General features: G+C 52.7%; 2 protein-coding genes across 7 annotated transcripts; both read left to right on the top strand.

Moving 5' to 3' along the window:
- The first annotated feature begins 5479 nt into the window (after positions 1–5479).
- Positions 5480–12462, top strand: RPS7 (ribosomal protein S7). Its single transcript, XM_057558605.1, has 7 exons — positions 5480–5619; positions 5827–5910; positions 6002–6073; positions 6257–6400; positions 7178–7242; positions 11356–11506; positions 12351–12462. Exons 2-7 carry the CDS (start codon positions 5836–5838, stop codon positions 12426–12428), a joined length of 585 nt encoding a protein of 194 aa, XP_057414588.1. The 5' UTR covers positions 5480–5619; positions 5827–5835; the 3' UTR covers positions 12429–12462.
- An 8340-nt stretch (positions 12463–20802) lies between these two features.
- COLEC11 (collectin subfamily member 11) lies at positions 20803–52444 on the top strand. Of its 6 annotated transcripts, none has more exons than XM_028162231.2 (7): positions 20803–20891; positions 25004–25146; positions 31997–32068; positions 46508–46579; positions 49040–49093; positions 51308–51403; positions 51560–52444. In XM_028162231.2, exons 2-7 carry the CDS (start codon positions 25029–25031, stop codon positions 51949–51951), a joined length of 804 nt encoding a protein of 267 aa, XP_028018032.1. In that variant the 5' UTR covers positions 20803–20891; positions 25004–25028; the 3' UTR covers positions 51952–52444. The 6 variants fall into 6 exon arrangements, with proteins under 6 accessions (XP_028018032.1, XP_057414389.1, XP_028018030.1 ...); XM_028162229.2 differs by lacking the exon at positions 20803–20891 and adding an exon at positions 22825–22974; XM_028162230.2 differs by lacking the exon at positions 20803–20891 and adding an exon at positions 23627–23700.
- The last annotated feature ends 16593 nt before the right edge of the window (positions 52445–69037 follow it).

Below are 69037 nucleotides of genomic sequence, written 5' to 3'. Positions count from 1 at the left end.
CCTGGTAGAATGAGTTTGGGAGTGTTCCTTCCTCTGCAATTTTTTGGAAGAGTTTGAGAAGGATGGGTGTTAGCTCTTCTCTAAATGTTTGACAGAATTCACCTGTGAAGCCATCTGGTCCTGGACTTTTCTTTGTTGGAAGATTTTTAATCACAGTTTCAATTTCATTACTTGTGATTGGTCTGTTCATATTTTCTATTTCTTCCTGGTTCAGTTTTGGAAGGTTATACCTTTCTAAGAATTTGTCCATTTCTTCCAGGTTGTCCATTTTATTGGCATAGAGTTGCTTGTAGTAGTCTCTTAGGATGCTTTGTATTTCTGCTGTGTCCATTGTAACTTCTCCTTTTTCGTTTCTAATTTTATTGATTTGAGTCCTCTTCCTCTTTTTTTGATGAGTCTGGCTAAAGTTTTATCAATTTTGTTTATCTTCTCAAAGAACAAGCTTTTAGTTTTATTGATCTTTGCTATTGTTTTCTTTGTTTCTATTTCACTTATTTCTGCTCTGATCTTTATGATTTCTTTCCTTCTACTAACTTTGGGTTTTGTTTGTTCTTCTTTCTCTTGTTCCTCTAGGTGTAAAGTTAGATTGTTTATTTGAGATTTTTCTTGTTTCTCGAGGTAGGCTTGTATAGCTATAAACTTCCCTCTTAGAACTGCTTTTGCTGCATCCCATTGGTTTTGGATCATCGTGTTTTCATTGTCATTTGTCTCTAGGTATTTTTTGATTTCCTCTTTGATTTCTTCAGTGATCTCTTGGTTATTTAGTAACATATTGTTTAGCCTCCATGTGTTTGTGTTTTTTACGTTAAAAACATCTATTAAACGTACACATGCAACATTCTCTCAGGTTCCAAGTTTTAAAAGTTCAGCACATGCCATGAGGGTTATGGATAAGAATCTAGGCAGCCTCTTTCCTAAATCTGTTAGTAGATAAATCAATCAACTGGTCTTCAGGTTGGTAAGTAGTTTTCAGTCTGGGAAGATCTAGAATTTTGTATAGAAATGTCTATGAGAGTTAGACCCATTGTACAAATAACTTTCAGTCAAGGGAGAAAGAGTACATACTTGGTCTTTCTCTCATAACCATATGTAAGGGATAGTTTGGTCTGTTTAGAGTGACAGCCCATTGGCAGTTATTTGAAATATATATCTGAGTAATAGATTTAGACTAATGATTTTTAGGTGAAACCTAGTTTTAGTATTGGTATATCTAAAGAAAGCTTTAGTTTCTTTAATATATGTTAATTGGATTTACAAGAAGTTGTTAGTTTTTAAGAAAGTTTTGTTACACAATTGTTTCTTGAAATACTAAAAGAAATGCTTGAAGTGACGAAGATGCTGCATCTGTTCCCTTGGAAAAAGGAGGAACAACCTGAAATATGGGCACTTGACTCTATTCCTCATCAGCTGTACACAGGCCACTGGACAGAGGCCACCTCGACCTCTGCTCACAGCGTCCAGGTCAGCCTGGGTTGGTGTCCTGGGGCCCCTCAATTCTCCCTCATGCCCTTGTCCAGATGCTCACTCAGTAGCATTTTTGGGGGTAGGGAGAAAGGACAAAATACCTTTTTAACATTTGGGTTTGCAGCTGGATTTCCTAATACAGCCATTTTTCATTGCATGCTTCACCTACTTGCACCACTTTAAGGCTTTCCTGACCTTCCCGGTCAGCAGGCATGTCTTAGTTGTAATGTGCCTATTCCTCCCACAGCCAAGGCTTTCCCCTGCAGGAAAACTAACGCAGCCTGAGGCTAGGAGGGAAGAAAGGCATCATTATGTTGCTTCTGTGACTGATGCCAGCAATTGAGCAGGGCCCTGAGTGTGCAGGAAAATGGCTGTCATTAAGCCTCTGCACATGCTGTGCCTTTCAGAGTGGACATGGAGTTAACTTCATGCCTGGATGAACAATGCAGTACAATTACATCTAATACTGATGTAGCAAGCGGGGATGACCTCATCTCCCTTGGTCGCCCTTTGGTTATTTCCATTTGCAAAGGGCTTACAAGACAATGGATTGAGGTACTTGTTAGAAGTTGATATATTGACAGTGATGCCAATTTAATAACCAACTGTAAGGTAGATGTGGGCTATTTATGCTCAATTAGCTAACGAAGGTGTTGCTGTATTCCAGTATGGCAAGGACTCTGTGTTCATAACGGCACCTCTCCAGAATAAACAACTTAGAACTGTATTTCAGTTAGGCAGAGGCCTAAGCAAAATTTGACTCCAGTGCCTCCAATCTATACTTTTTCTATATTTCTTTTCTCCTGTTGTTGAAAACCTCTCCTTTCTAGGTATGGAATCACCTTCCTCTGACCTCCGGAAGGTCAAATCTTCCTAAAGAAGGGGTGCTTTGCTGTCCTCCCTAACAGACTCCACTCTCCCAATCACTGCCCAAATGTTCTCTTATACCTCATTTATCATGTCCCTGCTCTTCTGCTAAACTAACCCTGGGGGTACATGTTCTGTTTCCAGGTAGTACTTTCATTCTTACAGGAACTGGAAATAATGTATTGACTTGAAGGTTCCCCGTGAAACCTACTTAAAAAGGTATCTTGGGGGCTTCCCTGGTGGCGCAATGGTTGAGAATCTGCCTGCTAATGCAGGGGACACGGGTTCGTGCACTGGTCTGGGAAGATCCCACATGCCACGGAGCAACTAGGCCCGTGAGCCACAATTACTGAGCCTGCGCGTCTGGAGCCTGTGCTCTGCAATAAGAGAGGCGACGATAGTGAGAGGCCCGCGCACCGCGATGAAGAGTGGCCCCCGCTTGCCACAACTAGAGAGAAAGCCCTCGCACAGAAACGAAGACCCAACACAGCCAAAAATAAGTAAATAAAAATAAATTAAAAAAAAAAGGTATCTTTTACTGTTATGAACATTAAAAGGATAGTAAGGGGATATTATGAACAATTCTACTTGCATAAATTCAACAATTTAAATGAAATGGACCAATTCCTCTAAAAGCACAAACTGCCAAATCTCATCCAATATGAAAGAGATAATTCGAATAACCTTGTAACTATTAAGGAAATTGAATTCATAATAGTAAAAACCCTGGAAAAAGAAATCTCCAGGCGCTGATGATTTCATGGCAGAATTCAACCAAATGCTTGAAGAATTAACACCAATTCTACACAATTTTTTTCTGAAAATAAAAGACGAGGGAGCACTTCCCAACTGATTTTATGATGCTCGTATTAACCTAATACCAAAACCTGACAAAAACAGTACAAAAAAGAAAACTACAGACCAATGTCCCTTGTGAACATAGACATAAAAAATCCTCATAAGAAATGTTAGTAAATGGAACCCAGTAATATGACAAAGAATTATATCCTATTTCCAAGTGGGGTTTATTCCAGACATTCAAGGTAGGTTCAATATTTGAATATCAATTAATGTAGTCTACAATATTAACAGGCTAAAAAGAGAAACTCACGTGATTAATCAATGCATAAAATGCAAAATCCCATTTATGATAAAAACTCTTAGAAAATAGGGATAGGAGGGAACTTCCTCAATAAATAAAGATAAAGAACATCTATGGAAACCTAAGGTGAACATCATATACTTACTGATGAAAGACAGAATGCTTTCCCCGAGGGATGGGGAACAAGGCAAGGATGTCCTCTCTCACCACTCCTCTCATCAAAGTACTGGAAACCAGAAAGTACTTTACTGAAGGCACTTTTGGAGTGCTGCTTTGGTGGAGTGGCTAACACTGAAGCCGGACTGAAAAGGCATGTAGAGCATTGAGATGGAAATGGTTCATCAAGGGGGTTCAGAATGGCTGCCCAGATAAGACTGCAGATGCAGCTATACTTTCTCTCTTGAATAAGTCCCAAGCTGACTCTTAATTTTCCAGTGAGATAGTTAGTTGCCTTTTTTTTTTTTGAAACATTATTAGAGAAGCATATATAGCTTTAAAAATCTGAGATGAACACCATCTTAGCTTATTTAAAGTTGCTGGAAATCTTAGAGATCACCTAGTGCATTGTTTTCAGCATTTTCCACAGTGCCCGGCCCATGTAGATAATTGCTGTTAAATTTGACAAGTGAGGAAACTGAAGCTCAAGTAGACTAAGTTATCTCCCCTTTGCCAGATAATGTGGCACAAGTAGTTCCCTGCGTCGGAAATGCCCTTCTCCCTGGTGACTGCTCTTCCACATTGCAGGTTAATTTCATCTCTTCCAAAGAATTCCCTGACTTCTTAAAGCATGATTCCTCCTGGCCACCTTTACTCATTTTACTGTTATGTGTTATTACAATTCATCATTATATATTTAGCCATACAATTTATGGGATGCCATCTTCACTAAACTGCAATCTCGCGAGGGCAAGGATCCAGTGGGTTTCCCTTATAACTAGCACCTAGGGCAGTATTAGCACGGAACACTCGCATGAACAATTATTTGTGAATTGTATTTTTGGCTCCTGTCTAGGGCAGGGAGTGCTTTACACACACGGTAGGCACTTTTCCAACAAAACATTCTTCTGTTGACTTCTTGGCCCATTCTAAAGCAATTCGCCATCTCTCACCACACCTTGACCACATCCGTTTCTCCAGCTTGAGCCCCGACTCTTCCCAATCATCTTTCCCCCGCTCTGGCCCTCCTCCTGGACTCGCGCGTCCTGCATCTGGCCCCCAGGTCTTCACCCCTTGGGGTGGTTCTCCTCCAGCTTCAGGCTGCCCCACCACCGCCATTCGCAGATGTCTCAGAATTGTCGGCCGCACCAAGCGGTCAATACGAGAGCCACGTGGGGCCTGAAAATCACATTTATTCGTAAAGCACTTCGTTTCCAAAGAGCTTTCACAAATGTCATCCTTTGGGTTCTCTACACGCAGAACTGGCATCCAAGTCTGTGACTCCTTCCCATTGCTTTAGCAGGGACTTTAGCTTCCTCGTGTTTTTTGTTTTTTAATTTATTTGTTTTATTTATTTATTTTTGGCGGCGTTGGGTCTTTGTTGCTGCGTGTGGGCTTTGTCTAGTTGTGGTGTGCGGGCTTCTCATTGTTGTGGCTTCTCTTGTGTGGAGCACGGGCTCATAGGCACGTGGGCTTCAGTAGTTGTGGCTCGCGGGCTCTAGAGCGCAGGCTCAGTAGTTGTGGCGCACGGACTTAGTTGCTCCGCGGCATGTGGGATCTTCCCGGACCAGGGCTCGAACCCATGTCCCCTGCATTGGCAGGTGGATTCTTAACCACTGCGCCACCAGGGAAGCCCCTTCCTCGTGTTAGGTTAGCCTTTTTTAAACGTCCTAACCTCAGGGGTAGCGCAGGTTGCTCTTCTCGGGCCCGGGTCTCCCGCCCAGACTCCGGCCCGGCCACCCGGCTACCGCCTCGAACCTCCAGAGAACGCAGAAAAACTCCCGCGAACCGCCCAGAAGAGGAGGCTCTCGCGGGGGAAAAGCGTAGGCAACGCACTGGTCCTCCGGAGCCTCTTCCTGGGACTCTCTAGGCTTCCACCGTTTCTCAGTGGTTCTTCCGGTTTGGTGACTCGCGGTATTCCCGCCTCTTCCCCTCGGCCGCCGTGATTTAACGAACTCTCGCGAGACCTAGGCCTCTTCCTAAGCCTACCGGAGTCGGCGGCGGCAGCGAGCGGCGGCCGCTTGGTCAAGGTATGTTGTCCGCCGCCGCCGTGGTGGTCCGACGGCTTTGAGGGGGACACGTCTGGGGTCCCCGGGTGGGGATGCGGCCGATTACCCGGCCCGCGGGCCCCGATGGCGTGTGCGGGGAGAGCTGGGGCTGGGACCGGGGCCGGGCCGCGCGGGCGGGTGGGCGGGCAGGGTCGCGGGCCGCCCGGCTTGAGCGCTCCGTGCTTCCAGGTGCCGGCCATGTTCAGTTCCAGCGCGAAAATCGTGAAGCCCAATGGCGAGAAGCCGGACGAGTTCGAGTCGGGCATCTCCCAGGTGAGCGGGCGGGCGGAGCGCAGAGGCCGCGCCGGGGTCCGGGGTCCGGGGTCCGGGCGCTGAGGGTGCGCTCCTGCCTCCTCTCCCGCAGGCCCTCCTGGAGCTGGAGATGAACTCGGACCTCAAGGCCCAGCTGCGGGAGCTGAACATCACGGCCGCCAAGGTACAGTGGGGTCCCTCCCGGGGGGCGTCGGGGCACGTGCAGTTGTCGGGACGCCCCGGCGACTCGGGTGTCGAGCGTGTGACGGGGTCGGCGCGGCGCGTTACCGCTTCAGCGGGGCCAGACCGGGGGGGCCGGCGCCTGGGGCCTCAGAGAGCGCGCGCCTCTCTGCTCTCTCTTCCCCAGGAAATTGAAGTTGGTGGCGGTCGGAAAGCTATCATAATCTTCGTTCCCGTTCCTCAACTGAAGTCTTTCCAGAAAATCCAGGTCCGGCTCGTGCGGGAGCTGGAGAAGAAGTTCAGCGGGAAGCACGTTGTCTTTATCGCGCAGGTAGCTGTGCGGCTGCTGCACGCGCCGTCTCGCGAGTCCCGTTAAGCGTCCCTCGCGAGTGTGGAGAAGCTGTTCCCGGAGGTTAGGGTGCTCGCGCTGGGCTAGAGGGAGGCGGCGCACGGCTGCTGTTACCGCGAGGGCGGCTCTGTGTGTGCAGCGCCGTCGGTGCACACGGGTGGCCGCGGTGACACGTGCGCTTGCAGTGAGCCTGAGTTTTCAGCCTGATGGACTTGCCGGTCTGAGACTCAGCGAGATTTTCCTGCCTGGTGCGGCAGACGTAGGTTTGGGGAGGAAAAGAGGTGCAAAGAAATGGTATGTAGGGAAAGTGGAACACGGTCGAGAGGTTTTTGTTTTGTTTTGTTTTTAAAGTTAGATCTGGCCTTTCTGCAAACAGAAATCTGTAGAAATTAAGTGCCCGGCTGATGAGGAATTACGGAGTGGTTTCCTGGCTTAGTACCTGTAGTGGGTAGTGGGCCAGACGGAACGTGAAAAGGGGTGTGAGCTTTGGGAGATCCGTCGTATTATGGAGCAACCGGTTTTTTCCAGTTCCATTTTAATGTAAGCCAGGGATTCTGAAAGAATTACTGAGAAGTCGGGGAGTACTTAAGAGGATTTCTCAGTAACTTGTTGGGTCTGGGTTGTTTGGCTTTCTGGAGCTTTGAATTTATTCAGCCACTGAGTTCTTTGGTTTTTAAAGCAGGTTGACAGTGCTTAGTTTTCTGCCAGCTTACTTACGGTCTTTTTTTTTGTTGTTGCGTGATAATTTTTACCTTACAGAGGAGAATACTACCTAAGCCAACTCGAAAAAGCCGTACGAAAAATAAGCAAAAACGTCCCAGGAGGTAAGTTTTAGCAGCATGAAAAACGTACCACTCTTGTCAACAATTCTTGACTGGCGTGTGTGGTTTATAGTCAGGGTTGCAGTAGGCTTCTAAAATTAAACATTGATAACGTAGGAAATCCATTCACATGGGAATTTTCATCAAGTGACTTAGTTTTTTCTATAATTACATGCGAAATGTTTTAAAAGTAACTCTGGGGCTTCCCTGGTGGCACAGTGATTGAGAGTCCACCTGCCAATGCAGGGGACACGGGCTCGAGCCCTGGTCTGGGAAGATCCCACATGCCGCAGAGCAACTAGGCCCGTGAGCCACAACTACTGAGCCTGCGCGTCTGGAGCCTGTGCTCCGCAACAAGAGAGGCCACGACAGTGAGAGGCCCGCGCACTGCGATGAAGAGTGGCCCCCGCTTGCCGCAACTAGAGAAAGCCCTCGCACAGAAACGAAGACCCAACACAGCCAAAAATAAATATAAATAAATAAAAATTAAAAAAAAAAAAAAAGTAACTCTGGAGGTAAGAATTACGCATATTCACATAGGTGGTATAATAGGTTACTGTTAGCACAAAAGATGAGATTCTTTTCTCCGGTTCTTTGGACAAAGGGTCGGAACAGTGGGGAGGAATCTTGAGTTGAGTGCCGTGGGGTAAAGCACACCAGACGTGCAGGTGGGCTGCGACCTGTCCTCCTCATTTTTTACTTTTGCTGTGGATTAAGGCTGAAGGATTAGATTTTTTTGTTGCTCACGTCACAGGTTAAAGGTGTCGATGCAGTTGTAGATGCTGATGGACAATGGTTTGTAAACTTGATTGAATTGCAGGTTATCTGACAAACTTAGATATTGGAAGTTGGCTCTTTGATCTGGGCCTTCTGGTATTTTGTTGAAGTCTCTGGTCTCGTAGACTTGGATTATTGGATCGCTGCAGATCCTGCCCTTGGACCAGTTTGAGAAAAAAATACTCAAGCATCCCTCTAACTGCCAGAGAGGCCAACCTTGTGAAGTATGTAATTTGTAGGATTAGCGTCCCTACTTCAGGGATGAGGAGACTCACCCATCCTTTGCTCATCACAGCTAGTGTTAGTGACGCTGGAATTTAAACTCAGTCTTGTTTCTAAAATTCCTACAAAATAGGCAGTGATGGTCTCCAGTGGTGTGGGCAGATGTGCTGTACCATGCTGTGGTGGAGGGAGGAGAGGGAGAAGTGGTGAGGCTGGAAAGGCCGGTTCCAGGGTTTCTGGAACTCGAGTGTTGGTCAGTACCTTGAGCTTGTTTTTTTTTTTTTAATATAAATTTATTTATTTTATTTATTTATTCTTGGCTGCGTTGGGTCTTCGTTGCTGCGCGCAGGCTTTCTCTAGTTGCAGCAGGCAGGGGCTACTCATTGCGGTGGCTTCTCGTTGCAGAGCACGGGCTATAGGCATGCGGGCTTCAGTAATTGTGGCTCATGGGCTTAATTGCTCCGCGGCATGTGGGATCTTCCCCAGACCAGGGCTCGAACCCGTGTCCCCTGCATTGGCAGGTGGATTCTTAACCACTGCACCACCAGGGAAGCCCCTGAGCTTGTTTTTGGTTTTTTTTTTTTTAATGAAAGCTGCTTTATTTATTTATTTATTTATTTATGGCTGTGTTGGGTCTTCGTCTCTGTGCGAGGGCTTTCTCTCGTTGCGGCGAGCGGGGGCCACTCTTCATCGTGGTGCGTGGGCCTCACCGTCGCGGCCTCTCTTGTTGCGGAGCACAGGCTCCAGACGCGCAGGCTCAGTAATTGTGGCTCACGGGCTTAATTGCTCCGCAGCATGTGGGATCTTCCCCAGACCAGGGCTCGAACCCGTGTCCCCTGCATTGGCAGGCAGATTCTCAACCACTGCGCCACCAGGGAAGCCCCCTGAGCTTGTTTTAAGGGCAGTTGGAGTAGCTGGAGTAGCATAAGAATTTAGCTTTTTTTTTTTTTTTTATTCTGGATAGTTTGCAAGAGATCAAATACAGGGGATAATCAAGAACGTTTAGTTTGTTAATCATGATACTTAAAAAGTGGTTTTAGGGGCTTCCCTGGTGGCGTAGTGGTTGAGAATCTGCCTGCTAATGCAGGGGACACGGGTTCGAGCCCTGGTCTGGGAGGATCCCACATGCCACGGAGCAGCTGGGCCCGTGAGCCACAATTGCTGAGCCTGCGCGTCTGGAGCCTGTGCCCCGCGACGGGAGGGGCCGCGATAGAGAAAGGCCCGCGCGCCGCGATGAAGAGCGGTCCCCGCACCGCGATGAAGAGTGGCCCCCGCTTGCCGCAACTGGAGAAAGCCCTCGCACGAACCGAAGACCCAACACAGCCAAAAATAAATAAATAAATAAATAAATAAATAAATAAGAAAATCCTTTAAAAAAAAAAAAAAGAAAAAAAAAAGTGGTTTTATAATCTCAGTTCTGACAACCCCAGTTAGTACTTGAGTATAAAGACAGATCCTTTGCTTTGCACCCAACTAAGGCACTGACTCCCAAATCTACAGCCTTAAATATCCCTCATCCCAAACCTGTTTCCACATTTCTCAGGTAATGACTTCACCCCGTTCCTAGTGACCTGGTCTAGACATTGGAGTCCTCGTTATCCTACACTAAGGTCTAGTTGGGAGGCCGGAGTGAATCCACCCCTTTCCAATCTGGTTTCTTGCCTTCAGATTCATTTTCCTTCTCAGTCGTTATCTCTCTCCTACAACAGATTAAGTGCTGAGATTTATGTTTTCTTTGGCTTCTGATCTATAGCAGGGTTTCAGTTATTTTTCTTCTGAAGCAGATTAGTTCCTATGCTTTGTGATTATTAAAGTTGCGTTGCCACTGCTCCCCCTTAAAAAGTCTTTAGACTGGGTTGGAATTTGAGTCTGAGGCTAGCTTTGATTCCGTCCTAATTTATGTTTTGAAGGCAGTAATTAGCAAGTTTCCGTATGTGTGCCTTCCTAGTCCTGTAAGAGTAAGAAGTGCTTAGTTGGTGGTTAGCAGCCATTGATCGATTGGGCCATCTGTCTCATTTGCTTTTGGAGAGGTGGTAAAGGCTTTGGAAAGTGGGTCCACCATGGGGCAGTGAGGCCTTTGCAGTTATTTGGGAGCCCCTTCTGTGTGCATGGGAGCTGCCAGACAGGAAATAGGAATGAGTAGAACATAGTGTCTGATCCACTGAGGGGTGAACAAGACCTAGACACGTTCCATAATACAGGGTAGCTGCATAAACATTGAGAATGAGAACCGTCTTTTCATTCGCTCATTCCTGATATCCTGTGGCACAAAGCTGATAACTCTAAAAGTTTGGAAATAATTGAACTTTCTCGTCAGGCAGCCAGATGGGTTGTGAACTTGGAATGATACTCAGGAGAGGAGCAGGGTTCCCTTGGCAGTTTGTGTGACGGGATGGGTTGGAAACTGGGGGCCCTCATAGGACGGGCCACATCCTAGCGCTGGTGATAGAGCAGTGTCCTTTGGGATGGGATGTCACCTCATTCCATCGCAGGGAACAAGGGGGGTTTGGTGCATTTTGGAGGGCAAGGGGAGCCCTCAAAGGGTCTTTAGTAGGTGAAGTGTGTAATGACATCAGTAATTATTTTGACAGCAACGGAGGGGATAGTTTTGGAGAAAGGAAAGAAGTTATTGCAGTGATTTAGTGGAGAAATCATACGAGTGACAATAAACCTAAAGATAATGTATAAAAATAAAAGTGATCATTAATCTCCATTCCCTGGAGAAAATCACTCATAATAGCTGGTGTATGTGTAGTTTACAAGGTATCACGTTTAAAATACGCTAAGCTTTTGAAATAAAATAATAGGGTGTCGGGAATTCCCTGTCAGCCCAGTGGTTAGGCCTGGCTTCAATTCCTGGTCAGGGAACTAAAATCCCCCAAGTCGCGCCGTGTAGCCAAAAAAAATAGGGTGTTTGTTAACCTCTTCTAGTTTGGTGATGGCTCTTGGTGTGATACATTGAATGAAAGTAGATTACTTGAAAGCTAGTGTTAATTTGGTTTCAGGAACCTGGAGTTTGCCCTTTATGTTTTTGACTCCAAGAGGTGCCCTTGGGGCTCGCAGGAGGGCAGACCTTGCTAGATTTCTCACTTTCGTCCCTGTGTTCTATGCTTCAAGCCGCACTCTGACAGCCGTGCACGACGCCATCCTGGAGGACTTGGTTTTCCCGAGTGAGATTGTGGGCAAGAGGATCCGCGTGAAGCTGGATGGCAGCCGACTCATAAAGGTTCATTTGGACAAAGCACAGCAGAACAACGTGGAACACAAGGTAATAGGCCTGTTCATTATGGAAAGATCCAGAACGGATAAGGGTAGAACGCAGCCTAACCCGTCCCCATGTGGCACCAGAACCAGTCTTTGTGAACTGAGGGCCCACTTCCTCTTGGATTATATGTCAGGTTTTAAATTGGGTTTTTTTTTTTGGCTGCGTTGGGTCTGTGTTGCTGCGCGTGGGCTTTCTCTAGTTGTGGCGAGCGGGGGCTACTCTTTGTTGTGATGTGCAGGCTTCTCATTGCAGTGGCTTCTCTTGTTGCGGAGCACGGGCTCTAGGCATGCGGGCTCAGTAGTTGTGGCTCGCGGGCTTAGCTGCTCCGCGGCATGTGGGATCTTCCCGGACCAGGGCTCGAACCCGTGTCCCCTGCATTGGCAGGTGGATTCTCAACCACTGGGCCACCAGGGAAGTCCTGGGGGATGTTTTAAAAGATCAAATTCTCTACCTTTTAAGTTATTAGGAGAAATTGAAGTAAAGTAATTCCATGGTGTGACTTTTAGTAAAGCTGTGTTTATGGGTGGGGTGGTGGTCGTGTTAGAATCGGGGGGAGAACTGTCACTTTGCTTCATTCCTGGTAGAGCATTAACCTCTGGGGTCCCCCAGGGTCTGCCGAGTGGCCTAGAGGAGCCAGCCCTTGGGTGCAGTGCTGTGGAGGCCTGTCCCACGACACTGGAGAGGAGCTTGCCCCCAGGTTGGGACTATAGAGGCACGTCTGGTATATTCCTTCTCTGCCTGGTTGCTGAGGAGAAAAACCATACAGGGCACAACTTCACAGGGTCTTTAGGCTTTAAGACGAATGTGTATTAAAACGTTTTGTGATGAGTTATTTCTTTTCTCGTAGGTTGAAACGTTTTCTGGTGTCTATAAGAAGCTCACGGGCAAAGACGTTAATTTTGAGTTCCCAGAGTTTCAGTTGTAAACAAAAGTGACAAAATAAAATATTATTCACAATATTCTGTTTCGGGTCTGTTTTTCCAAATGTGAGAGCCGTGGGTGCACGGCTGTGTGCACTATCCCATAGCTTCGTACGCAGGCTGCAAGGTTTTGAACAGAGAGGGTGCCTGTAGTTTGCGTCCGTGCGTTGGTTTCAGGTGTGCAGCACAGTGATGCAGTTATACGCATATATGTTCTTTTATCAGGTTCTTTTCCCTTAGGTTATTATAAAATATTGAGTGTAATTCCGTGTGCTATACAGTAGGTCCTTGTTGGTTATCTGTCTTATATATTAGAGCCAGTTTTTAAGTTGCACAGCTTGTCTTGGGGACCATGAAAGGCCAAGGGCCGCCCCATCCCTGGAGTCCCCTGCCTGATTTGCCGCCTTCACGTGAGGCCGCCCTTGCTGCTCCTCCGCATTGGCCTTGGGCCCGTGGGCCGGGTGACCTTGCCGCACCCTGCAGGCCTCTCCCTTCAGCCAGGGGATATTCGTTGACTTGGGGTCTCAGGCTGTGTGCTGGAGCAGGATGTGTGGCCTAGTGGGCAGGAGCCGGGGCCGGGCAACAAGCGGGGGCAGGAGGCAGGTCAGCTCGCCATCAACAGCTGCGCTCACTCACTGGGCCCTGGGAGTGGGGTCCCTGCGCCAGCGGCAGCCGGCAGCTCGCGGCTTGTTGGAATGAAGACACCTGGGCCCACCCGCTTCCTGAACCTGAAGCTCCGGGGACGCCCACCGTCGGGGTTTTCGGAAGTCCTCCCGCCGGTTCTGAGCGCCCTCCAGTACTGCGTTCCCTGATGATCTCTGGCCATGTAACATCATCGGAGGTCGTGATATGTTGTTGTATCTCCGAGGGGTAAAGCCAGAACCTGCCTCTCGTCACGGCGGGGCGCCGTGCACTCCAGATTTGGGTCCTCGGCTGTGCTGGCCGGGCTTCTGGACCACGTCCGCTCTGTCCACCAGCGAGCAGGCTCGGCGGACGGGTGGGTGGGTTCTCACGCTTGGGGCAGGGGGCCTGGCGTTGCTCTGGGCCGTCGTGGGCTCTGGAGAAGTGAAGCCTTCAGGCGGAAGCAGGCCGCGGTTAACGTCCTCACGGACAAAGTGTCGAAGAGATACGGCTGCACGGTGCTGTGACCTCCAGGGAACGTTCTCAGCCAGAGACACATGGGTTTGATCTGGCTCTTGTGTCCAGATTTCTCAGTTATGTCTGAGAAATGTAAATAATAACTGGGAGATGAGCCAGATTCTTGTCCCCATCCCCTGGAAGTGGCCCATCTCTTTGGAGGTCAGAGTTCCTGAGGGAAAAGCCTGCTCCTGGTGGCCGTTAGCGGGCCTTTAGCGGGTTCCAGAAAAAGCCGAGGGGAAGGAGGAAAAAGGGAAGAGGAAGACAGGGAAGGCCCCAGAGGAGAAGCCCCTAGTGATTCTGATGGCTTTTTGGTACTTGTTTGCAAAGCAGTTGTAAACATGATTTATGATCTAAAAATGGTTCTAATTTGCAATCTACTGGAAATAGGCAAGGTAGTATAAAATTATCACTTATTTTTGTAACTGAGAGTAATTCTCAGGTTATTGGCACTTTTTATAAAAAGTGCTCAACATTTCAGGACTCAGAAGCAGAAGGTTAAGTACCCCCCGTCTGTCAGCTGTGAGACAAGAAAGGGGGCTGGGAGGAGGGAGGGTGGCCTTGGGACGGCTGGGCGCTATCTGCTGTCCCTGAGGTCCGGTCTGCATGTCCCCTGCCTGTGTGATCATGGGCCAGCGCTCTAACTCTGCCCTGTCTCCTGAGCTGTAAGATGGAGTGATGATGCCTTGCTGGGGGGCTGGTTGTGAGGACTAATTTAGTAGTGATGCTGATCCTAGCCAGGCCCCCGGGAGCCGAGCCTTCGCCCCGTGCGCATCAAACACAGCCCGGCGACTGCGTCTCAGTGACAGGGGTGTGCAGGCGCAACCGCCATCCCAGTCCTCCTGTCGGGGGTGTCCCAGTGGCCGTGGGCACCTTTGGGATCTGGCCAAGGGGTTCTCACCTCTGCACTCTTGGCACTTGGGGCTCAGTTATTCTCTGTGGTGGAAACTCTCCTGTGCATTGTAGGATGTTTAGCAGCGTCCTGGAAGCCAGTGCCCCTCGCCCCCTCCACGGCGTGACCACTAAGAATGTCCTCAGAACATTGCCAGGTGTCCCCTGGCGGGGAGTTGGGGCAAGGCTGAAGCTGGGCTAGGGTTGCATTATTTTGGATTTAAGTTGGTTGAGTGGTTCGCAGTGATTTCCATGTACAAAGAGCTCATCAGTTACAGCCTGGACAATGGTGTGGTCAGTTCAAAAACTCAGATTATTCTCTGCACAAAACAAACTCAAAATGCCTGAGATCAAACACCTCATACGAAAGAAATGAGTTTCTTCCAAATTTCACTACCAACCTAAAGAAGTACATGACATACCAATAATGGCTTAGGAAGTTGAAATAAACGTTTTAAAAGCTACCAATAATAAATTCAAATAACCGTGCTAGGGAAAATACTGAGTTATCGTCTGTTATTTCAATAGAAAAGCATTGTCATGGCAGGAGACAAGGACAGAATATGCAGCCTAATTATATAGAACAAAAGAAACGAAAGGGAGTGTCAGGCAGCTCTTTTTAAGTGAAAGTTTTAATTTTGAGACAATTGTAGCTTCACACGCAGCTGTAAGAAGTAAACCAGAGGACTCCGTGTACCCTGTTTCCCCAGTGGTAACAGGTCTTGCGGGAGCAGGGCCCACATTACGGGTCACGGACGTCCCTCTGTCCCTCTCTTACACCACGCCCACCTCCTCAGCCCCTGGCCACCACTGGTCCGTTCATTTTGTAGTTTCATCATTTCAATACCGTTCTATAAACGGAAGCAGGCAGTGTAGCACCTTTGTAGGACTGGCTCTTTTCATTCAGAATTCTCTGGAGACCCTCCCAGTTGGTGCTGTGTCTGTAGTTGGTTCCTTTACCGCCGAGCGGCGCTCCCTGGTATTGAGGACCAGAGTTTCTTTAACCAGCCACCCATTGAAGGACATCTGAGTTGTTCTCAGTCTGGGGCTGTTAGGGATTCAGCTGCTATAAACCGCCGTGGATGTTCAGGTTTTCATGTGAAGGTAAGTCTCGGCTCCTGGGGTAAACGCCCAGGAGTGCAATCGCCGGGTTGTAGGGTAGTTGCATGTTCAGTGTTTGAAGAAAGTGCCAGACGGTTCCCAGAGCGGCTGCACCATTACATCCCCACCAGCTCGTCATCCTCAGCAGCATTTGGGCTCCTCACTACTTTCAGTTGCAGTCATTGTGACAGGTGTGCGGTGTATCTCACTGTGGGTGTGAGGGGCGTTTCCCTGGTGGCCTGATGTTGAACATCTTTTCATGTGCTTCTTTGCCATCCCCACAGACTCTTGGTTGAAATAGCTTTTCATGTTTTGGCCCATTTTCTAACTGGATTGTTTGTTATTTTACTGTTGAGTTTTGAGAGTACTTTATATATTCTAGATAAAAGACCTTTGGTAGATATATAGTTTGTGAATATTTTTTCCCCTCCTGTAGCTTGTTTTTGCATATTAATAGGGTTTTCATTTTGATGAAGTACAATTTATCAATTTTTGCTTCCGGATATTGTACTTTTGGTGTTTTATGTCTAAGAGCTATTTGCCTATCCCTAGATCCTGAAGATTTTTATCCTATGTTTTATCTAAAAGTTTTATAATTTCACGCTTAAGCTCGTGATCTGTTTTGAGTTCGTATTTGTATAAGGTTCACCTGTTGCCTCTGGGTGTTGAGCTGCTTCAGCACCATTTATTAAAAAGACCATCCTCCTTCCACCGAGTTGCTTTCGCTCCTTTGTCAGAAATCAGCTGGGTCTAGGGAATTCCCTGGCCGTCCGGTGGTTAGGACCCGATGCTTTCACTGCGTGGCCCAGGTTCAGTCCCTGGTCGGGGAACTAAGATCCCGCAAGCCACGCTGAGGGCCCCCCCCCCCGCCAAAAAAAAAAATCAATTGGGGTGTAGGCCAATTAGCACATGAAAAGATGCACTGGTCAGGAGGGAAATGAAAGTCAAAACTACAAAGAGAGCGACCTCATACCTTTTGGGATGGCTGCTATCACAACAAAACAAAAAAACAGAAAATAGCAAGTGCTGGTGAGGATGTGGAGAAATTGGAACCCTTGTTGGTGGGAATGTAAAATGGTGCAGCCACTTTGGCAAACAGTATGGAAGTTCCTCAAAAAAGTGAAAATAGAACTACCATATGATCCAGCAACTTCACTTACTGGGTATAACCAAAAGAATTAAAAGCAAGGTCTGGAAGAGATATTTGTACACCCATGTTCATAGCATTATTCACAGTAGCTAAAATGTGAAAGCAACCCAAGTGTCCACCAGTGGATAAATGGGTAAGCAAAACGTGGTCTATACATACAGTGGGACATTACTCAGCCTTAAAAAGCAGGGGAGGGACTTTCCTGGTGTCCAGTGGGTAGGAGTCCACGCTCCCAGTGTAGGGGGCCCAGGTGCGATCCCTGGTCGGGGAACTAGATCCTGCATGCGTGCCGCAACTAAAGATCCCGTATGCTGCAACTAAGACCCGGTGCAGCCAAAGTAAATAAATAAATATTAAAAAAATTGGACTTCCCTGGTGGTGCAGTGGTTAAGAATCCACCTGCCAATGCAGGGGACACGGGTTCGATCCCTGGTCCGGGAAGATCCCACAAGTCACGGAGCGACTAAGCCCACGTGCCACAACTACTAAAGCCCACGCGCCTAGAGCCCGTGCTCTGCAGCAAGAGAAGCCACCGCAATGAGAAGCCCACGCACCGCAACAAAGAGTAGCCCCTGCTCGCCGCCAACTGGAGAAAGCCCACACACAGCAATGAGGACACAATGCAGCCAAAAATAAATAAAATTAAAACAAAACAAAAAAAATAAAAGGAAGGGGATTCTGACAACTGCTGTCACGTGGGTGAACCTTGAGGACATTAGGTTAAGTGAAATAAGCCAGTTACACAAATACTCTGATTCCACTTACACGAGATGCTTAGAATAGTCAGTTCATAGAAATGAAAAGTCGAATGGTGGTGGCCAGGGGCTGAGGTGGGGGGACAATGGGGAGTTATGTTTAATGGGGACAGAGGTTCAGTTTCACAAGGTGGAAAGAAATATGGAGCTGGATGGTAGTGATGGTTGCATGACATTATGAATGTATTTAATACCACTGAACTCTACAGTTAAAAAAATCAAGCAGATAAATTTTATGTTATGTGCATTTTATTTTAAAAAACTTAACAAAATCAGTTGGGTACATTTGTGTGGGTTCTCTGTTCTGTTGCATTGTATAATAAGTCGTGAAACTGGGTAGACTGATTGCTCTTACTTTATTCTTCTTTTTCAAAATCAGTTTGGCTATTCTGGTTCCTTTGTCTTTCATATACATTTTAGAATAGTATTGTCTGTATCTGTAAAAACTCTTGCTGAGATTCAATAAGAATTGTGTTAAGCTTGTAGATCGGTTTTGGGGGAAATGACATCCTTCCTGTGCGGACAGAGCCTCTGGTCATGAACACGACATGTCTCTCCGTTTGTTTAGATCATCTGTGATTTTCTCACCAGCATGTTGTGTTTCAGCATATAGGTCCTATACATGTTTTGTTAGATTTACACCTACAAATTTCATTTTATTGAGCAATTGTAAATTATATTGCTTTTAATTTCAGTGTCCATATGTTCACTGCTAACTTATAGAAATACAACTGATTTTTGTATGTTGTATTCTGAGACCTTGCTGAACTCACTTAATAGTTCTAGAAGTTTTTTGTAGACTCCTTGGGATTTTCTTGGCAGACAATCATGTCATCTGCAACAAGGGACTGTTTTACCTTTTCCGTTCTGATCCCTGTGGCTTTTGTTTCCTTTCCATACCTTCTGCATGGGCTGAAACTTCCAGCATGATGCTAAATAAGAAGTCAGATTGCTGTCCTGATTTTCCTGATCTCAGGAGGGGACACTCAGCCTTCACCTGAGCATGATATTAGTGTTGGTTTTTAAAAATAGATGCTCTTTGACGAAATAGAAAGACATTTTTCCAAAGGACATCCAAATGGCCGACAGACACATGAAGCAATGTTCAACATTGCTAATCATCAGGGAAATGCACATCAAAACTGCGAGCCACTATGGAAAACAGCATGGAGGCTCCTCAAAAAAGTAAAAATGGAATTACCATATGGTTGTGCAATTCCACTTCTGGGTATTTATGCAAAGGTAATGAAAACATTATCAAAGGGATGTCTGCCCTCCCAGGTTTATTGCAGCATTATTCACAATAGCCAAGGTACAGAAACCTAAGTGCCTGTCAAAGGATGAATGATCAAAGTGTGAGATATATATATATGCACACACAATCGAATATTATTCAGCCATGAGAAGGAGGAATGTCCTTCCATTTGTGATGGCGTGGTTGGCCCTTGAGGTGATTACGCTAAGTGAGATAATCCAAACAGAGAAAGACAAATATTGTATGATATAACTTACATGTGGGTCAGAGGAAGCCAAACTCGTAGAAACAGAGTGGAGTGTTGGTTGCCAGCGGTTGGGGTTGGGGAATAGGAGAGATGTTTCAGGGTACAAATGTGCAACTAATAGATAAATAAGTCCTGGAGATCTGATGCACAGTATAGTGAATATAGACAACAATATTTTACTTAAATCATCAAAATTCCTGAGAGACTAGATCTTAATTATTCCCACCACAAAAAAAGCAATGACAACTATATGGTGTAATGGAGTGCTAACTAATTTTACAATTGTAGGCAGCCATGTTACCAGGTACAGGTGTATCAAATCAACACGTTATATACCTTGGACTTGCACATTGTATGTCAAATATATTTCAGTAAAAAAATATATCTTTTATCCAAAAAAATGGATGCTCTTTGTCAAGGTGAGGAAGTTCCCTGTCTTTTCTTATTTTTCTGAGAGTTTTTATCATGAAAGGGCGCTGGATTTTGTCAAATGCTTTTTCTGCCTCGATTGATATGATCATGTGATTTTCCTCTGTTGGCTTGTTAGTATGGTGGATTACTCTGGTTGATTTGTTTTTTTTTTATATCCTCCTTGTTCTGTTTAATTCTTTATCATTCCATCGTGAACATTTCTCCAGGTCATTAAAATTCTTCAAACACTGCATTCTTAATGACTGGTTGATTTTTGAATATTGACCCAGCCTTGCATCCCCAAAATACCCCACTTGTTTATAAATAGTTTGCAAGTCCTTTTATATATTGCTCAATTCTGTTTGCTGTACTTTGCTAAAGATTTTTGCATCTATATCCTTGCGGGTTATTGGTCTGTGGTTTTCTTCTTTGGTACTGTCTTTGGTTTCGGTATCAGGGTAACACTAACTTCATAAAATGAATTGGTAAGTGTTCTCTCCTCTTCTACTTTCTGGAAGAAGTGTGTAGAATTGGTGTTAATTTTTCTTTAAATGTTTGGTAGAATACTCCTGTGAAACCATCTGGCCTGCAGGTTTCCTTTTAGGGAGTTTTAAAATTACAAATGCAATCCCCTTAATTGCTATAGGGCTGTTAAATTCTCTGTTTCATATTGGGTCCACTGTGGTAGTTTGTGTTTTCCAGGAAGTGGTCTGTTTTCATCTAAGTTGTCAAATCTTCTTATGCTATCAGGCGGTTTTAATAAAGAATCCATTCTTTTTCATGGATTTTGTGGTGTGTGTGGAATCTGTCAGCTCCTACATTTGTAATTTGTTATGACTTCTCTTGTCAGTCTTAATAAATACTCACTTTTGGACCTCACTTTTTATGATCATAATTTGATATGTGTCTTTTTCTTAAAGGAGCCCCATCTGCCCCTTCTTGTATAAGTCAGGCCACACAGAAGCTGGATCTGCCCAGCCCCCTCCAAAGACGTGGATTTGGCATGTGTTGCCTTAAATGAAACTCCAGTGAGCGGAGGGAGTTTGGGGCCTCACCACCGGTTAGGTCTCGACAAGCAGCAGACGAGTACTTTATGCTTTTGGAGTGAAACGCATGTGGAAAAACTGTAATATGTCAGCCTGTATTTAGTCCTGTCTGTGTGATACCAGGTGATAATTGTTGCTCTTCTTTCTACTTTCCTAAATTTCCACAATACACATGCTTATTTTTTCAAAAAATGAAAGAGGGGAACAGAAAAGGTGGATAAAAAGGGACTGACTGGGGAGTTTGGGGTGAAGAGTTAGGGGGGCGTCTCCAGGAGGGGCCCTGAGACCCCAACATCTCACGTGTTTCCAAGTTCCCACACTCCCTTCTCCGCCTGATGCATTTCAAACAGGAAGCTGTTTGCAGATAATACCGCAGCCCCAGCCTGCTTTGCCGGGCAGTCTGACAGCCAGGCCGCTTGCCCGACGTGTGGGACCGCGGCCCGTAAACAGCAGCCTGGCCTGGCGCACGCCTCAGGTAGGGACGCTCCGCTGGCCACTCTGCAGCCTTGGGAGCGGGACGGGGGTGGGGAACCCGCGGGAGATGCTCAGGTGGGAAGGCGAGGCGCCCGGCGGGGCACAGGTGGGAACTGGGTGCAGGGCCGAGGGATTTGCTCTCAGAGCGGGCGTGTTGCAGGGGTCAGGCCAGAATTCTGAGGCTTGATTGATTCGGTAGCTCACGTTGGAAACTTCCTGGAGCCGAGCGCCGAGCACCAGAGCTACCAGTTACTAGGAGATTATCAGGTTTCCATAGATTCAAAGGGGTGACGCAGTTTTTCCTGCATCCCGGCCGGGGTACCAGCGGCCGCAGAACCCCCGTCCCAGCCCCTGGCACACACACCTTCCTGAGCAGCCAGCTCAGGCCCCTGGGGCCTGGTGGACCCCCCAGCGGGGGCGATGGGGCGACCAGCTCCCCTCTGCTCAGTGACCAGCCTCTCTGTTTTGGGCTCAGTGGTGGGAGTCCCAGATGTGGGGCGAAAGGCGGGGCTGGAGAAGGCAACTTTCAAGGGCACATAGGGTCACCCTGTACGGGGTGGGGTCATCCTGCCTCCAAAACTGGATTCCACAGCGTCCCAGGGGCCCTCCTGCCTTGACCCTGGCTGTCCGGCGGAACTTAGGCAGTGGTTCTGAAGTTAAGAGGTAAAGTTTGGAAGCCACTGAGTGTGCATAACTGGACTTTCGGTTTGGTGGGAAGCACGTTGCCCAGGTAGCAAGCAGAGCGGCGCCCCAAACGTTCACAGCTGTTCAGTTCTATTTACGAGTTTGAAAAATCTATATGCCAAATAAAAGAACAGACATGATTTGCATAAGGCTAGGGGGAGGTAATAGGGAAAAGGCCTCTTCTTGCTTCATGGTCTTGGTAAAAAGATAGGAAAAATGTGTGCCCTTGGGGTGAAACTCTGTCAGTGCCACAGTCGCTGGGAAGGCCCAGTGTCACTGGAGGGATGGGGGTGGGGTGTCTGCCTGCCAGTGAGACCCGCGACGCTTCTGGGGACGTGCTTCTCTGCAGGCATTCATGGTGCCCATAAGACGGCGGGCCCTGCTGTAGACATTTAATGGAAATGTATAATTGCACGTTTGGCCTATTAAGCTGCACTTTTTCCCCAGTCTATTTCATTCTTTTATTGTGTTTCTACCAAGAATTCCAAATTGAATTTCCTTTCTTCTCAGCCAAGCTGGCCTCCTTCACGGAGGGGCGGGCCCCGGCTGGGAGATAAGGATGTTTTTCTTGAAGAGACCCAGGAGGAGCTGCAGCCTCCCCGTTTATAAAACAAAATTCCTCTTCTAAGAGGGCAGGAAAGAGCCCGAAGTCTGGGAAAGAGGCTCCCACCGAGGGCCCGCCCGCCCTGATTCCTGCTGGCAGGACCCGCGGTGGGCCCAGACACGTGAGTGGGCCTTGGGCCAGTGGGCCAGTGGGGGGCAGCCCCGGCTTTCCTGCACTCCGGGCCCTCTGCCCCTCGCTCCCCTTTCTTGGGAGGTGGCATCTGAATTTCTCGAGGCCGCTCCTGAGGCTTCTGCAGTGTGAGAGCAGTGAGTCTTGCTGAACAAGGTGGCCGTCTTCTGACCCAGTTGTCTCTAGCTCGAGAGGAAATTCCCATGTCAGTTCCCGAGACATTTAAAACAATCTAAACACAGCTGGCCTCCCACACATACCAAGAGGCAAGTATCCATTGGCCTGAGCACAAAAGTCAGGGGAGTAAGTGTTTATCGTGGCTTTTTAAAAATTGCCAGGTAGTTGACATGTAACATTCTATTATCATCGCCTTCAAGAAGCACCTCCTTGAAAGAAGCAAACGACTTGCTGCTAAAGCAGCAGCTACGCTCATTATGGTTAAGAACACAATGTGATCATCCGGGCTGGCTGCAAGCTTGGCGGTGCTGCTTTGTTCAAAAACCATTAGGAATTCCAGGCCACAATCCCATTACGCGGCCCTCTACGCGGGTCCGCACAGGTCGCGTGTCTGAGGAGCTGGCCCTGGGAACACCATGTGGACCTTGGGCATGATTCACACCATGGGAACATGGAGAACCATCATCAGGAGAAGAGCATCACATTCTGTGTGAGTTGCAGCTGGGAACCTCTGTGCGGTCATTCATTCGTTCGCCCACCCTTCCGTTCACTCGCTCAGCTTAGCGCCTGCAAACCCCAGGCCTGAGTGCTGCAAGCTCTTCCAGTTACGGCTGCAGGTGCTCACGGCGGCCGACGTCCAGGACGGGCAGCTCGCTCGGGGATCAAGGCTCAGCTGGCAAAGGAGACGGAGAGAGCCAACTCAGCCGGGGCCCGGGCTGTGGGCACGTCCTCGTCACCCTTGCCTGTGGTTCCAACACCTGTGTGAGCGCAGGGAGCGGGCAGGGGTGACAGGCGGCCCCGCGCGAAGGGCCCCAGCCTCTCGCTGCCTCCTATTCGTTGTCTTTAAAACCAGGGACCATATGCGTCACCAGGTGGTCTGGGGACTAAATAAGACGTGTGTCCACGTTTGGTGCGCAGTAAACGTTAGCTCCTTTTCTCTCCACCAAACATGAATATTAGAAAATTAAATAAAATAAAAGCCCACTACCGCTGTGACCGAGGCGGGAGGATGGGCCCTTACTTTGATTCGGGGAAGCTGGGGAGAGAGAGGAGTGGTGCGGACAGGACAGCGTTAGGAAGTCCCAGGTGCCAGCCCGTTGTCACCACTTCCCGGCTGTCACTGAGGTCTCTGCCTCTGGCCTCCTGGCCTGTGAGGCGGGAATGACATGCCCGTCCCTGTGCAGCGTTACGTGAGCGCCATGTTGTTCCCGATCTGGTGAGCGGTCCTCCCCCTGCCTTGTCCCTGCAGGGTCAGGCCTGTGACCGCGCGTGGGGAGCCGGGGCCTCACTGCAGGGCGGCACAGATGACTGTCGCCTCTGTCCCCTTCGTGGAAGATCTGGCTAAAGCACAGGCTCTTCACGGGGGGCACAGGACGCTCTCGCTCAGCAGCTCTGCTTCCAGCCCTTCATTTGTCTGGAAGCCGGGGCCGGCTGTGGGGCCCCCTCCCAGGGGGTGGCCAGGATGTCAGAAGCTGCTGGGCAGGGGGGCCGGCCCGGCGCTGAGCTGCGTGCACCGCCGCCGGCTCTTCCTCAGGGTGACCCCAGGGGGCTCGCCTCGCTGTGAGGGGAGGGGACAAGCTGACGGGAGATGCGGTCTAGCCAGGGCACTGGTCCAGGTGCAGCCAGACGCAGCTGCCCCCCAGCACTGTGGCATCCGGACACCAAGGTCCCGTGGGGCAGACCTCAACGTCTGCGTGCTTCCTCACGGGCCCATGGCGGGGGGACCGGCACAGGGACACGGGGGGCCAGCTGTGTCCTTCCAGCCTCTGTCCCTGTCCCACACCCTTCGGTGACGGGGGCTTCCTCATTGACGTAAGGAGATAATCAGTAAGCTACAGATGTGTGCGGCAGCATAACGTTGATGAACCCTGAAGTGTGACGTTGAGTAAAGTAGGTAAGACGACACACAGTGTGACCCAGTATCTCGTACAACTCACACCCCGGCACACTAGACACTGCGTTGTCTAAGAATCCGTCCACGGCTGTGCACTGAGGCTGTTCTGGAAACGTCAGGAGAAGGTGGGCTCGCGGGTGAGGAGAGTGGCTCCTCCGAGGGGAGGGATGGGGGCGGGATGGGCACCAGGGACTCAGGTCAGGGGGCCGGACGTGTGAAGTGGACACTCACCAATGTTTGTTCTATGGCTGAGCATCAGAGTTTTCATGTAACGGTAAACACGCCTCTGTGTGTATCAAGTGTCAGTTATAAGGAATCAGAAGAAGCATCTGGAGTAACACATCCGGAGTGGCGACTGTTGTCACTGCTGGGCAAAGGGGATGTCGCGGTGGAGGTTTAAGTCGGCACCCGAGAGAGAGACAGACAGACAGGGACAGAGAGGGAGACAGACAGACAGAGCGACAGGGAGAGAAAGAGGCACCAAAGCACTGAGAGCCGCTCTGGGACAGCTGCCACCGCGGCCCCGAGCGGGGCGGGTGTGGTGGCCGGCGTGCCTGCACACTGTCACTCGCTGTCCCGGTTCCTGGAACTCCCGTCACTGTTTACTGCTTCTCCCTCCCTTCAGGAGTCAGCGTGCCGCGGGGCTCACCATGAAGCGGGCTCTGGCTCTGATCGGCCTGGCCTTCCTGTCGGTGCTTCGGGCTGGGGGCGCCCAGCAGACGGTGGACGACACCTGCTCCGTGCAGATTCTTGTCCCCGGCCTCAAAGGTAACTTCCTCCGCCGGGCCTCCCGGAGGTCAGGGCCTCTCGGGCAGCGGCGGCTGACGCAGCACTCATCCCGCGTCCCTGGGCCGGCTCGGGGCCCGGCCGCGGGCAAATCTGCCCCGTCGATGGCCCTGGTCTCCCCTTCTGTAAAGTCCAGGGTCAGACTGTACGTGGCGTCCACACTGTGTTCAGGCGAGGGATTCTGTAATTCTGAAACCAGACGTTCGTGTGCAGCTCGGTCCTCTCCGCAGGGCCCCTGTGAGGCATCCGAGGTGTGTCCCAGGCACTGCGCACGTCACCTCCAGCGCCCCTCAGGGTGAGATGCTCTCATGGTGCAGATGAGGCCCGTCCAGGCTCAGGGAAACGTAGCCATTTGTCTAAGTGGGTTGCGTAGCTCTGAAGCCTGGGCTCCTGTTACGGTTCCTGAGAGCTCTTTATTCCTTCTTCGAAAAACCAAAAAACTTCTCCTGCGCTTTGTCTGTAATTCGCCTCCAGGGGGAGCTGCCTCTGCAGACCAGGGATGGGTGGGCACCAGCACAGGGGGAGGATCTTCACTCAGAAAGTCACCGGGTTCTACCGAGCACGGGCAGGAGATCCCAAACCTTGCGGCTCCCAAGCAGGACCAGCTCGGTAATAAGAGGGGCCCAACGCAGATGAAAATGTGGGGTCTCTTGTTTAAAAGTTAGAAAGAATTTCAAGACGGGGACAGGGCGCCTCCACCACGTGGGGCGAGCTTGCCCCTTGGGCCTCGTGCTCCCGAGAGCAGCGGGCCGGGTCCCGCATCCCCAGATTCCACTCTGCCCCTCCTGCCCCTCTAGGGCCGCGTGTGCTCTTAGTAATGAAGGTACACGGCCGTTTGTTTTCTGCTGTTAAAATTACTCGGGGCCTCTGAAGCGCACAGCTCCTGACTCTGGAGCGAATCTCTGATGACCTGGGAAACATACACCAGGAGGAGGCCCTAAAGAATGGTTTAAACGTATATTTATTGTTATAGAAACAGTCAGTAATTTTTATTTATTTATTTATTTATTTATTTATCATTGTTACTTTTTTGGCTGCACCGCAGCTTGTGGGATCTTAGTTCCCTGACCAGGGATTGAACCCGGGCCCCCTGCATTGGGAGTGTGGAATCTTAACCACTGGACCGCCAGGGAAGTCCCAGAGTCAGCAACTTTAAACAGTCTCTTCCTAATCCCATTAAAAATATACAAATACACAGAAATAGGAAAAAATCTAGACGGAGATACACTGGCATGCTAGCAGCAGTGCTTCTCTCTGAGCACGGAGTTGTGGGTGTCTGGGAAAGCTCGGTCCAGATAGTCTACTGTTTAGCCACATTCACAATTTAAATATAAAACCGGGACACTATCAAGATTCAGATGTCTCTGGGTTTTCAAGCACATCTTGAGGGTGCTCTGAGACAGATGCTCTCTGAAATCTGCGCTGGTGACCATTTCTGCTGCATCCAGATTAAGGGCGTTCCGACCCGCGTGCTCGGCGTGTCCCCTGCAGTGCTTCCTTCTCCGAGGGCGGCCCGCTCCAGGGACACCTCACCTCCTCTAAGCAGTGATTTCTCACCGCCCGACACCTTGCTGTGGTCGGTGATGAGCCACTGTATTGCCAGGAGGAGGCATGGTCCCCAGAGAGCCGACCTGCTGTCGCCCTCCTGCTCCTCCCCCGTACGCAGACGGAGTGTCTGCGGTGCGCAGACACGATGTGGGCCCTTCAGCGGAGGGGTCTCTGCCGGGGAATCCGCGGGGCCCGCTCTCCAAGGCTCATCTTCTGGCAGGTCGTCAGACGGGCTCCCAGGTGGTGCTGAAGCTGTGTGGGATGTTCGGGGCCGCGGGCAACACGCAGACCACGTGCTACCCACGGTGTGTGTTCTGGATCCAGCATTTCAGTGGCAGCGTCGTTTCACACGTCCGGTTTCACGCTAGTCTGTCAACACCAAAGCAGCGATTTTAGTGGAGAAACTCAGTATATTTATGAAAGCCCCTAGAAACTGGATATCTTGTTCTTTTTTAAATTTCCAGCTTTGTTGGGGGTGTAACTGACAAATAGAAGCTCTGTCTATTCACGGTGTACATCGGGATGCTCGAATAGGCAGGTACCTTGTGAACGGGTTGCAGTCACGTTGATGACCACACCCACCTCACCTAGTTACCCTCTGTGCGTGCCTTGTTCTGACGCAGAAGCGTGGGTCAGCGAGAGTTCCTTCTTTGTGACGAGAGGGTGCTGACCCGAAACAGAGGAGGGGTTTCACTGTTCTGGTTTTCACGTTGGGCAGCAGGGGCAAGAGTGGAGGAGAGAAATCTACGGCAGCAAAGCAAGTTTGGGGCTTCTAAGCAGCGAAAGTTCAGGTCCACGTAGATGTGCGTCCCCTGCAAAGTGGAGGTTGGCATCACGGCAGAGTCCTTCCCTGGATCCGCGTCTCGTGCAGCGTGGGGCAGCGGCGGGCCGGCCGCCCTCTGCCCGGCGCCTGGTCCCGCTCAGCTCCTCCTCAGGTCAAGCTCCGACCTTGAGGACATTCTGTGCTGCTCACGGGGCACAGGGAGACGGCACAGTGCAGAAACGGGGGCTGCTCCCTCCCAGGCTCTTCCGCGTCCGCTCGGTCAGGGCCTCGGGGGACTTAGGACTTTCCAGCGCTCGATGGGTGGAGCTCCAGCGTCACCCCAGCCTCAGGGCACAGGGGCGGGTGTGCTGCCTCCTGCCTCCTCCGAGTGCCTTGCCAACCACTAAGCGCGCTGGCCACACAGGGAGCAGGCAGGGGATGCGGGCTTCGCAGGCCACACTCGCCCGGGTGCGCCCGAGCGCCAGGGCAGCCTGTGAAAGGTCTGATTACAGCACACGTGCCAGGGCCTGCCTTGGTCAGTGGAGACAAACACAGGCCCCGCCCTTAAGATGAAAGAGGCAGGAGAGCGGTCTCCATTTGTTCATCAGACACGTCGGGGTTACAGGCCCCACCAGGCCAGGCTCAGCCTGCGAGGGAGGAGCCAGTGCCCGTCTCCTTAGAGACGGAGCCTGGAGGTGGCAGGCAGCCTGTCGGGACACGGCGCCCGGGCTGCTTCCAGCCCCTCCCGGTGCTTCCTCCTCCGAATCCACACTGGGCTTCAGAATCCTTCTCAACATGACTCCAGGCAGCCTCCTCCTTGAGAAGAAAGTCATCTGCTGTCACAGACCTAAAAGTAACACATTGTCTTTGTATTTGGAGAGGGTAACAACTCATTTTGATGGAAGAGCAGTCTTTCCTTTATGGCTGGAAAAATGGGTTGTGGGTAGGAAAACATTGGTGTGTACTAGCAAGGCTGCTGCTCAGAGATTTTTAAAGGGCATCGTTATAGGTTTTATCAAATTAATTGAGAGAAGGTTGATAAAGCCAATAGTGTGACTAACACACGCACTTGGGGATTTCACGCTTCTGAAATGCTGCTCTGGGCCCGTTCCCTCCTCAGCTCTGGTCTCCCTGCCTCCTTCCCGTCCTGACTGCTTTCTCTTCCAGAGGAGGGTCCAGCAGGGGACGTGGCTTGCTTGTTCTCTGATTAGGGCTTTGCTGCCCGGAGCTGGAGAGCTGGCTTGTCGCCTGTCTCTGGCCTGGCTCTTCATCGTAAAGTGGACGTGATCCCTGCCTCACGGGGCAGGCCGGTGGGGGTGGGGGGGGGAGGTTAAATTATGGAACTAAGCGAATGGCCGTGTGTGAACCCTAGGAGTTTATCTTAACCTATAGAAGAAGCTGGTGGGTTTGCTTGGTGTTAGTTTTCCACGATTACTGACAGAGCCGCTGTGCGGCGCCCGGCTCTGCCGGCTGCTCCAGGAGACGCAGGCGGGCACGATGTGGACCCTCCGTCCGCTGGGGGCGGTGGGACGCGGGCACTGACCATGCTCGCCTCTGGCCTGGACCCTGGAAACATGATTCTCGCTGTCCTCCCCTGACGCAGGCATGGGGCCATGGTAGTTTCCTCCCTAAAGCCTGGCGGGGGCGTCCGGTGGGCCGTCCGTGCGAGGTCTGAGCGCTGTCTGCGCCCGGCCCTCCCGGCTCGTCCCACCTCACCTGTGCAGCTGTCCCTTTGTCTCCTCAGTCTCTGCCTGGCTGCATCTTCCTGGTTCAGCAGGTCTCCGTCAAAAGCCACTTCATCAGAGGGGCCTCTTCTGATCTCAGTCTAAATTACAGCCCTTTTGTTGAAGTTATTGCTTCATTTTATTCTCGTACCCTGTGTTGCTAATGACAATTCTGTGTCAATCTAATTCTCATTCACATGCATGCAGCCTTTAGAAATTCCTTTTCCTCGTGGCGCTTATAGAATTTTCTCTTTATTCTTGATGTTCTGCGTGTCACTCTGACACATCTGAGTTATTTTCCCTCGTTTTTTTCCTGCTGGCACTCCGTGGGCACTTGCATTGTGCTCCTTGGTGATTTTCCTTAGTGCCGGGAAATCACAGCTATTAAATCTTCACGGCTATTAAGTCTTCAAATGTCTATTCTCCTTTTCTGGAATTCCTGTATGATGGATATTGGGATTTGTGGGTTTTTTCCTTCAATGCTCAACTTGATAACTTCAAAACCGAAACAAAACTTTCCATCTCCTTATCTCTCAGTGTTGCCTTGTAGACAAGTTCTTCATCCTAATTATTTGTCTCATGAATTAGCTTTTATCATTGGCCATTCTGTTACTCAGCCTGCCTATAGAGTAACTTCTTTCAAAAATGTATTTCATGCACGAGATTCCCTAGTTGGTCCTCTTTCATTGCCGCTTGCTCTTGTTCATAGGTGCCTGTTCTCTCTTGTCTTTATGAGGATATTCAGTGTCTTTCACGGTCAGATTCTGGCTGCCCCGTTGAGTCCTGTTTCCTGGGTTGTTATTTCTTTTTTCACGATGTTGGTGCCCCTCCAATGTCTGCTGATTCTTGATGGTGAGATCAGTCTGTTAGTCGGTATTTCTTGCTAGACTATCAGTTCTTCTCCAAATATTACTACTGTAATGATTTCCTTTCTTTTCAAAAGATAAGAAAAAAACCGAGAACTACCCAGAGATTCAGGGGCCCGTGTGTGCCAAGTGTGTCAACCGCCCTTCAGCAGTGGTTCATGGAGCTGTCACAGCTGTGACAGGGGGTGGCAGTAACATGCCAGCCCTGCATTCCAGGTTGTAATGGCACTTGCTTTGCTTGTCTCTTTGTTTCCTTATGTTTAAATGGAATGCCCCCTCCCCTTAAGGCCAGATTGTCAGTTTGGGGGATTTCACCCGGGAACCTGTAATCTCAGGGAAGCCTCTTACCGAATGAAGGCACGTGTAGAGAATTTACGGAGAACGAAAGTTCGCTTGGATGTTGGCCTGCTTTGTGCACAGCTAGGCAGGTGCATGTCAGCACCCACACCCACTCGTGGGAGGCAGGTACCTCAGGGAGCTAGATGAGGCCACGAGACGATGCCTGTGGTTTAGAGCAGGGTCCTTATCACGGGAGAAAAGAGATCCAGTGAGGGGATGAGGAGCAGCTTCCGGGACAGTCAGGTGAGCAGGTGAATCCCGCACAGGTGGGTTGATGGTCACGGCCGACTAGGCAGAGGCAGCAGTGTAACCAGACCCCTGGGCTCCAGGTGCAGGCCTGTGGGGAGGAGCTTAAAAACGGGACATTATTTATAAGTACATTTGGCTGTTGGTGGTTTTGAATCTCCTTTGAGATGGGAAGTATCATAACGGACTCTGTGTTTTAGGAGGATGGTTCTGGGGTGGATTGGAGTGGGGTGCAGCGGGGGGGGGGGTACCGGGAGGGGCCTTGATGTCCCATCAGAACTCTGTCCTCTGCTCCCACCGTACCCTGTCCTGCTCCGACAGGGTGTCTCCACGGTTGTTTACGACCTGTCTCCTGCCCCGAGCCACGTGAGGGCGGGCTGGTGGTCCACTCGCCTCCAGAACTGCGGAGACGTGGCTGAGCGTGGAGCCCCCGTGGGGATCGGGAGGGGGCGGCCGGTTGGACTTCGCAGAGCTGGGCGGATGCTTGCACGTATCTGATGAGGGAGACGGAAAACCAGAGATGACCGTGGGGCTTGGAGCTTGGAGTCTGGGAGACTCAGTGTGTCAACAGCAGAAGCAGGAAAGCCCACAGAAGAGACTCACTTCTGGGGAAAACCATCAGGTCAACTTGGGACGTGCTAAGGGTGGGGTACCGGGGAGACTCAACAAACAGCCCGTTTCCCCGTTTCGGTTCTGAACAAAACATGACATAAAGCAAAATGTGCCAAAACATGGTCAGGATCTGTGAGGAAGGCTGGGGGAGTGTGGAGCTTAGGCTGAGAGCAGGACGCACCTGCCAACGAGCCTGAACCGGGTGATGTGCTCACCTGGTCACAGGTGTCCCCGTGCGGGAGGACCCTGCCCCTGAGCAGCAGTGTACCCTCTGGGGGGTGCTCACACTGAAGGGACAAGGGGACGCCGACTCGTGTGCCCAAGTTTATTCTTCCTGAGAGTACTGGCCAGACAAGGGACGAGAGAGGCCAGCACGGGCGGTAAGGGGCAGCAGAGCAGCCATGGTGGGTCCTGGGGAGCCCTGGGCACCAGAGGGCAGACTGGGAGCCAGCCCAGAGGGATGGAGGGAGAGAGGGACAGACGCATTCCCGGAGGGAGCGAGGAGGCAAGGAAGCAGAATCCTGAGAAGAGACTTGGGGAGGGAGACCTAGAGCCAAGGGTGGGAGCAGGTTGGGAGGAAGGGATGAAATCCCCTGGGGTTGGGGTGGGAAGAGGGAGGCCAAGGGGCCTGGCTGGCGGCACAGACGAGCAGCTTTCTCTGGTCGTCCCTCTGTACAGATACTGGAACCCGGCGCTCAGAGCAAGGTCCTAAAGGCATGTGACTTCTTCCACAGGGGATGCTGGAGAGAAGGGGGACAAAGGTGCACCAGGACGGCCTGGAAGAGTCGGCCCCACGGGAGAGAAAGGTACCTGCTGCCCCTGGGCCCCAAGGGCACAGCTGGGGCACCGGCTCCTGCGAGAGCTGTTGGTGGGGAGCGGGGGGTGGGGGCGTTCGAGAGGAACCCGACACCTGTGTAGGTCTCAGGACTGAAGCAGGGCACAGAGAGGGCTCTTTAAACGGCTCCCTGGTTCTGGCCTGCCCGGCACCGAGAAACAAAGTGCCTCCTGGGAGGTGTGCCTAACGGGATGGTTGTGTGTATGGAAACTCAGCGCTCGCTTGGCCTCACGTGCAAAATGGGGGTCATTTGTGATCGTTACACGTATAAGTGCAATTATGAGGGTGTGCAAACAGTGATGGAGGCGTGTGAACAGTGATGGAAACAGTCATGCAGGTGTGCAAAGGAGAGAGAGCACAGATTTGGGTGGGGTATGGGGGGTTACACTGTGGCCTCCCATTTTTGGCTAACGGACCCTAGTCACCTTGAATCTGTTTCCTCATTAGGAAAAAAAATAGTGTCGTTCAGCCTGCCTCCTGGGGTTGTGCTGAGGCTTACAGAAAATAGATCCTACCTAAAAAAGTAGCTACGTGGTACATGGTGATGTCAGTAAATGTCATCATTAGGATATACTTACTTTTGCTGCTTTAAAGTTTGTGAAATCCTTAAAACCTGTGTTTGGAAGTGCTTTGTCAACACCTGCACACTATTCTGTGAGAACAGGCGCTGAGATTATCCATCCCATCCCCACCCAGCCTCACGGCATCGGAGCTAGGTGGTTCTTGTAACAACGCAGATAAAGGTTGTTATGTTTTTAAGGCCATGCACTGTTTTTTCATTTTTAAATTTTTATTTTCTTTTAATGTTGGTTTTTATTTTTGAATTAATTAATTAATTAATTTTGGCCACGCTGTGAGGCATATGGGATCTTAGTTCCCAGACCAGGGATCGAACCCGTGCCCCCTGCATTGGGAGCACTGAGTCTTAACCACTGGACCACCAGGGAAGTCCCAGTTTTTCCGTTTTCTGAGGTGTGATTTACGTATGTTCTCCTTTGAGAATGTACCGTCAATGAGGCTGGCAGCTGCAAATGCCTGTGAAACCCTGGTCACAGTCAAGATCCAGAGTACTTCTGTCCCCACCATCCCTCCATCAAGCCCAGGTGCTGATTTTTATTTCTTACTTTCCCTTTATTCATAACAAATTAATTACAAAATAAAAGAACTGTGCTCCTGGTTCAAAGTTCAAAACATACAGAAATTATTCACAGTGACCAGTCTCCTTCCCCTCCCCACCAGCAGCCCTCCCCACTGACAGCCACTGTTAGGTTTCTGTATCTTCACAGAGATACTTTGTAATGGCCGAGTGAACTCTATTCTTTCCTGCTTCTGTACAAACAATTGCAAAATGTATGTAATGTTCTGCATTTTGTTCTTTTCACTTATGCGTGTACTTGGGAGATCATTCATTCTACAGGAGGACATGCAGGTTTTGCTTGCTCTCGCCTGGAGACATTGTGTCCATTCTTTATCTAAGTGGTCTCCTATTACTGCAGATTTACAGTTCCCTAGGGCCTTGCTGCAGTGAGTGAGTAATCTTGTAAATGTCATTTTTAATGTGCACCAGTACAGCCTGAAGATAAATTCCGGACAGAGTAATTGTTGATCAAAATGCACGTGCATTTGAAATGTTGGTGGATATGGCCTTCCAAAATGATCGAATCCATTTACCCTCTGTTTATTGAAGCTCAAGACGGCCGACCCCTTCACCCTCCCTGCCTCAGAAAGCTGCCGGTCTGGTAGCCGTGGAAGGTCACATCAGTGTGGCTTTAACTTAGCCTCTCTTATCATAAATGAAGTCAGCTTATTTTTCAGGTGTTTAAAAGTCATTGGTATTTCTTTTCTTCTTTTTCCTTTTTGAGGATTGTATTTTCCTGTCTTTTTAAAAACCCTTCTTGGGTTCTTCTTCTTTTTTTTTTAATTTTTATTTAATTTTCGGCTGCGTTGGGTCTTCGTTGCCGTGCGTGGGCTTCTCATTGCAGTGGCTTCTCTTGTTACGGAGCAGGGGCTCTAGGCGCGTGGGCTTCAGTAGTTGTGGCGTGTGGGCTCAGCAGTTGTGGCGCACGGGCTTAGTTGCTCCATGGCATATGGGATCTTCCCAGACCAGGGATCGAACCCGTGTCCCCTGCGTTGGCAGGTGGATTCTTAACCACTGCGCCACCAGGGAAGCCCCCCTCTATTGTCTTGTGAGCACAATGTCACATCTCACAGTTAGGAAGCGAATATCCCCCTATTCTGGATGGTCACAAATTCATTTTCATGACGCCATTTCATTGATTTTTTTTTTGGCTGAACTGTGCAGCATGTGGAATCTTAGTTCCCTGACCAGGGATTGAACCCACGCCCCCTGCAGTGGAAGCGCGGGGTTTTTGCATTGATGTTTTTTCAAAGTAACGATGTTTGAGCTCAACGCACACGCAGCAGGAAATGCCTAATTTCATGCCAGTGTGGACCCTTGGCTGCTCTCTCATCTCCATCACTAGTGTCACCAACATGTAGCTCTCTCATTGCTCTCTCATCATCATCATTCTCTCTTTTTTTTTTTTTTTTCATGGTTTATTTTTTCATGTTTTATTCATATGTTAAAGAATAACAAAAATAGTAACAACTATTTTGTCAAATATCTACTATGTACAAGACATTGCCAGACACAGAGAGATATTTTTCATATATTTACCCAGTCCTTTAAAATATCTGCAAAGTATGTAGTACTATTGACTTTTTAAAAAATTTTTAAAAAGAGTACCTTAAAGAAGGTAAGTGGGAGTTCTGTTTGGGGAACTAGAAAACCAAATAAACCTCCTTACCAAAAGATCACATAAAAATATGGGCTAAAATAATATAAACATCTGTGAAAGAGCAGGGCTTATAACAAACTGAGAGAAAATTCCACCAAAAACAAAGAGGGATCTGAATCCACAGGAGTAAGTGTACATCATCATTCTCTCTTATTCTCACTCCTGAAAAGGCAGGACAAGCACGCAGAGACTATAAACGCTGTTATAGCGTCTGAATCTCCTGACGAGGATGAACGTTGCTGGGAAGGCAACAGCCTAATTCATTGCGTTTTCCTGTCGGTAACCACCAAGTTGAGTGTTGTTACGTGATGAGATCTCGGGGAGGCCACCTGGAGCCCCCGAGTCACAGGGGGAGAACAGATGTGTGGGCCCTGGAGGGTAAATTGAGGCAGAAAGCTGCGGGGCAGTGTGGAGGGGAATTTGGGCTGGATCGAGAATCTGTCTTGTTTCAAGTTTTTCTAACATGTAACAGTAAGGTGTGCTCGTGATAGAAAATTTATATATATATATATATAAAAGTGGTGAGAAAAATCAGGCATAATAAAATCAGCCAGAGATAACCACTTATTTTGGTATATTTCCTTTTTCGGGGTGACTTTTCTTGCTTTGTTGTAATTATTTTGTGAATATAAGTTTGAACCTATTTCTTAAACTTAATGCCAAATTTTAGTGTAAGTATTTCTCATGCTATGAAATCATTTTGATGAATGTCTCCTATCCATGGGTAACTTAAAACTCCACTGGGAGCGGTATGTCCGAGAGCAGAGTCCTGCGTGTGATTAGGGCAGGAGAGAGGAGCCTGGGCCGGCCCTTTACCGTCCCACTGACCTGCCTGACAAGGAAGCTGCCAGGCCAGGAGGCGATGGGGCAGTGATCACCGGCCTTGCCAGGGTCTGGCTTCGCCGCTGACAAAATGAGCAGGTTTGGTCTGGGGTCTTTGCTACTTTGTAGAGTACAGAGAACAAGTCAACCCAAGTGGGATATATTTGGATTATTGCATAGTGGGATAGTTATGTAGAAATCTAGGAAATATCCGGTTTTGGATGACCTTTAAAAAGAGGAGTGGCCATGGCATGATAGAATATAAGAGAATAAAATAGGATACAAGAACAGACATGTGATTCACTAAGATATTTACAAAAAGACAAAGAAAAAGGATGGAAAAAGAATTAATCAAAATATTAGTAGTAGACATTTCTGGGTTATAGGATTACGGACCTTTAAATTTCCTTCTTTAAATTCTTCTTTACATTTTCTCCTGTCTCTATCTTTGGTGTTTCCAACAATGTGCATGAACTATACTTTTGATGTTAACAGGTATTTTGAAAGGTTGCTGTGGCTGTGACCCTGGCCTGTTGGCGATGTAGGCTCACCTGGAGGCCCAGGTGAGGGTTTGTGAGCTCTGGCGGTCTCGCACACACTCACGGGGTCAGCATGGCTGCACCTGGGCTCATCGGAGCCCGGAAACTGAGAGCTGCGGCCAACCTCAGAAGCGCTAGCGCAGGTGCAGTGTGGCGAAGCTCGAGGTGGGCCGTGCTCGGGGCCCCAGGTGTGCTGGGAGACCACCTCAGCTCCAGGATGCCCCAAGGCTCCTCACTGGACCCGCTCTCCCGCCGGGATGCGGGATTCTCCCGGCCCCCTTCCCGTCCTCCTGCATCCTGCTTTCGTGGAGGCCTTCCCAGCAGTGCCCTGCTCTTAGCGGATGGCAGCTACTGCCTGGGGGCCCGGTCCCCCATGCAGAGAGGTGACCGCTGCAGGGCGGGGGGCTGGGGAGACTCGCCTGGTTTCTGCCTCAGCTTGGCTTCTACGAAGAACGGCAGTGGGCTGGACCTGGGTACCTGTCCAGAGGCTTCTGAAAGGGGTTCCTGGGATGAGGGCTCCGGGGCGGGAAGGGCAGGGTGTGGGCGGGGCAGACCCGCTCAAGGCCAGCCGTGCCGCTTACCAGCTGTGCTGGCTTCACACCCGCGCTTCCAGCCCGTGAAGGCAAAATAATAACGTGGTCGCTATCAGTCCCTATTGCTTATTAAAGGATGAAAACTGGGAACTTGGGAGCAGCAAGCCTGGCGCACGGTGGGCCCTCGGGCAGCTGCCTTGTTCCCACTTCCGAGCTGTTCCAGCCCCACGCCCACCGGCATTGAACCCAAGGGGGGCCTCGCTCATCCCAGACAGCGGCCCTTTCACGAGGGCCCCTTCAGAGTCACCTGGGACCTTTCAAAAATGGTTATTTCCACTCGAGGCTGTGTTGATATTTCCCCAGGCACTACGTTAAGCCAACTTAAATCCTCAGTTGTACGTTTATGGAGTGCACTTACATCATTCACACTTGATTTTCATTGTTTAGAAATTATTTTCACCGGAATTATTTTTCCCCTGTGAATTTTCATGGACTCCTTGAACAGTTTCTTTTTTTAAGAATCAATTTTATTTATTTATTTATTTTTTGGCTGCGTTGGGTCTTTGCTGCTGCGCGTGGACTTTTCTCTAGTTGCGCCGAGCAGGGGCTACTCTTCATTGTGGTGCACAGGCTTCTCATTGTGGTGGCTTCTCTTGTTGTGGAGCACGGGCTCTAGGCGCACGGGCTTCCATAGTTGCAGCACACGGGCTCAGTAGTTGTGGCTCGCGGGCCCTAGAGCGCAGGCTCAGTAGTTGTGGCGCACGGGCTTAGTTGCTCTGCGGCATGTGGCATCTTCCCGGACCAGGGCTCGAACCCGTGTCCCCTGCATTGGCAGGCGGATTCTTAACCACTGCGCCCCCAGGGAAGTCCTCCTTGAACAGTTTTAACGTTTTATTTTTTACCTACCTCACATCTTCCCAACTCTCGCCTCTGCCATCCTGAGCTCTTCTGAGAGTGTCATATTTGCACCTGGTTGAAAATTTCAGCTCTAAATTGTATAGAGAGGACTCTCCCATCAATTTTTAGTTAATGACAATTTATCCCTGTGTAGTTTTAGCCAGCGTCAGTTTTATTTGGTGTTGGTTATTTCTACCAGTAACATTCTTTATGAAAGTGTTAGAAGACTAACTTTCTTGCTAGTTTATGAAAAAGCGTGAGTAATTCCCTGCGGATAGTCCAGAATTCCTCTCTGGTGTCCCATCTCCCTGGGTTTTTGCACATTTCCGTTTCCCCCGCGGGACCATTTCCTTCACTTGCCACCTAGCTCCTGACCGGGGTGTTCACGTCCCATCAAGGACCTGGCCCTTGGAAGGCGCTCAATCAATTGTTTGTAAAACATCTTGACATTCAATGTGTTGGGATGTCTCTGAAATCTGTGGGTGGCCTGTCTGCGGCTGAGGTCGCAGCTGGGCCTAACCTGCTCCTCCGCAGGTTCTAGAGAAGTCTGCGGGCCGAGGCCTCTGCACACGCCAAGCTGGGTTCATTCCCTGCTGCCTACTGAGCAGACAGCTCTGCTCTGAGGATGCTTCTCAAACCATGGGGACCAGCTGGGCCTGGAGTTAAAATGCAGCTTCAGCTTTGGTTGGGGGGGCGGCCTGAGACGGGGCAGGTCCGTTGGCCGGCGCCGGGGCTGCCGATCACCCGGTGCTGCGTGGGGTGGGATTGCAGGTTGATCGCGAGGATCTGGACACCCTCCACCGGGCGCCCTTCTCACGTCAGCTTCCACGGAATGCAAGCCGCGTCGACATGGGGCTGCTGCAGGGGGGCTTCCTCTTCCGCTGATTTGCCTTGTGTTGGGGGGTGGCCTCTGGTCACACACTGAGCAGCGCCCCTGCTGAGAGCTCAAAACAGCTGTAGGAGAAAGCGCCAGAAAGCTGACGGCTGCCTTTTCTGGAATAACAAAGACAAGCCCAAGGGCCCGCAGAGCCCCCGCTGTCGCTGTCCATTGTCCTTTATTGAAATGAGAGCTGTCCCCACACTGCCAGAGTGCACGCTGTGTGCACACAGCACAGAGCTGGCTTTGCTGACACGACCTGCTAAAAGCGTGTCGTCCCAGCTTTCAAGGCTCCTAGTCCCCAGACATGCAGCTAAGAGGCCGCCGGGGCCCTGGGCGCAGAAGCTGGGGATCCACCTGGCCTGCGATGGGGGAGGGCGACCCTACGTCAGGACGGGCTTTCTGGGCTCTGTAACGTGCACATTATCTCCGTTAAAAGTTGCTGAGGAAGCTGGATGCCAAGTGCTCTTTCTGCCCTGTCTCCTCTTCAGAGGACGCTGTGAGATCTTCATTAAAATTAATAAGAATTAGCAGCCCGCTGCGCGCTGCCCCCGTCCCTCGTGCACGTCCCGAGGACACATGTGCGCTAGCACACTTCTCACAAGCGGGACGGGATGGGAAGGGCTGGCACCGAGGCCACAGCTCCCTGGGGAGCCACCACCGCCAGCTCTGGAGACTTAAAGGGACCGGATCTGAGTGCGTCTGGTGCGTTTCCAATCATCCCACACCAGCAGGGTGGGGAGATTTGTTTGGTTTTTGCAAAAAGCTTCTTGTCATTTGGAGAAGCAAGAGGAGGCGGGATGAAGCCAGCAGGGCTCTTGTTCAGATCCAGTCTCCTCTAGGCTGGCAACCACACTGCTTTCCTGCTGCTTTCCAAGGAGTGTCTGCGAGTTAAAGCAAGTCAGCATCGCAGACGACCTTGGGCTGCCCTCAAGTAGAGAGTGTGTGGGCATCTCGGGGAACTCAATGGTTCTTGCTTTTTCTTCTTCTCCAACACACCCCAGAGGTAGAATATTCCTATTAGGAACGGCAGCCCACACCCTTGACCTTGTGTGCAGGGGCCTGCTGTAGGCTCCTGCTTCCAGCTTTCAGCCCGAGTGCTGTGAGGATGAAAGGTTTGCTTGGTGTGTGTTTGTATGTTTGAACATGCTGTTTGTGAGTATGTGTGCATGTATGTGTGAATGTAGATATGTGTGCATGTGTATATGTATATGCATGTGTATGTATATATGTATATGTATGTGCATATTTGGAATGCATGTGTGCATATGTATGGGCGCACATATGTATATGTGTGCATATGCGTATGTATGTATGTGTATATATGTATGTGAATGTGTATATGTGCATGTGTGTATATGTATGTGTATGTATGTGAATGCATGTGTATGTGCATGTGTATATATGTGTATATGTGTGTGAATGTGTGTAGATGTGCATGTGTATATGTGTGTGAATGTGTAGATGTGCATGTGTGTATGTGTGTGTATATGTACGTGTATGTGTGTATATGTATGTGAATGCGTGTATATGTGCATGTGTGTATGTGTGTATATGTGTGTATGTGTATGTATATGTGCATGTGTATATGTATGTGAATGCACGTATACGTGCATGTATATGTGTGTATATGTATGTGAATATGTGTATACATGCAGGTATGTATATGTGTGTATATGTGCATGTGTGTATATGTGTGTGAATGTGTGTATATGTGCATGTGTGTATGTGTGTATATGTATCTGTATGTATGTATATGTATGTGAATGTGCATATACATGCATGCATGTATATGTGTGTGTATATATGTACGTGTGTATATGTGTGTGTACACGTGTGTGTGTGCATGCGTTGCCCAGCACCAGCAGGCACCCACAGGTGGTGGCTGTTGTTACTCTGACCCCCCTCTTGGGCAGGACTGACGGCTGGGAGCCGTGCACGGCGGGGCGCTGGCCGTGCTGGCGGGGGTGGCCGTCCGCATCAGGCGCAGCTGCCCCCAGCGCCTAGCCTTCTGCACAGAGGCCCTCTTGTGAGGTCATCAGGGGGTGTTGCGAACCAGGTCTCCTCCGGTCCGAGGGCCCGGGCCGTGGGCCCCGAGGGTGCAGGGCTGAGCAGGGACAGGGCAGGCCTGGCCCCTGAGCGGCTCCTCACAGGTGAGCCGGCACCCCGGGAGGCTGGGTGTCGGCTCTGTTCTCTCTGGTTTCCTATTTCCCACCTTCTGGGCCCCGGGGAGGGTCGTTTGTCTCCCACGAGCCTGCAGCATGCCCTCAGGCCCGGCCCTGGAAGTGCAGCCTTGGCTTGTGGCTGGGTGTGTGGAGACCAGGCCGCTGCCCCACAGCCGAGGTGAGGGCTCGGGGCCCTGGATGTGGCCAGGAGACCGGGGCCGATGTCCCGTGCTCAGCGACCTGAGGGGTAGTGCCACTTTGCAGGTGAGGAGCCCGAGGCCCCGAGGACTGGGACTCACCCAGGGCTGCGCGGGTGGAGGGCTGGGACCCGGGCCCGGGCTGCCCGATTGCAGGCTGTGCCCTGGGTCACTGGACACCAGTCGTACTCGCTGCAGGACTGCTGGTGGGTGGTACCACCCCTCTGATGCCAGTTTCTCTTCTGGGGCAGAGGGCAAGTGTGCCAGTCAGCTGGGGCTGCCGCAACAAACATGGCAGATGTTTATTCTCTCAGCCCTGGAGGCTGGAAGTCAGAGACCATGGTGTCTGCGGGGCTGGTTTCCCTGAGGCCTCTCCCCGTGGGGCGCAGATGGCCGCCTTCTCCCTGTGTCCTCACGAGGCCTTTCCTTTGTGTGTGGCTCGCTGGGTGTGTCTTCCTCTTCTTACAGGGACACCACTCCTATCGGATTAGGCCCTCAGCTTTCTGACCCCATGTAACCTTAATTACCTCTTGAAAGGCCATCTCCAAATATGGTCACATTGGGGGTTAGGGCTTAAACATAAGAATTTTGGAGGACACACAATTCAGCCCATACCAGGTGGTAATGGCAATAACACTGTGAGGTTGAAATCCATCAGTACATGTGGACGCGCTTTCCTGGCACACAGTGTACCTGGAAGTATTCTAATTTATCTCTGAAAGTTGGAAAAATGAGCAGAACTGCCCCAGATTGCAAGCACCTCTATTGCTAACTCCAGTTTGCTCCTGGCAGCAGCAAGCAGTGGGTTACCATGGAATCTCAACCAACCTCCAAAGAGGGCTGCCCGCAGGGTCTGGTCCAGTCCTGCTCCAGCTTTGGGGCCCCTGGAATCACCCAGGGATGTGTTAAAATGCAGATTTTGGTGCTTGAGCTGGTTGGGCCTGAGGCTCTGCATGCTTGTGCAGATCCAGGGGGGTCATGGGGGACATGGATCGCTCCTGAGGAAGCAGCTTCCCAGCTCGGAGGGTCTGCCTCCAAATGACAGTTATAGTGGCCAACAGTTACGTCCGCCTGCTACGTGCCAGATGCCCTTCCCGACGGTGCTCGCGTTTCCCTCAACGCCCAGTGAGATGGCTCTGTTATGGCTATTATTAGCCCCATTATGTAGGTCAGAAATGCACAGAGATAGCACAGCCGAATGACGGGGGGCGGATCGGCTGGGCCCCAGGGCCCGAGCTCTAAGCCTTGTGCACACGGCGCTGCGGGCCCGGAGTCTCAGACAAGCTGTTATTACAGGACACCACTTTGCAGAGAGAAAACTGAGGCGCAGGGAGGTTCAGCCTCGAAGGTAGAGCTGGGGCTGCCTGACCCCCAGCCTTGGCCTGCACGGGTGACCTCCTGCAGCTCCAACCTTCTCACATCGCAAACCGCAGGGGTCTCTGAGCCCGGTTCTGGAAGCAGCGGCACCCGCAGCACTTGGGAGCTCGACGGGGATGCCCCACCCGGACCTGTGGAATCCCCCCTGGGGCGGGCCCAGCCGTCCGTGGTGACGAGCCCCCCTGGGACTCCCACCCTGAGGTTTGCAGACCTGCAGCGCCTTCATTTCCCGCCTTGGGCTTGGGCTCGCTGCCTGCCCCCATCCCCCTGCCCCGTGAGCTGCTGGCATCCGATTGATTTTCTGTACGTGTGCCTGGTTTCTCGGAGCCCCCTATGGCAGGGGCCACGTCCCACACTCCTCCAAGGGCAGGAGCTGGGCTCAGTACCTGCTGGGGGCAGGTGCCACGTGTCAGCAGCAACCTTGGATTAGTGGTAAAGTTCGGCTGTGCAATTGAGAGATGGGCTGAAAGCCAGAGGCTCTCCAATCATCCTCAGGTTATGACTTATTTACCACAGCAGGATGTGTGCTAGACCCTGACTGCATCCTTCGGCAGATGCAATGAACCATGAATTAATCGTCTGCTAAGCGGAGAGATTTTGTGCAGGGTCGGGGGGTGAGGGGGCAGCACACTTTACCAGTTGTTTTTGATCGCAGGTGTTTCCCCTCCAGGGTGCTCCTCCGAGCCTGCTTACCCGCTGCCTGTCTGCTTGGGGCGGCAGGAGCCGTCTGGGTGGGAGCAGGGAGGTGGGCAGGTGTTGTTTTGAGTTCCCCTCTGCGGGGAGGGGTCTCGGGGAGAAGTGACCCCAAGGTTGGTAGGAGGCCCACACTCCGTTCTCACCTTTTCTAGGTGGAATCTTAGCAAACAGCAGACTCTTCAGGTGATTGGTTTGCACTCACACCCAATCTGCCCCAATCTGCCCATTAAAACGTGGACCAGACTCCTCTGCAGTGTTGGGTCTTCTGAACGAGGAGGCGTGTTCCCCGGGCAGGAGGCCACTCTCCAGACTGGCGACCCTGCCCCCCTCCAGTGGGAGTTCAGTGGGGTCCACGTGCTGGGGACCATCCACCCAACTCATTACTGTAGGTGCAAACCCCTCGGACTCTGTGTCTCTGCCTTCCTGTCTGAAGATAGGGTTGGGTTGGGGGTCTCCGAGACCTCCTCCCGCTCTGGGCACTCTCTTCGTGGGACGGCCCGATGGAGCCCGGGCTTAATCCAGTTTGTCAGGTCTGCACGTCCCCGTAAGGACGCCACAGCAAGTGTCCCAGCAGACCCTGCTGAGACAGCGTGAAAACAAGCCAAACCACCCCATGATTTGGCGAGATGTGAAAGTAAGAAAAGCATGAACACGGAGGTCGTCTCGACACTTATCCTGCTCAGCCCAGCTTCCCCAGGGCTCACGTTGACCCCAGGACCTCAGGAGGGGCACGACGGAGAGTTAGGGACGGGAACGCTGGCCTTTTGAAGGAAAGGTGTTCGGAAGGAGGCTGGCGGCCAGGGGCCCTGGAACGACAGCAGTAGCCGAGCGTGCGTTCCAGGGACGCGGGCTTTTCTCTGGGACACTTTGCAGAAGGCTGAGCAGAGAGTCTGCGGTCATCTTTGGGCTCAGACCACGCTAATGGGCTCGAGGGTCCGGACAAGTGGCTCGGGGGCCATAGCCAAACACCACAGACACGGGGGCTTAAACCCCTGACTCTGATTTCTCACGGTTCTGGAGGCAGGGGTCCCAGAGCAGGCTGTCTGCACGGTTGGGGTCTGGGGAGGACCCTCTTCCTGGCCTGCAGACGGCCGACTTCTGGCCGTGTCCACAGGTGGTGGGAGGGAGGATTCCAGGCTGTTCCTCCTCTCATAGGGGGACGCATCCCGCCCCCATGACCTCCTCTAACCCTGACCCCCTCCAGATGCATCACGTGGGGGCCAGGGCTTCAGCCTCTGAATCTGGGGGGCACGGCGGTCCACAGCGGGCGGGGACAGCGGTCAGGCCTGCCTGGGGGCATGATGCTCCCGTGGGGGAGAAAAGACAGGGCGGGGAAGCTGAGGGGAAGACCTCGGGAGAAAACAGTTCAGACGCTTGAAGGACTGTCTGTGGACGGGGAAGCTGAGGGGAAGACCTCGGGAGAAAACAGTTCAGACGCTTGAAGGACTGTCTGTGGACGGTGCATCTCTCTGGCTGCAAAACCAGAACTGCTGGGTGCACGGAGCAGGCGGCAGCTTTCGAGTTCCTGCAAGTCACTGAAGGAACACTTCTCTACGGCTGGAGCTGCCTCAGGACGGCTGCGCTGGGGGGGTGCACTTAGAGCCCCAGGGGCCTCTGTGGTCCCGTCTGGCCCAGGAGCTGAATATCCTGTTCCTCCTCCGGCGATAAAGTAAAGCCCCTCACCATATCCTCAGAGTGGAATATTTACTAAATAAATATGTATTTAGTAAATATTTTGGCATGTATCACTGCAAGGCAGTGCTTGTCAATGATTTCAGCGCTACTTCTTTTTCTGGATTACCAATAGGGTGAGTGCAGTTGATTGACTGACTGGCTGACTGATTGAAAACTGTTTTTTTCCTGTTATCTTTTCCCTCTCACTGCTCTGCCATTTTCCTGTTAGAGAATTAATCAGGTTGAAATGCTGTCATAACGTGACACAGAAAGGCTATCTATTCCTCGACCCTGGAAGGACCAGTCAGGAGGTTGAAGCAGGGCCGGGCTGTCAGGGTGGCTGAGAGGGGAGGGCAGGGCCGGCCCGGATGACGGAGCCCAGACGGAGCCGGTACCCGACCGCGGCCGCCCCAGCGAGCCCAGCGCTCCCCGTCCTGCCCAGCCCTGCAGGAGCTGTCTGCGCCCGGGGTCCTGCTTCCTCACCTCCCGCCCCAGCCTCTGAGGCCCTCCGGGTCGTCCCCGTCCTCATCCTGTGGCTTCTCTGGGCTCCTTCTGACAGTTGTCGGCACCTCCCTCCCTCTCTCGCCTCCCCCCTCAGCCCAGCGGCTCGCCTTCCTCAGTGCGGTGCTCCAGGGTCCCCGGCCTGCTCTTCCCACGGGGCGCCTTCTCGCTGGGCCCCCTGGTGCAGGGCTGTGCACGCGGGGCCGCCGGGCTCCATCCCCACCCCAGACGCGGTCCCCGCAGGCCTGCCGGACACCTCTCCGCGCTCGTCCCGGGCATTTCGACCTCAGGGTGCCGTCGTCTTGCCCCTTCTCCCTCCTGCCCCCCGGGGACGGGCACTCCTACCCCCCAACGACCAGGCCAGAGGCTTGGGCACCACCGTCCCCTTCACCCTGACCCTCCCTCACGCTGGTCATTCAGCCGTGGCCGTTTCTGCCTTCCAGACGTTTCTCAGTCTGGGAATTTCTCCCTGCCCTCCCGACACCGCTTCCCTGGGCCGCCTCCAGCTGGTGCTGGTCTCGCCCCTGTCCAGGCCTTGTACACGTGTGACCAGAGGCATGGTGACGCGGTCCCGGCTGGTGGCTCTCTTCTGCCCAGCTCCCGGAGGCCTCCTCAGCGCCCTGGGCACCTCCTGTTACAGTACTAGCGGTGTGAGTTACCACCGGCCGCTTGTCTCCCCGACCCCCCGCAGGCTCTGAGCCCTGTCCCTCCTGTGTCCCCAGCATCACGCACCGTACACGGTGTCCGGGGCAGGAGTCGCCTCGTGGCAGGACCAGGTACTTGACCCGGGCAAGCGCTTAGCCCCCGTGAACCCCATCTGCGCGATGAATCCCTCCTGTAACCAAATAAGAGAACATGTGTGCACGTGCTCTGTGCCAGACACTTCACCCTTGTGCGGACGTAAGCCGGCTTTGGGTGGGGCGTCTGCATTTCTGCTGTGGTTCACCCCTCAGCCTGTGTTCTGCCCTCCGACCTCGACCTGGCCTGAGTTGTGGGAACATCACAGAACTAGGACTTGCTTGCTGGCCGGAAGTGCTCAGTCTAAGGCGCTTGGTTGAGTTGAGGACATGGGGATGTACCGCATGGCCTCCTCTGTTCTGCAGTGTGTGTGACTTTAGGGGAGGTGTGTCTTCCTTTGGGAAATACATCAGCAGGTGACACGTAGAACCTTCTGGGGTCAGTCGGATACCCGACCTTGGAGAGGTTAAACAAGAGTTGTAACGTGTCCGGTCTCCTTGTCTGTGTGTGTGCGTGCGTGTTCACGTGGGGTGACACACAGGAGGTGTACTCATTACCTGTGCCTCGACCAACTGTGATCTCATTGCTTTCCACAGGAGACGTGGGTGACAAAGGACAGAAAGGCGGCGTGGGGCGCCATGGAAAGATTGGTCCCATTGGTTCTAAAGGTACTTCCGGCACACCTCCGCTCACGTCCCCTCGCAGGCTCACCGCCCGGGCGCGTAGAGAGCAGCTGGTGGTGTGTTTATTTTGTGCGCTTTATGCACGATAAGCTCTGTGCCAGCGTTTGCGTTCTGGGATCGATCGGACTTGACTGGGTGTCAGCAGGTGGGGGGCGCTCCCTGCCCCTCGGGGTTCCCGTGCTGCCTGGGGGAGAACCAGGAGCCCCAGTCAAGCAGCGGAAGGGCTGGGCTCCCGACACGCTGTCCGTCCTCCTGCAGCTCGGGTGACTCAGACCCTCTGAGGCTGGGGGGTCACTCCCCGCGAGCACGGCGGGCAGGAGGGTGACAGCGGCGTGGAGGCAGCGCCAGTGCCCACGCGACCCCGTTTGACCTGCACCACCCTGGAGGGTGGGCAGCTCGGGAGACTGTCCCCAGGGCAGTTCAAGGGTCGCTCAGCATCGCCCGGCTCTTCCGCGCCCCCCGCCCCCCATTCCGCACTCAGTCAGCAAGCGTTTTCTGAGCCCCTGGCTTGTCCTGCGCCCGTGCTGGACCCCAGAGGGCTCAGGGTGAAGGAGGCGAGGGCCCCCAGCCCCGTGAAGGGCTCCCTCAGGTCCTGTCATGGGTGCTGGCAGCAGGAGACAGAGGTTGGGGGGCTGGGGGCTGGGAGGGAGTTTGGCTGTGGTCTGCTCTGCCCAGCACGGAGCCCGCAGTCCTGTGCCCCATCCCCCTGCCTGGGTCTTTGAGCTGTGAGTGGGTCCAGGTGGTCAGTTCTGATCAATGGCACGGACCTCCCTGGCCCAGCCCGTCCCTGGTGGGAAGGGTCCCTCAGCCAGGACCAAGACGAAGAGTGGGGCCAGCTCGGCGAGCTGCGTGTCTCCTCCCGGCAAATCCGTGGGAAACACCTGCCCCGTGGATTCATTACAGAGCACACAGATCAATATGCATGATGTAGAGAGGGATGCGGGTGCTTTGAAAAGCTTAAAAAAAATTGTGGTAAAATATTTGTAACATAAAATTTGTCACTTTAACTATTTTCAGTGTACAATTCAGTGACACTAAGCACGACTGCAATGTTGTAGAACCACCACCGCTATACATTTCCAAAATGTTTTCATTCCCCCAGAGAGAGACTCTGTCCTCATGAGGTAATAATGCCCCACACCCCTGCAGCCCCTAGCAGCCTCTAATCTGCTTTCTGTCTCTATGAACTTGCCTGTTTAGATATTTCATATAAATGGAATCATACAGTATTTGTCCTTTTGTGTCTTATTTCATTTGGTATAATGTTTCCAAGGTTCATCTATGTTGTAGCAGGTGTCAGAATTTCCTTCCTTTATAAGGCTGGATAATATTCTGTTGCATGGATGGACCACATTTTATTTATCCCTTCATCTGCTGATGGCCACTGGGGTTGTTTCCACCTTTTAGCTGCTGTGAAGGACGCAGTGGATACTGGCTACAAGTAGGGATGTGTGGGCTTTTAACATACAGCATGTGCTCTGGGTAAATGTCAGAGTCTCACCAGGGGACATCTTGCCAAGAAGGCCCTTACTGGGCTTACCTCACCTGATCTGCTCCATCTCTGAGACTGCCATCCTGGGTCCTTGTCAAGATGATCCTTGAGTCATTTTCAAGCCCCTGATGTTGATAAAAGAAAAAAAAGGAATCACTTGGTTGGAGACTGCCGAGCTCTCTCCATCCCCATCAAACGGAACATGACTCTCCAAGGATGTAGAAGTCGCTGCCCCTTCACTGTCCCAGGTCAGCTGAGAAGCTTAAGTTCTCTCAGGGGGAAGAAAGGTAGTGCTTTAGGAATCTTCCTGTGATTTTAAAATAAATATCCATTGTCTGATTTTAGAGCAGCTAGAAAGCTTTGTTGCCACGGTTTTCTCCTATCCCTTTGTTTCATAAGTTGGAAGAAACGGAGGGGCAGAGTGGCTGAGTCGTCTGTCTGTCCACGGAAGGCGGGCGCCCAGGTGTCCTGGTGGCTGTGCCCCGGGACACCTTGCTGCCTCTCAGAGAGGCACAGGGAGGACCGATCTCATCTTGACTCTGTTTGGATGAGGTAACCTCTAAGGTCCATCCGTCTCTGACGTTACCTGTTCTACCTGAATTTTCTTGCTGTGATGTGGGACGTGGAGAGACCTGGCGCTGGGTGTTAAGGATTTCTGAGATGACAGCGTGTTCTAGGAAACATGCTGCGTTTTCCAGAATTGACTTAAAGGATGCTCATCTGATAATCTCTGAAGTCCCGTGACATGTGGATGTTCCACGTCACATAAACAGAGCCTGAAGAGTCAGTCGTCCTCAGACCATTCCTGCCTACAGTTCACCGCAGGAGGAGGGTCTGGGAGAAAGCGCAGGGCACTGCACATGGAGGAAAGAACATTGTTACCTGGACGTTTTGAACTCAGGGGACACGCCCCACCCCTGCTTCGTGACTTTGGTCTTGCTTCTCTTTTCCAGGTGAAAAAGGAGATTCTGGTGACATAGGACCCCCTGGCCCTAATGGAGAACCAGGTATGGCATAAAGGGTCGAAGGATTTTTTAGAAATGTATTAAAATTGCACTTTTAAAAAGTATAAAACATGACATAAAACTTAAGAGGCTGGAAAAAGCGCGTGTAACTGACACGCCTTCCTCGTGTATCACACCCTCCTGTGGACTATTTCAATACTTGCTTTCCTGCTACCTGAATGTCTTCATTCCCGTTCAGGGCTGTGGTCTGGGCGCCCACTGTGTGTTATCATACCTCATCACGATCCGGCTTAGATACACGCGTCCTAAAGCGCACTTTCCTCCTTTCCTACTGCGTCTCTGTCCCCTTCTCCTGACCACCAGCTTCTCTAAGAAGCGCGCCTGTACTTTCTGGTTCACGTTCCTCATTCTGGGTGTCCTTGCAGCTGACTCCCCACGACCCTCCTGTCACCGCGGACCCCGGCCCAGCTCAGTGGACTTAACCGAGTTCCCTGCTGGCTGTCCCTCCCTGATGCCAGGAGACCGGGCCGCGGGCAGCCCCCGTCCTCCCTGCCTGCCGCCCTGTTGCCCCGCTTCTTCCTCTCTTCTCGGAGGAGCTCCGCCTGCTGCCCTTTCTTCTCTCTCCATGTGGCACAGCCTGCTCGCCGCTCCAACCCCACCCCTGCTCCCCCGGGTTCGGCTGCTCCTGCCCCCTGCCCACCTGCCCAGCACGCACCTCCACCCTGATGTCACCCAACCCCTGTCCCCGCCAGGTTCAGGCTGTCTATGCGCAGTGTCCCCCATCCCCCGCCAGACTGTCCCCCATGTCTGTCTGTGTCCTGTTCCCGCCACCATCACTCAGGCTCTTGTGGCCTCTCAGCCCCGTTACTGAAACGCCATCCTAATGGGTCTGGACCTTCTGGTCCTCGTCCCCACCACGTGTGACCACAGGAGACACTTCACAGATACTAGATTGAGGGGGAAGATACAGTGTCTGAGCCCCTTGGGTAGGCCCTTCCTGCGAGCTGAGGAGACCTGTCAGGTTGATGCCGGTTCCATCTCTCCAGCAAACATCAGTGTCTCAAACCTCGGCGAACTCAAAGACAACGTGTATCTCAGAAAAAGTTCCATTAAAAAAAAAAAAAACACCCCAATCACACCAGCATCGTTCCAGGTGCCTGCGTGTTGGGGAGTGTTTGGGTTCTAAGTGGCAGAGGGGGCTGAGAGTTTGGAAGACGGGCCAACACCAAAGAGTGTGTCCAGACTGGAAAGGCAGGCGGAGAGCTTCGCACGATGGAGTTTCTCCGGAAGAGGTGAGAGGTCCTGCACCTGTGCTCACAGAGTCAGAGCAGAGCGTGCGCGGGAGCCGGCGGTCCCTCCTGGTCCAGTGCAGAAGCCGAAGCCAGCAGCGCCACCACGGGCGACGGGCCCCCCAAACGCTGTGACAGCCGCGTGGCACTCTGAGAAGGTTCCTGCGCACGCGCAGCTCTTCGCGGCAGGAAGGTCAGGGCCCCCCGAGGGGCCAGGAGGAAGCACCTAAGCTGAGGCAGGGCGGCCATGCCGGGTGACTGAGCATCACCCCACGGGCCCAGCCCCACCACCGGCCTCAAACGTCTTGTCGTCTCTCCTCCCGCGCCGTCACTGCCCGCAGTCTCCCCGAGGCGACTGTCCTAGCCCCCTGCTCTCGCCCCCCCGTCTCGCCGCCATCCCGCCACTGATTTCCTCCTACGGCGACCAGAGCGAGCTTGTGAAACGTGAATCCGACCTTGGCGCCCCTGTGAAAACCCTTCCGCTGCTCCTTGCCCTTAGGGTCAAGTCTGAAGTCTCCATCGCAGCTCAGAGGCCTTCGTGTCTGTTGAATCATCTAGTATGTTGGGGAGGGGTACCCCCTCCTTCTCTGAGCCCGCCTCTGGGTCAGTCCCATCACACGCCGGGCGCGGTCTCCTCCAAGGCCTTCGTGTCTGTTGAATCACCTAACATGTTGGGGAGGGGTACCCCCTCCTTCTCTGAGCCCGCCTCTGGGTCAGTCCCATCACGTGCCGGGCATGGTCTCCTGCAAGGCCTTCGTGTCTGTTGAATCCCTTAGCATGTTGGGGAGGGGTACCCCCTCCTTCTCTGAGCCCGCCTCTGGGTCAGTCCCATCACACGCCAGGCGCGGTCTCCTCAAAGGCCTTCGTGTCTGTTGAATCACCTAGCATTCTGGGGAGGGGGTACCCCCTCCTTCTCTGAGCCCGCCTCTGGGTCGGTCCCATCACATGCCGGGCGCCGTCTCCGCAGGCATCCCGTGTGAGTGCGGCCAGCTGAGGAAGGCCGTCGGGGAGACGGACAACCAGGTCGCCCAGATCACAGCGGAGCTGAAGTTCATCAAACACGGTACGTGCTTCTCGGGGCGTCCCTGCTCCCGTGTCCCCCGACCCCCGCCCGGAGGCAGAGCGGCCCTGGGTCTGCTCCCCGGGCACGCGCGCTGGGCTGACGCCCCGGGTTTGCCGGGGACCCGCGAGCGCTCACCCTCCAGCCCCGTCCCTGCAGCCGTCGCCGGCGTGCGCGAGACGGAGCAGAAGATCTACCTGCTGGTGAAGGAGGAGAAGCGGTACGTGGACGCACAGCTGGCCTGCCAGGGCCGGGGCGGCACGCTGGGCATGCCCAAGGACGAGGCCGCCAACGGGCTGCTGGCCGCCTACGTGGCGCAGGCCGGCCTGGCCCGCGTCTTCATCGGCATCAACGACCTGGAGCGGGAGGGCGCCTTCGTCTACGCGGACCGCTCGCCCATGCAGACCTTCAGCAAGTGGCGCAGCGGGGAGCCCAACAACGCCTACGACGAGGAGGACTGCGTGGAACTGGAGGCCTCCGGGGGCTGGAACGACGTGGCCTGCCACCTCACCATGCCCTTCCTCTGTGAGTTCGACAAGGAGCACGTGTAGCGGGGGCCCCGCTGCTCCGGGGTCGGCGGGCGGCTGCCGGCTGCCACCGCGGGCGGGAGGCTGTGCCCGTCACGTGGTCCCCAAGCAGGAGTGCGGGGGCCCCGGTAAAGGCTCCTTTTCTGGATCTTAGAGAATGGTGCATGCTTAGGCGAAAAAGAAAAAAGAAAAAAAAAAGTGTTTCTGGGTATTATTTCTGAAGAACTAAAGTTTTATTATTTGTAGTGTAGACAAAATGTTCTTATGTAATTATTACTCAGAATTGCTCTTGGCTTTGTGCAAAGTATGAAACGAGATCTTTAAATGTTACAACAGTTAAGTACAAACAGTGGTAGTGGTAGTGAGGTCTTAGATGACTACCTTCCTTTTAATTTCTATATGGAAAAGAATCCTCAGCTTAGATCAATGCTTCTGTAAAAGTAGAAACAATTTTGCTTTGCTGCAAACCCAGATTTCAGGAAAAAGAAAAGTAAATGCTCCGAATTTGACAACTGAATGTGTGGTGTCTTCCTGTTCTCTCAATGTCTTCTCCAGCAGTATTCGTTATCTATTCCTGTATCATGGTCACCCCCAAACAGCGACTCGCGACAAAGCATCAGTGTCCCTGCAGGTCCTGTGGGGCGGGACTTCACCCAGAGCTCGGCGGGGCTCTGTCTCACCAGCCACGCTCGACCGTGAGGTTGCTGGTGGGATTCAGCGCCACACAGGTGGCTGGATCGAGGCCTGGGTTCCTTGCCGGGCACCTCTGCCCTGGGCACCTCCCCAAGGACCGCTGGCCGCCTCAGAGCAGTGTATGTGGCTGACTGAGGAGTACGCAATAAGTGATTTTAGGTCTGTTTGACGTAGACAGATAGAGCTAGTTATGATTATTCCTCATAGGGAGAGTATGAGGAAGGGGTATGCTATGTGTTCTGTCAAGGGTTTGAGCATGGATGTGATCCGTAGCATGCCGTAGCCCCCGAGTGTTAGTAGTACGGCTGCAAGGACTACGGAGCCTGCGACAGGGGCTTCTACATGTGCCTCGGGTAGTCAAAGGTGTAGTCCGTAGAGGGGTATTTTTACTGAAAAGGCCATTATACAGGCTAGTCATATGAGGGTGTTGGATCAGGAAGCGGGCAGTGGTTGAGCTCAGTATTGTAATAGTAGGAAGTTTAAGGATCCTGTTGTGCTCTGCAAATACGTTAGTGCTACTAGTAATGGGAGGGATCCGATTAGTGTATAGAATAGGAAGTAGAGTCCTGCATTAAGTCGTTCTGTTTGGTTACCTCAGCGAGTAATGATAATAGAATAGGATTAGTTCTGTGGCGGGACCGTGCGCCCATCCTGGAAAGTGACCCCCGTCATCACTGTGCGTTCTGGTCTCAGAAGCCTGTCCCCAGGTCCAGCCTGCACTTGGGAAGGGGACTCCTGGAGACGGGACCGCTGGGGGCCATTCCAGAAGCTGCCTGCCAGTCCCATGGTTGTTCCTTTTGTACATCAGAATCCCCAGTAAAAGATAATAAACATCTTCATTTTTCAAAGAAAACAGGCAGACACGCACACACAAAGGCAAACAGCTGGGGCTGGGAGCCAGAAGGGGGCTCTGGGGAAACAGCCCTCCAGGGCCTCTCGTGTGTCTGCATGTCTTGGGAGCGGGGCCCTGGCTGACCGCGCCTGCAGGATGTTTGTGTAGCGACTGCTTTGGAGGAAGGGGAGGGTCTGCCTAGAGCTGCTGGGGTGACCGGCAGGCAGGCGCGGTGAGAGCCCAGTGCGGTAAAGGTGCCGGCTTCCTCCGCAGGGGCTGGTCCTCTTTGTGCCCTGCGGACTGGAGCTCAGGCCCCGGTGCTGTTGCTGTAGGTGCCACAGGGGCCAAGGCAGCGGCTCTGCTCCGGGGATCTGCGGGACCCCCGCTGCACCCACGGGCCTGCGGGCCAGCCAGGCACCGCTGCCCACAGCCCAGGGCCCATGACCTTGAGCTGGGCCAGGTGCCTGCCCCTCACAGGACAGACAGATCCAGTCCCGGGGGCCTGTGCAAGGGAACTGACCAGGTGGTGACTGCGGTTGGGCAGGGCGTCCTGAAGCCGGAGCTTCTCCAGCATCGCCACGACGGCCTCGGCCCATGCGACTGCCCTCAGTCACCTGGACAGAACTGCCCTGGTTCTAGGGTCTGTCAGGGGTGCCCCCCCACCCCCCCGGGCTCTTCACCGGGGTCAAGTGCAGCCCAGGGCAAGCCGGCGCCTCCCTGGGTCTGGGTTCCTCGCTCGTGGGGGAGGAGTTGGGATGGGGCCACTTCTGTGCCCTCGTGTCGCCTCGGCTCTCAGGTGAAACCAGGGAGCCGATCCACGTCCCCTCCTGTCGCCGCCTCCGCTGAGCCCTCCTCCGAGGCTCTGTGCCAGCACGAAGCGCAGGAAAGCACGCCGGCCTTTGTCTGCGCCCGGGTCACACACCTCTACAGGGCGGTGACGGTTTCAAAGCGAATTCGATGGGACAGGCGCAGCCGGCAGGAAGCCAGAAGCACAGCCGCTAATTGAATCCCCCAGCTCGGCAGGAAGGGCCCGCGGGGTGGGCCGCGGCCCCTGATTTGCAGCGCAGGAGGGAGGCGGTCTGGTTGAAGGGAGAACCGGGATTTATTAGGTGCTGCATCGAGGCGTGACCGAAAAGCTGGTGCGCGGGCCGCGCTCTGAGCCCCCGGTGCAGCGTGGGCGGAGAGGATGGGCGGCGGCGGCGCAGCCGCGCGTCCACACTGCCACCCAGCGGCCGCGGGGGGACGTGCACCGCGAGGCGATGCTGCAGGGGTCCCGGGCCCCCTAGGCTGCCCGCCGCACTGAGGCTCTGGGGGTTCCTGTGTGTGTGTGTGTGTGTGTGTGTGTGTGTGTGTGTGTGTGTGTATGCGCGCGCGTGTGTATGTGTGTGTGCGAGAGAGAGGTATTGAGAGAGTGGGGATCAGTCAGAAACGGAGAAGGGAGACAGATGCAGAAGAACAAAGGGACGAAGGGCAGCAGGGAGGGGAGGAGGGCCCCCCAAGACCCAGCAGTGCCAGACCCTTCAGGGAACACTCAGCCGTGCTCCGTGTGGCTTCTCATCGAGGGCTGAGTGTGACCCCAGGTGGCGGCAGCCATGGAGACGTGACAAACAAAGAGGAGTCGGGAAAAGCATTGGTCGTCTGACCGTAGGGGTCACGGCGAGCTCTAGCATGGGCTTCCACTCCTCGCCCTGGTCCCGGTGCCCCTGCAGCACGGGGCGCCGAGCGGGGTCTCCGGGGGCTGCAGCGAGAATGGCAAGAGGGTGGATCCTCTCGGGCGGGGGACCCGTGGCTCTCCGCCTTCTTGTCCCCGGGGCAGCCTCTGTCTGTCCGTTCCTGCCTCTGTCTGTCCGTTCCTGTCTCACCCAGACTTGACAAACGGCTTCCGCGTCTGCTGCCCTGGGGGTCTGGACGGCGCGCCCACCTGCTTCCTTGGGGGCGGATGGCAGGCGAGGGCCTAGGAGTGGTCACCAGGGGTAACCCAGTTTAATCTAGCAGATCAGAACCAGGTGGTGTTTCTTAGCTGTAAGCAAGAAAATCGGAGTCTGGCTAATTTAAGCAGAAAGGGAATTTGTTGAAAGCTTTTTGGCAGTTCAAAGGAATTTTGGAAAGACTGGAGAATGTCTTGGGTGCTACACGGAAGGGAGAAGCCCATACACCATGCAGGTCCTGCAGGGTCCCTCTGCCGGAAGCCGGCTGCAGACAGGAGCAACTGCCCTGCATGCCCGCACCGAGCTCCACATTCAGCATTGGGATCCAGTCTGTTTGGGTACCTAGATCTCCAGGCCAATTATGTGTGTCTGCCCAGGTTGTGCACTGCACAGATCCAGAAGCACCACACAGAGAACATTCCACACACAGTGGCTTTGTATGTGTCTGCGCCCTGGATATGAAGAAGGCTGGGAAAGCTTGCAGTTTGCAGTGTTGATGGTGGGACACTTCACAAGGATGGGAGTATCCCAAGCAGACCATATCAGGTAGCTTAAACCACCCCCAAACTTAGGGACTTTAAACAGTAACTCTGTGTTACCCATTAACTGTGATTCCAGAGGTCAGCAGCTGGGCAGTTTTTCTTGTGGCTACAGGGGCGGCGGAGCGTCCAGAAGAGCCCACCCACTGTAGCCAGCACCTCCCATTAATGCAGGATGCTTGATCGCTCTCTCGTCTCCTGGGAAACCCGGGGACATGGATGGTGGCTCCAAACGTATCCTGCAGGTGCCTCTGCGCGGCCCAGCGCTTCTCACCAGAAATCCTCTGTATCCTGACAGGGCTAAGACGGGACCATTTAAGGCCCTTCCGAAGCCCCGGGAACGGCCTCAGAGCGGACTCGGGGCTGCTGCCCCGGGACCACCGCTCTGCGTGCTCCTTTTTCTGAGCCCGCTGAGTGGTCCGGCAGAACGCTCTACAGTGATGGAAAGGCTCTGAATTTGTGCGGGGCCATTGGGCACGTGAAATTTAGCCAGTGAGACAGAGCGTCTACATTTTACATTTCATTGAACTTAAATTCACTTACATTTTAATTTAATTTTAAATAGCTCATGGCTGCATATCAGACAGTACAGCTTGTAGAACGTTACTCTCAAAGTGTGGTCCACAGGTGATTTGATGCACATCAGCCCTTTGGAGCCGGGCTCCAGGCATGGACGTGAGGGCCGGGCAGGCTTTGCTACTCTGAGCATCCTTCCGTGGCTGTTCCCCATGCCGGGCCTGGACTCAGAGAAGCGGAGGACGACAAGGCCCTCCTGCTGTCTGGACCTACTGGAAGCAGTGGCCCCGAGCACTGCGGCTGCTGCCTCGGGAGAGGCCGTGGGTGACAGGAAATATCAGGATAGAATCACATCGTTAATTTATTGAAACACAATCTGCTACATTAAGAAGCACAGGACGAGTTTTGTTCTTAAGAATTTCATCTGGAAGGGGAGACATGTGTCCCCTGAGACCAGAGGGTCCAGTGGGAGCCGAATGGGGGAGAGGGCCAGGCAGGTTCTGGAGGGGGATGGGGGCAGCCTCTCCCGATGGTTTGGTTTCATCCCGGAGGACTGGGGTGCAGGGGGGAGCAGGGCAGGCCAAATCCGGTAAAGAGAACCCAGGAAGGAAAGTGGGAGGGGTTCCCGAGGCAGGAAACCCCTCCAGGCATCAGGGGTTCCCTCGCTCCAGCATACTTGGTGCTCTGAATCCCTGCTCGGTTCAGCCGCTTACGACTTAGGCTCCCTGGGATAACCTTGGGCCTCAGTTTCTCCATCTGTGATAACACTGCTCTGCAGGGTGGTGTGATGATGAGTGTGATCACCTGTGCCCCTCGTGTGTCAGGCATGATCATGTGTGTCAGGTGTGACCACATGTGTCAGGCAGGTGCTCAGCTGTCCCCGTCTCACCGAAAGCCCTTCCCCAGACCCCAGGCTCCCAGGTCTGGGACACGTGTCTTTCTTGCACCACGAGGCACAGGTGTGCTTTCTCAAGGTCCACGAGCCCCTTTAACCTCCCTGGAAGCTCTGTGTGCGTCTGCACTTTCCAGGCTGAGGGTCCTTCCCGCTCTCAGCCCCCCAGGCTCTCTTCTCTGCTGGGAACCACTGCTGGGTGTGCTGAACACATGCTCTCACGGAGGCCTCCTAGAGACAAAGCCCAGGGGACCCGGGAACCAGGGAGGAGGGGCTTCAGGCCAGGTTGCTGTTAGGAATAGGGGGCGGACAGTGGCAGGGTCAGCGACAGCGGGGGGCCCAGGTCTGCCTTGGCCTCACACAGGGGTCTTGCAGGGGCGCCCTTGGCTTCTCCAGGGAGGGGCCGCTCAGCTTGGAGCTCCAGCTCCCCGCAGCCCTTGTGACATCACACATGTGAGGCCCGTCCCCAGGAAACTCTGACACCCCGGCTCGGGCCCCTATAAATTTTCTCCTGCTGGCACCTGAGCACCATGGGACCTTGGCTGTCTAGTGGGAAGCAAGAAACCCGATTCTGAACACTGAACGTCAGGACTCCTGGTGAGCTTGGAGGGCTGTTTATAAACTACTTACTATTTTAAAGTTGTTATTGCAGAAAGAACAGGGCGACAGAGAGGAATTTATCAGCACAGCAAGCGTTTGACCCCTTTGAGAGGTGAGGGTGGGACGGATCTCCGCAGACGTTTGGTGTTGGGGGTGGCTGAACGCCGGGAACGGTGTTTGCGGAGCTGGGAACAGCCCGAGTGTGCTGAGTGGCTCTGGGCTCTGGTCCTGCTCTGCTGGGGTTTAAGTCACTTTGGTCTGTACAAAAACACTAAAGAACTAAGCCCACAGGTGAAATGAAACTTTGTCCCAAAGAAGAGCCACACATCCGAGGGAAACTTGAACAAATCCCCAAGCACGTCCACCAGGGATCTCAGTGCTGACCTTGGGCTCCTCCACATCGCTACTTATACGCACTCTAGTTTTGTCCCACACTTGAATAAACTTGTTTTATTTCACTGTAAGTCTCACCCTTTTGCCCAGAGGCTTTTTTTTTTTTTTCAGAGGCTTTTTTATTAGGACTCATCACAGTGATGACAAAAGCCACTGCTCTTGAATGGGAATTGGCAGGACAGCCTGGCTTCCTCAAAGGAACACCATCCTCCCACATTTCTTAGACTCACCCCGTTGCACCTTCCTATGTTAAGGCAAATCCCAAAGGAAAACAGCTTTTGAGTGTGTGAAACGTCAAGATTATGCTTTTTCCACCAAGAGAGAATAATGGCCTCACTGCATTGGAATAACCCATTACAATGCTCCTCGTTTCTGATGACCAAGTTGCAGTTTGCATGAAAAGCTTTAGCATATTCATTAAACATCACAGCCTGGCCTCAGTCACAGCCCCTTTTAGAGGGGATCTTGCTCTTTGCCTAGAATTATTTAAAAGCTAATTTTATTTTATTTTTAAAAATAAATTTATTTATTTATTATTTTTATTCTTGGCTATGTTGGGTCTTCGTTTCTGTGCGTGGGCTTTCTCTAGTTGTGGCGAGTGGGGGCTACTCTTCGTTGCGGTGCGTGGGCTTCTCATTGCCGTGCCTTCTCTTGTTGCAGAGCACGGGCTCTAGGCGCACAGGCTTCAGTAGTTGTGGCACGTGGGCTCAGTAGTTGTGGCTCGCGGGATCTAGAGTGCAGGCTCAGTAGTTGTGGCGCACAGGCTTAGTTGCTCCGCGGCATGTGGGATCTTCCTGGACCAGGGATCGAACCCGCGTCCCCTGCATTGGCAGGCAGATTTTTAACCACTGCGCCACCAGGGAAGCCCCTAAAAGCTACTTTTAAATGAACTAGTAAGGGATTCCAGATTTAGACAGATTTAGAAGTAGATGCCATAGGTGGTCTGAGCGGGTGGTCGGGTCTGGGGGCTCCTCCCCGTTTCCGCACAGACCTGGCTGCGCCATCAGTAGAGATGGTGGGGCCCATGAGCAGAGGGTTTGGTGAGCCCGCAGCCCCGGGTCCCAGAGCTGTGGACCCCCCACTGAGGGCAGAGCACTGGCTTCCCTGAGACACCGCAGGTGATTAGACTAAACCCACCTGGATCAGCCAGAACTGCCTCCCTCTCATAGGGTCTGTGACCTTGGTCACAGCTGCAAACTCTCCTTGCCGTGGAAGGTGACGCAGGCACAGGTTTCCGGGGCTAGGGAGCAACATTGCTGGGGGGCCTTCTGCCCGCCCCAGGGCGGACGGGCTGTGCAGACACCCAGGCCTCCGTGCATGTCTTTGTTATTGGGATCATTGGTGTGCCCTGGCTTCTCTCTCCTCCTGGACTCATTCCTTGCAGTTAGGAAGTGTGTGTTTATGGGTCCCCTTATTGAACTCAGACCCAATCAACTAGGGAGTCTAAATATGGGCAAAGTCTGACCGGACACCAGTACAGAGTCCCCGGGCCCTGTGTTTGCATCTCCAGAGAAGATGCAGCATCCCCGTCTGTTTCTGGGGAATCTCAGCCGACCTCACGTTTGTTCCCTCAATGCCCACACAGCAGCCCCCCCCAGAGGACCTCTCTGCCCCCTCCCACGCTCCAGCTCCGCCCACCTCATCCTGCCCACTCTTCATCGCGGTGCGCGGGCCTCTCACTGTCGCGGCCTCTCTTGTTGCGGAGCACAGGTCCCAGACGCGCAGGCTCAGTAATTGTGGCTCACGGGCCTAGTTGCTCCGCGGCATGTGGGATCTTCCCAGACCAGGGCTCGAACCCGTGTCCCCTGCATTGGCAGGCGGATTCCCAACCACTGCGCCACCAGGGAAGCCCCGCGGTTTTTTTTTAACCTAATAAATAGGAAAGAAACTAATCCCACGTATAATTGTAAGTAAATATTTGTATATCTGGGGTGCAGTCGGGAGACCGAAGCCTGGTCTGTGGCCCCCATGTGAGTCGCACCTTCCCGAGAGCTCGGGGACCTGAGGGGCCAGGCCCTCTGTCACAGTGGAAACAGGGGTGAAGGGGTGCCCAGTCACCAGGGCCCCTGGCCCTCCAGGCCCTGCGGCGCCACCGCTTTGTATAATTGGTCCCTTTTTTCCTGTAAGGTCTTTTCTTCCTACACGGCTCCTCCCAGGGGTGTGAACGATTTGGGAGTTGTCTGTGCAGCAGAGACGCCCTCTGGCCTCAGCTCACACCCCCGACTTTCTCCAGACTCTTTTCCATGTGGAGAAATAATCAGACCATCGGCTGGGGTCTTGGGACATCCCAGAGCCAGGTCATGGCCCGGTGCACGGACATGGGCCATGTGGCCATCCTGACGCCCATGGCCGTGAAGCCAAGACAGAGCCCTCGAGCGATGCTCTCACGCCGTCTGCCGGCTGCGTCTGTTTCCCAGACGGTAAAGGCGAGGTGAGGTCACCCTCCCAGGTGAGAAGGTGGCAGAGGCCCCTTGGCAAGCCGCTTGGCCGGGGCTGTGCTGACCGCCAGCTCAGGAGGTGGGGCTGGGAGAGGCCTCGTGCTCATCCAGGAAGGGGACAGGGGCTGAGCAGGGCTGGGAGGTCAAGCGCTGGCCTTCCAGAACTGGAATGAGGCCGGGGTGCGGGTTCCGGGCACCTGCGTTCAGATTGCGGCTGAGGCTCTCATGTGGGTGGGGTCCTCATCATCAGCCCCCAGGGGGGTGACCCAGGAGAGGGAAGCTCGGGGAAGGAGGACGGGCCCAAAGCCGCGGGGCGGAAGGCATCTGCGTGAACAATGACACGGCTCGCCCGGCCCAGGTGGGGAGGAGGGCTTCTGAGGACCACCCAGGGGCCTCACCGTCCGCTGGCCGCCCTCTCGGGAGCCGAGAACTCGCTCGTCCACGGGGCACCCTGTCCTGGGGGGCTTAGGTGTCGGGGTCACAGAAGGCACAGGAGTGAGGTCATCCTCACTCCCTAAGGCACTGCGGCCCCGCGCTGGGCCACCTGGGCCCCTGTCACCCCCCGGGACCCCACGCCCTCTCTGAACACTTTCCAAGACGTGCACATCCTGCACGGCATCCACGCGAGAAACCCCGCATACAGCGGAGGGAGGTTAGCTCGCCGGGCCCCGCAGCTTGGCCCCTGGGCAGGATGGAGACCTGGGCTGTCTCCGCAGAGACCTGCCCGCCCGGGCCTCCCGCTGAGCCTCGCCCCCCCCTCCCCACCCCCGCCGACCCCTACCACCTCCAAGACCATCTCTAAGGCTGGTGCTCCCAGGTCTGGAGCCTGGGCCCCGAGCGCCTCTCTGTGGACCCTCTCATCCTCCTCGGGTTTCAGTTACTGACTCTGGGCCGAGCCTTCTCTTTGAAGGCTTTGCTCGCAGATGTCTCACTCCCGCGCCTTGTGTCCGGCCCTCCGCCGCCCCGCCCCCTCCGCCCCCTCCGCCGCCCCGCCCCCTCCGCCCCCTCCGCCCCCTCCGCCCCCTCCGCCCCGCCCCCTCACGTGGGTCACGCAGGCCTCTGGCTCCTCCCTGTCCGCCTCCTCCAGCCGCTTCCTAAGCGTTTCTGAACGGGCGCCGCTCGGGCACGTGCCATGTCCTGCTGGGATTCCTCCAGGATGCTCTCCTGCTCCAGCCTGGTCTTTGTCTGCCCGCCCTTCACGCTGTCTGCGAGGGGGCAAAGCGGACCGTTCCCCTCCTGCCCCCAACGCATCCCTGCAGGACGGCCACGACCTCGGAGCTCTGCTGTTCCTGCATCCCTGCCACTGGCTCGTGTTTGCTGCGTGTCTCTCCCTTGTGGGGCCCTTGGAGAACGAGGACGGGGTTTTTTTTTTTTTAAATTAATTAATTAATTTTTGGCTGCATTCGGTCTTCGTTGCTGAGCGCAGGCTTTCTCTAGTTGTGGCGAGCGGGGGCTACTCTTCATTGCAGCGCGCGGGCTTCTCATTGCGGTGGCTTCTCTTGTTGCGGAGCACGGGCTCTAGGCACGCGGGCTTCAGTGGTTGTGGCACATGGGCTCAGTAGTTGTGGCTCACGGGCTCTACAGCGAAGGCTCAGTATGTGGGAAGTTCCCGGACCAGGGCTCGAACCCGTGCCCCTTCATTGGCAGGCGGATTCTTAACCACTGTGCCACCAGGGAAGTCCCCAGGACTGGCTCTTATCTGCCTTTGGTCTTTGGTCCTTACAGAGTTCTCAGGAAGCAGATGGTGGGCAACAAATATACAGTGGATGGAAGGTGGTGACAGGCCAGCAGTAGCCGACATCCTACTGATGATTTTTAAAGCTTTTGTGTGATGTACAGTAAGACCGGGAAACTATGCCCGAGGGCCGAATCCAGCCTGTCGCGTTTTTATACAGTCCGAGAGCTAAGAATAGATTTTACAGTTTAAAGTGGCTGGAAAAAATCAAAAGAAGACTATTTCCCGACGCATTAAAATGATATGAAATCAAATTTCAGTGTCCACATTACTTTCACTGGGACACAACTGCATTTTACCATTGATATTGTCTACAGCTGCTTTTGTGCAAGAGGCCGTATGGCCTGTTGCACAGAAGTATTTTTTTTTTTTAGAGATTTATTTTTATTTATCTAGGCTGTGCTGGGTCTTAGCAGTGGCCTGTGGACTCTTAGTTGCAGCATGCGTGCAGGATCTAGTTCCCCGACCAGGGATCGAACCCTGGACCCCTGCATTGGGAGCCCGGAGTCTTACCCGCTGGACCACTAGGGAAGTCCCGAGGCCAGAAGTATTTTGACCCAGAAGTATTTGCAGCCTGGCCCTTAACAGAGCGAGTCCGACAGCCCCTGGCGGTGGATGAGCATTGGCTTTGGAGGCTGCAGAGGACGGTTTGAGCTCACTCTCCTGGTCTGGACCGAGCTGGGCTGGATGAGTGTGGTTTCCGTGGGGAATGTGGGGACAGTCGCGGCCAACTTGTAAGGAGGCCATGGGAATTAGAGAGCTTGTATCATCGTCTGAGCACCGTGCCTGGCGTGTAGTAGTTCTCCAATGGTAGGAAGCCAAGTAGATGGCTTTGCAGTACTGCTGAGGCTTTCCTGCATTGATGGGAGGTTGTTAAAGCCTTCTGAGACTATTACTGAAAATGGATATTACGTCCAAGGTCCTTCATAAAAAGGGATAAAAATAATGAATGCTCTCCTCTAACGTGCACGGACATGCTTTGCATCCGCACACCTGCACCTTGACTAGAACTTTCTATAGCGATGGAAATCTCTCTTCTGGCTGTTCAGTACATACCTGGCTTCTGAGCACTGAATTTTAAATTTCATCAGCTTTAAACTTAAATGGTTTAAATGACAAATGGTTACCATCTTAGCTCAACCGTGGAGCATGTAGACACTTCAGCAGCATTAAACCTTGTGCGTTCAGTACCCAGGACTGAGGGTCTCTATTTAAAGGTCTGAATGCTTTGTCTAAACACAGGGTGGTAGAAGAAGGTGTGACTGGCCGAAGAGAAAATGGTGGCTGGATTTCACATCCCCCCACCTCTGCCACCGCTTTGTCTATTAAATCGGGTTAGGAGTTTAATTCTCCTTTGACATTTACCTCTATCCTGGCTCCTCTGCAGTATTTCACAAAGGTCTGTTTGTTTTTCTTTTATCTCATTGTAACACGTTTTAAACACACTTGAGTAAGCGGGCTCTTAACTGCTAATGGAGCTTTGCCATGAGAATGAGAAATGATACATGATATGATAAATGAGAATGATAAAGCATTAGATCTTGGAGTAGCTGCAAGGTCTCTTTGTGATGCCTCCGTTCTAGTGAAGCTTGCAGGCTCGGGGAGAGAGCAGATGTCACCTCCAGGGAAGGCCCAGGAAGATGCTATGGGGAATTTCTGCCCCAAACCAAGTTCATTCTGCCCCTTAAAATAGGTGTTTCCAAATGCCAGAGTACATTAGGAAAAACAAAGGTTAGCCTTGGAAAGAAATTTCCACCTGTTTTTCAGGTGCTCTTTGATGAATATATATATCTGTATATGTATTTTCATGAGCTTGAGGAAAGCATGTTCAGCCCATCTGAGAAACAGGCCACGTTAAATGGCCCTGCGTGTTGGCCCCGGACATTGCCTGTAACACACAGACGACACGGGAAAGGTTATGCCTGCTTTACATGTCAGCTATAGAGGGCACTGCTACGCTGACAAATGTGGACCCAAGAAGGGCTTTTAATTCATTTATTTTCCAAATGGAAACATTCATTTCCAGAAGAGAGTGTTCTTTTTTTTTTAATTTTTATTTTATATTGGAGCATAGTTGATTAACAATGTTGTGTTACGGAATGATCTTTTTTTAAAAAAAAAACTGCTGAACTGAAGGGTTTTATTGTCTAAATGGAGTGGCAGTTTTTGGGGGGTGGGAGTAGAAAAACCTGAACCAGTGATACCAATATCTTGAAAAAAAGTGTGAAATGCCTTTTTTTCCCCTGATCTCTTTCTCCCTTGAATCTGCAGCCTTTGGTCCATGCATGTCACAAGGACTGTTTGGTGTAGTCCCAGGCATATCAAAGAAAAAGATAAAAGACAGCAAAGATGCAAAAGATGCCCTCCACCCCCACTGCTCTCTGCGTGGCAGGGAGGTAGAACGATGCCCGCCCATGTGGTATCGCCTGTGTTGCCATGACACCTGCTTCTCCCATCCAATGGGGTACCGAGCCAGTAACACTACATCCCTGACTCAGGCAAATGTTTGGATGCTCTGTCCTGGGGCATCTCGAGCTCACTGCAACTGACTGAGAAACAAAGTCGAGCCTTTTTGAAACTATGGGTACCTCAAATGTTCTGTAATTAGTTAAGAAAAAGAAATACAAGTCTTTGTCGAGTGTGCATGACTGGCCTGGTCCTGTGGGTTTTGTACTGGATACAGGACAGGTACTGACTGAGCTGTCATGGTTGGGGGCGTCTGAGTGACCCGCTGAGTCTGGGACGGGCCCACCACCTGGCCCGGCCTTGCCCTGCGCCTCTGAGCCCCCATTGCCTCGGAGAGGCCGGCAGAGCTGAGCAGAACAGGTGTCTGAGCTCTGACGGCTGCCCCAGAGCATCGTAGGGAGGCTCCGGAAAGAAGAGGCTTGATCAGCTGATGTGAGGGTGTGTGTCTGCCTGGCGGGTTAGTGTTGCCTGTCGTTTGGGATTAAAGGTGGTGATGGGACTTCCCTGGTGGCGCAGTGGTTAAGAATCCGCCTGCCAATGCAGGGGACACGGGTTTGAGCCCTGGTCCAGGAAGATCCCACGTGCCGCGGAGCAACTAAGCCCGTGCGCCACAACTACTGAGCCTGCACTCTAGAGCCTGCGAGCCACAACTACTGAAGCCTGTGCTCTAGGGGCCGGGAGCCATGGCTACTGAAGCCTGTGCTCTGGAAGCCGCGAGCCACGGCTACTGAAGCCCACGTGCCGCAACTACTGAAGCCCCAGTGCCAAAACTACTGAAGCCCGTGCGCCTAGAGCCTGTGCTCCGCAATGAGAAGCCATCGCAACGAGAAGCCCGCGCACTGCAACGAAGACCCAATGCAGGCAAAAAATAAAAATAAATAATAAATTAAAAAAAATAGGTGGTGGTGGCTCTGTGTGTGTGTGTGTGGTGTGTGTGTGGTGCGTGTGTGTGGTGTGTGTGTGGTGTGTGTGTGGTGTGTGTGTGGTGTGCGTGTGTGGTGTGTGTGTGGTGTGTGTGTTTGTGTGGTGTGTGTGTGGTGTGTGTGTGGTGTGTGTGTGGTTGTGCATGTGTGTGGTGGGTGTGTGGTGTGTGTGTGGTGTGTGTGTGGTGTGTGTGGTGTGTGTGGTGTGTGGTGTGTGTATGTGGTGTGTGTGTGGTGTGTGTTTTTGTGTGGTGTGTGTGTAGTGTGTGTGTGTGGTGTGTGTGGTGTGTGTGTGTGGTGTGTGGGTGTGTGTGTGGCGTGTGTGTGTGGTGTGTGTGGTGTGTGTGTGGTTGTGTGTGTGTGATGTGTGTGGTGTGTGTGTGTGGTGTGTGTGGTTGTGTGTGTGTATGGTGTGTGTGGTTGTGTGTGTGTGGTGTGTGTCTGTGTGGTGGGTGTGTGGTTGTGTGTGTGTGTGGTGTGTGCGTGTGTGGTGTGTGTGTGTGGTGTGTGTGGTTGTGTGTGTGTGTGGTGTGTGTGGTGTGTGTGGTGTGTGTGGTTGTGTGTGTGTGGTGTGTGGTGTGTGTGGTGTGTGTGTGTGTGGTGTGTGTGTGTGGTTGTGTGTGTGTGGTGTGTGTGTGGTGTGTGTGTGTGGTGTGTGTGGTGTGTGTGTGGTCGTGTGTGTGTGGTGTGTGTGTGGTGGTGTGTGTGTGTGGTCTGTGTGTGTGGGTTTATGGTGTGTGTGTGGTGTGTGTGGTGTGTGTGTGTGTGGTGTGTGGTGTGTGGTGTGTGTGTGTGGTCTGTGTGTGTGTGGGTTTGTGGGGTGTGTGTGGTGTGTGTGGTGTGTGTGGTGTGTGTGTGGTGTGTGTGGTGTGTGGTGTGTGTGGTGTGTGGTGTGTGTGTGTGGTGTGTGGTGTGTGTGTGGTGTGTGGTGTGTGTGGTGTGTGTGTGGTGTGTGTGGTGTGTGGTGTGTGTTAGGTGTGTGTGGGTGTGTGTGGTGTGTGTGTGGGTGTGTGTGTGGTGTGTGTGGTGTGTGGTGTGTGTGTGTGGTGTGTGTGTGTGGTGTGTGTGGTGTGTGTGTGTGGTGTGTGTGTGGTGTGTGTGTGGTGTGTGTGGTGTGTGTGTGGTTGTGTGTGTGGTGTGTGTGTGTGGTTGTGTGTGTGTGTGGTGGGTGTGTGGTGGGTGTGTGTGGTGTGTGGGTGTGTGTGGTGTGTGTGTGGGTGTGTGTGTGGTGTGTGTGGTGTGTGGTGTGTGTGTGTGGTGTGTGTGTGTGGTGTGTGTGTGGTGTGTGTGTGTGGTTGTGTGTGTGTGTGTGGTGTGTGTGTGTGGTGTGTGTGGTGTGTGTGTGGTTGTGTGTGTGTGTGGTGTGTGTGTGGTGGTGTGTGTGTGGTCTGTGTGTGTGTGGGTTTGTGGTGTGTGTGTGGTGTGTGTGGTGTGTGTGGTGTGTGGTGTGTGTGTGGTGTGTGGTGTGTGTGTGTGGTGTGTGGTGTGTGTGTGGTGTGTGGTGTGTGTGGTGTGTGTGTGGTGTGTGTGGTGTGTGTTAGGTGTGTGTGGGTGTGTGTGGTGTGTGTGTGTGTGGTGTGTGTGGTGTGTGTGGTGTGTGTGGTGTGTGTGTGGTTGTGTGTGTGGTGGGTGTGTGTGTGGTGTGTGTGGTGTGTGTGGTGTGTGTGGTGTGTGTGTGGTTGTGTGTGTGGTGGGTGTGTGTGTGGTGTGTGTGGTTGTGTGTGTGTGGTGTGTGTGGTGTGTGTGTGTGGTGTGTGTGGTGTGTGTGTGGTGTGTGTGGTGTGTGGTGTGTGTTGGGTGTGTGTGTGGTGTGTGTGTGTGGGTGTGTGTGTGGTGTGTGTGTGTGGTTGTGTGTGTGTGGTGTGTGTGTTTGTGTGTGTTTGTGTGTGTGGTGTGTGTGGTGTGTGTGTGGTGTGTGTGGTGTGTGTGTGGTTGTGTGTGTGGTGTGTGTGGTGTGTGTGTGGTTGTGTGTGTGTGGTGTGTGTGTGTGTGCGGTGTGTGGTGTGTGTGTGGTGTGTGTGTGGTGTGTGTGTGGTGTGTGTGTGGTTGTGTGTGTGTGGTGTGTGTGGTGAGTGTGTGTGGTGTGTGTGGTTGTGTGTGTGTGGTGTGTGTGGTTGTGTGTGTGCGGTGTGTGTGTGTGGTGTGTGTGGTGTGTGTGGTGTGTGTGGTGTGTGTGTGGTTGTGTGTGTGGTGTGTGTGTGTGGTGTGTGTGGTGTGTGTGGTGTGTGTGGTGTGTGTGTGGTTGTGTGTGTGGTGTGTGTGTGTGTGGTGTGTGTGGTTGTGTGTGTGTGGTGTGTGTGGTGTGTGTGTGTGGTGTGTGTGGTGTGTGTGGTGTGTGTGTGGTGTGTGTGGTGTGTGGTGTGTGTTGGGTGTGTGTGTGTGGTGTGTGTGTGTGGGTGTGTGTGTGGTGTGTGTGTGTGGTTGTGTGTGTGTGGTGTGTGTGTTTGTGTGTGTTTGTGTGTGTGGTGTGTGTGGTGTGTGTGTGGTGTGTGTGGTGTGTGTGTGGTTGTGTGTATGGTGTGTGTGGTGTGTGTGTGGTTGTGTGTGTGTGGTGTGTGTGTGTGTGCGGTGTGTGGTGTGTGTGGTGTGTGTGTGTGCGGTGTGTGGTGTGTGTGTGGTGGGTGTGTGGTGTGTGTGTGGTGTGTGTGTGGTTGTGTGTGTGGTGTGTGTGTGGTGTTTGTGGTGTGTGTGTGGTGGGTGTGTGGTGTGTGTGTGGTGGGTGTGTGGTGTGTGTGTGGTGGGTGTGTGGTGTGTGTGTGGTGTGTGTGTGGTTGTGTGTGTGTGGTGTGTGTGGTGAGTGTGTGTGGTGTGTGTGGTTGTGTGTGTGGTGTGTGTGGTTGTGTGTGTGCTGTGAGTGTGTGTGTGGTGTGTGTGGTGTGTGTGGTGTGTGTGTGGTTGTGTGTGTGCGGTGTGTGTGGTGTGTGTGGTGTGTGTGGTGTGTGTGTGGTTGTGTGTGTGGTGGGTGTGTGTGTGGTGTGTGTGGTTGTGTGTGTGTGGTGTGTGTGGTGTGTGTGTGTGTGGTGTGTGTGGTGTGTGTGGTGTGTGTGTGGTGTGTGTGGTGTGTGTGGTGTGTGTGTGGTTGTGTGTGTGCGGTGTGTGTGGTGTGTGTGGTGTGTGTGGTGTGTGTGTGGTTGTGTGTGTGGTGGGTGTGTGTG

The sequence above is a fragment of the Balaenoptera acutorostrata genome, chromosome 12 (assembly GCF_949987535.1).
Source record: "Balaenoptera acutorostrata chromosome 12, mBalAcu1.1, whole genome shotgun sequence".
In the NCBI taxonomy this organism is placed as follows: domain Eukaryota; kingdom Metazoa; phylum Chordata; class Mammalia; order Artiodactyla; family Balaenopteridae; genus Balaenoptera; species Balaenoptera acutorostrata.
This window is presented reverse-complemented; position numbering and strand designations above follow the sequence as displayed.

Coding starts and splice junctions, on each gene's coding strand:
- RPS7 (XM_057558605.1), top strand. CDS start 5,836: ATGTTCAGTTCCAGCGCGAAAATCGTGAAGCCCAATGGCGAGAAGCCG. Junction 7,243..11,355: donor AAGCAAAAACGTCCCAGGAG/GTAAGTTTTAGC, acceptor CTATGCTTCAAG/CCGCACTCTGACAGCCGTGC. Junction 11,507..12,350: donor AGAACAACGTGGAACACAAG/GTAATAGGCCTG, acceptor CTTTTCTCGTAG/GTTGAAACGTTTTCTGGTGT.
- COLEC11 (XM_028162229.2), top strand. CDS start 22,901: ATGTGGACCTTGGGCATGATTCACACCATGGGAACATGGAGAACCATC. Junction 49,094..51,307: donor TGGCCCTAATGGAGAACCAG/GTATGGCATAAA, acceptor CCGTCTCCGCAG/GCATCCCGTGTGAGTGCGGC. Junction 51,404..51,559: donor GCTGAAGTTCATCAAACACG/GTACGTGCTTCT, acceptor CCGTCCCTGCAG/CCGTCGCCGGCGTGCGCGAG.